General features: G+C 54.8%; 3 protein-coding genes and 2 long non-coding RNA genes across 12 annotated transcripts in view; 3 read left to right on the top strand and 2 right to left on the bottom strand.

The window, feature by feature from the left end:
* The window catches only part of LOC116943298 (uncharacterized), a 12,255-nt gene extending 5,490 nt beyond the window's left edge, over positions 1-6,765 (top strand). For both annotated transcript variants that reach the window (XR_004402911.2, XR_004402910.2), the window contains exon 4: positions 1,283-6,765. This is a non-coding gene — a long non-coding RNA (uncharacterized LOC116943298). The remainder of the gene's footprint in view (positions 1-1,282) is intronic.
* LOC116943299 (uncharacterized) lies at positions 5,219-11,374 on the bottom strand. The gene is made up of 2 exons (XM_032956037.2): positions 11,204-11,374; positions 5,219-8,344 (listed from the first exon to the last, which is right to left on the bottom strand). The coding sequence occupies exon 2, from the start codon at positions 8,326-8,328 to the stop codon at positions 6,952-6,954; it is 1,377 nt and encodes a 458-aa protein (XP_032811928.2). The 5' UTR covers positions 8,329-8,344; positions 11,204-11,374; the 3' UTR covers positions 5,219-6,951.
* A 38-nt stretch (positions 11,375-11,412) lies between these two features.
* LOC142924830 (uncharacterized) lies at positions 11,413-18,751 on the top strand. 2 transcript variants are annotated; one of them, XR_012941924.1, is made up of 2 exons: positions 11,413-11,777; positions 13,260-18,751. It is a non-coding gene; the product is annotated as an uncharacterized LOC142924830 (long non-coding RNA). The 2 variants fall into 2 exon arrangements; XR_012941923.1 differs by having other exon boundaries at positions 11,413-12,102.
* Positions 18,752-19,805: 1,054 nt separating this feature from the next.
* LOC116943127 (galectin-related protein-like) lies at positions 19,806-25,170 on the bottom strand. 3 transcript variants are annotated; one of them, XM_032955705.2, is made up of 5 exons: positions 24,953-25,170; positions 24,027-24,065; positions 22,879-22,967; positions 22,320-22,491; positions 19,806-20,843 (listed from the first exon to the last, which is right to left on the bottom strand). In XM_032955705.2, exons 1-5 carry the CDS (start codon positions 25,139-25,141, stop codon positions 20,700-20,702), a joined length of 633 nt encoding a protein of 210 aa, XP_032811596.2. In that variant the 5' UTR covers positions 25,142-25,170; the 3' UTR covers positions 19,806-20,699. The 3 variants fall into 3 exon arrangements, with proteins under 3 accessions (XP_032811596.2, XP_075923768.1, XP_075923770.1); XM_076067653.1 differs by having other exon boundaries at positions 20,751-22,491; XM_076067655.1 differs by having other exon boundaries at positions 20,751-22,491; positions 24,027-24,062.
* A 3,160-nt stretch (positions 25,171-28,330) lies between these two features.
* On the top strand, positions 28,331-59,812 carry TMEM260 (transmembrane protein 260). 4 transcript variants are annotated; one of them, XM_076067650.1, is made up of 17 exons: positions 28,331-28,458; positions 29,853-30,208; positions 33,361-33,392; positions 34,615-34,766; positions 37,671-37,848; positions 41,046-41,159; positions 41,840-42,046; positions 43,856-43,896; positions 44,281-44,367; positions 45,539-45,656; positions 47,401-47,573; positions 47,830-48,001; positions 52,435-52,583; positions 53,753-53,929; positions 54,390-54,443; positions 55,435-55,525; positions 56,025-59,812. In XM_076067650.1, the coding sequence occupies exons 2-17, from the start codon at positions 30,001-30,003 to the stop codon at positions 56,358-56,360; spliced, it is 2,289 nt and encodes a 762-aa protein (XP_075923765.1). In that variant the 5' UTR covers positions 28,331-28,458; positions 29,853-30,000; the 3' UTR covers positions 56,361-59,812. The 4 variants fall into 4 exon arrangements, with proteins under 4 accessions (XP_075923765.1, XP_032811929.2, XP_075923764.1 ...); XM_032956038.2 differs by having other exon boundaries at positions 28,331-28,572; positions 41,840-42,019; XM_076067649.1 differs by having other exon boundaries at positions 28,331-28,572.
* Positions 59,813-70,090: the final 10,278 nt, after the last annotated feature.

Genomic DNA, 70,090 nt, shown 5'->3' with positions numbered 1-70,090 from the left:
TTCTAAGCGGGAAATCCCGGCAGTACGCTCTCACGGGCGTCAATTCAGGTCAGGTCTACCGCCAATCACAAACTCCATTTAGAGACACCCCACTGATCCCCGAGTGAATACCGAGACAGCGGTTGGCTCCATATCTCACAGAGGACCCCGAGTGATACAATATTGAATTTGCGTGTTGTGAGATGCGTGGGAGACATGTAGCTGCATAGTAACATGCCACCGGATTGACGTCACTCGATTTTGGACGATTTTTGACCCCCCCCCCTTCGTCACACGGCGTCACAAGAAGTTAGACCCCCCCCCCCCTAAAATATGACGTCACAAAGCTCTGCTTCAAATCTCTTTAACTATTGTCATTGTGGCGCTGCACTCTGATGTTGTAGGAGAAAACATATATGAAACAGTCTATTTAATTTATTTATTTAAAGTTGCGCATTTTGATGTGACGTCACATTTCTCAAACACCCCCCCCTCTGTCACACATCGTCACAAATGTCTGCCCCCCCCCCCAGGTGCGTGACGTCATTTATGCACGGCCCCATACCGCAGTATAATTGTATAACTTTACGACTGTCGTCTTCCATGGGACGCAGTGGTGTAGTGGTCAGCGCACCGGACTTGCAATCCAGAGCTCACCGGTTCGACCACCCGGCGCGGCAGCTGAAACAATGGGACATTTTTTTTAATCCCTCCGCTTCCGTCCACCCAGCAGTGTAGAACTGGTACTCAGCAGTCGATCGGTTGGTCTTGTGGTGGTTGTTGTTGTTGTTTGACTTGCATCCCACTGGGATTTTTGCACACAGCGTTGGTATACGGTGCTTTTTCTGGAAGCTTTTGTTGTTTTTTTGCTGTTTTTTTCCTGGATTTTTCCGTTTGCGCATAGTCACTTTAAGATGTTTTCTTGTTCATGTTTTTGTTTGTTGCGGTTGCACCCAATTCAAGAGCCGAATGGCTCACAGGACTATACCAAATAAATTAAACTGAAAACTGGTGCAGAGTGTGGTTACTGCCACCTCTTCTAAGATCCCTGGAAGAGTGGGAGCAACGACACCGTCTCGCGGAGGCCTTTCCACCAGCAGTGGCGTGAGCGAGCAATTTCAGGGCCGCGCCTTTACTCTATAACCCTACCGTTGGGATGAGAGCCCCTGCACAATTGTATCTTTGACTGCAGCCGGTTTGCGGTGTGGGCAGTGTTTTTGTAACGTGATTTCATGCGCGCTCTGATTTTAAAATGCTGACAACTGCAACACCCCCTCCCTCCCTGCCGCCAACTCAATTTCAGCTCGACTTGCCTGGCGAGTTAAGCTCACGACCACGGCGTCACATCTGCATCTGTCACGGAAGCAACTGGCGGATAAGAAAGAGGATGCGAAACGGCACGAGGAAGAGGATGGAAAGCCAATGAATACATCGACACTCCAGGAAAAAAGAATGAGAAGTGAAACCTCAGCGCCCGCGCGAAATTAAGCAACGGGGAAACCACTGAAGCGTGGGATTCGCCTACACCTCCCGTGTATGACCCACTGGACATGTGTGGGGGAAAAAAAAAGCTTCATAGCTCATCGGATTCTTCCAGTCTAAACAACGTTTCTGGGTCCGTGTATCGTCCTGGATTATTTGAAATTAACCCAGCAGTGGAATGACCGTGACTGATGTTGATGATGACTTTCACGTATTGATGAGTTCCTTAGGGCGCAGGGTAATAGCGCAATGGATGGAGACATTTTTTTGGAATAACAAAGCACGCCTTCACATTATAAGACGCACTTTTCTCCCTGAAAGTCAAAACAAAAGTTGAGGGTGCGTTTTATAATCCGGTGTGAGAGACCAGCTTTGTATAACTGTATTTTTATAACTTTATTCACAGTGGGCACGAGATTGGGGGGTGCGCCGTACTTTTTCCCGAACGCCTTTTTAATCCGGATGATCTGCGGTGATTAGACTCGTGGAAATATTTTCTTTACAGCCAGGGCAACAGGGCGATTGGAAAATGTCGAGAGACTGAGCTCTATTGCGGCGTTAAATATAAACACACGACTGTTAGATAAAAATAGTGTGGCGCAAAGAGGACATCGTGCTGCAGTGAGCACACGTACTGTACGTGTGCCACTACTACACCGATGGATACAAGAATTCCTGCGCCGTGTTGGTCAATGGGGTATTTTAACCATACTTCACCACTGGGGTTGGTGAAAGGAGGAGGAGGAGGAGGCATGACCGGCTCTGATACATTTAAGATAAAACTCTTGCAAAAAAAAAAGAGTCAACAGACTCAGATTGTTCCGTACATATAAAGGCCATCTTATTATTATGCAACACATTCTTTCGTGCTAATAGATTTACTAACAATCCTGAACGAATCAGAATAGGAGCCAAACGAGTTTACACGCCCAACGCCCATGTTAATGTTATTCACAGCAATTATTGACCGGAGACAGAAATCCATGATGGGCATGAAGGGATGTGGCAGGACACGTTTCTCTACCCTGCAGGGCGATGCCGAGCGGGAGAGACTGTCAGTGGCTATGCCTCGCCACTGTTCAACGACGAAGTCACAGTTAATTACCACCGCCTGTCTCTGCCTCTCATGCATTATAAAACACATTATAAACACTCAGAAGACCATTGCAACCGACTAAAAGAGACGCCGTGTTTTTTTGTTCTAAAGGGTATGCACAAAGGGCACACGCACGGTTAATTAATTTGTTTGGATTAAATATGGGGGTTGGGGGGGGGGCTGAAATTAAGACTCCTCGAATGAAAACAAGGAAGCGTTTGTCTTGACGACAGTGTCTATCTGCTCAGACCGTCAGGACGTTCGTGCAAATTCCACATTCCTATGGCGCACACCACTATACACAACAACAACCGCCATTCGCCACTAAGTGGTGGTGACGTCACCACGGCGCCTGTGCCAGGCCATGTGCACCTTGAGGCCAAGGTGCACATGGCAGGAGGTCACGGGGCAGATCCAGCAGGTGCAATGGGTCGACTGACTGAGGTGACTGAGATGACTGGCCGATGCACCACCTGTGCCCCCTACTGTGCCAACCTGCTGTGTTTTAGCCGCTCGGCGCTCCGCTCGTTGTTGTGAGCGTCGCTCCTCCGCCTTCCGTTGCTGTTGGAGGGCGACTGCCTCCAACTGCCCAGTAGCGTCCTTTACGAGCCTCCTCCACAGAGGCCGATCTTGACACCGCTAGTACCAGTCATCGGCAAGTCCACTCAGCTCCACGTCCTCCTGTACCACATCACTCCATCTCTTCTCTAGCCCGTGCTGCGCCCGTTTAGCCCCCTCGATCCGGCCGAACACGCACACCAAGAGACAATCACTGCTGCCGACTTCCCACAAAGTTGCGTTCACTTTAGTAACTCCAGGGACATTATGGGCTGAGTTCTGTCGTAAACTTACAGCTGCAATGTTTTGTGAAGGTCACTGTGTTTGGCATACGATGACAAGTATTGCAAATTTTAAAAAAAGCGTTGCTCACTCCCTTAAACAGGAACATGCGACGGACAGTTACCAAAACAGTGGTTATCTTTGCGAGCGCATCCTGCAAAATTATTTAAACTAACGGAGGCGTACAACTGTAGGTTTAACACGTAGGCTTTCGCGACCAATATTATTCATAATAACGTTTTTTAGGTTAGATCGCGTAAGTATAAATGTGTCGTAACCCTCCACCACCCGACAGCCAGTAAGGTTTGTCACATAAACACAACGTGCCAATTAGTGACTACTTCAGCCCACCGGTGTGTTGGATAGTAAATCCACAATATGAACAATTTGAGTAGTACGACGTTTCGCTGAAAAATTACATCCAGCGGCATCGGGCGATTTGCCAGAATTAAAAAAAAACGTTTATTATGAATTGTACGTTACTCGACGAACATTACCGGACAATGAAGGCAAGGTTTAAGAGACTGCTCCGTGACGCAAGGCGTTTGTAGGGCTTCGAGAAATGTGTCTCTTAGCTCACCGTCGTTTAGCCTTGAGTGGAGGTGAGGGGCCGCCCCATCGTTCTTCCAGACGTCACGGCCACTGTCCTGAACCATTCATGGTGGGGACACCTTTGACCAGTGCCCTCTCAAAATCCGATATTTGGTAATTCCACCAAACAACATACTTTGACTCCCCGCAGAGGTCACATTTGAAGTTTAAAAGCGCTGTCCACCAAACTGCAGGACGTTCCCCCTGCACTGTCGCAATCACTCACGGGGACAATACGAAAATAACGCCCCCTTCACATAAAGAAACGTCCCAAACGGGATGTTGCTGGATCAATGTCGCCTAAGTCAACCGGGGCGCAGGGCCCAGTGTCTTGGCTCCCACCTCCTCACTCCGACCCCGGAGCCACTGGATCTCGGTGCGAGCCCCCGGGCTCTCCTCCCATCAGCTTCCCACTCCCGCCCACCTCTCACTGTCGTCTAATGGGAGCTGCAATTCTTCTCTCTCTCTCCCTCACTCCGCTTCCCTCCTACTCCTGCTGCAGTGGCGTCAGCGCCGAGTGATGGCTGGACTCTGGGGAGGGTGAATTTGGGTCGTGAGCTCAAGCGCCGTGGCTTCTGAACGCAATTTTATGCGAGGCAGTCTTCAAATATCGCGCTCGACTGTGGTCGCCATATGGATAAACTGAGCCATGCCATGGGAATGTGGAATATCCGCAATTGGCTGTTCTGTTCTATTTGTGCATGTAGCTGTGTGTTCGGGAGGTAAATGGCAATGTCGATGTTTGCTTGCCACGAGAGGGCTTCAGGAGAGAGAGTGTAGTTTTGCCGTTCCTCCTCCGTTGAAGGATTGCAGACTACATTGGTGTATGATTTGATCACAAGTTTGTGTTGCATAACCACAATCGCGCTGTTGTTTGTGTCTTTAATTTCCCATTAATGAAGATGTTCGCATCAGCCTGTTGATGTTCTCAGAATCTTCATTTAGAGAGGAGCCATCTGATGAGCTGTGGAGCTCGTTTTCACGGATGCTCAAATGTTCTGATGCGGTTGATGGTCATACCACCAGTGTCTTCCAGGAATGTCACAGCCAGCGTTCTTCCTGATCTGGGCGAGATTCAAGGATGGTGACAGCAGCAGCAGAACGATCCCAGAAGGGGATGCATCGGAACTTGGCTCAATACGGACGATGGGGATGAGTGATGCACCACACCCGTTTGACAGTCGAGGCGTGTTGCCCTGTGCCCCGTGACATTAACAGCGGTGTACCGTACCGTTTTTTTCTCGTGTTTATTGAAATATTTCACCTAGAAAATCCCTTGAGATAGAAAATCTCGTTCACAGGCGAGTCCAAGGCATCAAGTGACGCACGCATAGCAAAAACGTAATGGCAAGTATAAAAACATTTTAAAATATAGACCTTATACAGTCGATCAGACAATGCCAAACACATTCATGACAATGTTAAATTCAGCATTACACTTTCGATGCAATTGCTTCATATTGTCTAAGTGTCGTATTTAAAAGATAACGCTCTACTGTGGTTAAGGAGAGCCACAAACCTCAAAGTAAAAAAGTAATGCAGATAGGCAAGCAGCCTGTCCATGGCCTCAACCGGTCCAGTGTTCTCACGGTAAGCACCCAGCCAGCAGCCAGGGCCGTCCATAATGGGGGAAGCGGGGACCGCGTCAACTCACACCCCCGACGCCTTCAAACCAAACCTAAAGTATGACTTCTGGCACCGTGCCGTCGAAGCGCGCCCCCCCCCCCCCCAGATCGCGGGGCCCGGGGCGGTCGCCCCTATTCGCCGTACCCTAGGGACCGCTCTACGCACAGCACCCGCACCCAGAGCAGTGCCTGTTTTGTCGTCGTCCATTGGCTCTCTGTGCGTGGGAAGGGAACCAATTTAGGGATGCCACCTTCCCCGCGAACCTCGCCCAGTCGACCTTGGGTCATTCTGCAATTATTATCATCGGGCATGATCTAACCACTGCTGGATGAAGGCCTGCCCGAGCCGTCACCATCACGGTCCTGCGGTGGTGTGCCACTCCACCTCGCACCTGGCACATCGGTTGATTCCACTGCTCCATGTCTGTGGGTGGAAGTCGTCTCCGTCGCTAATTTCAACCACCGGACGTCGTCCTTGCCGGCGCTGCGCCCTTCCCACGCCGATCGTCTATTACCCGAGCAGCGCGCGTGTGTTCTGTGTTCCTCCGCGAGCCTCAAAATGTGTAAATGTTGTGGCTTGGCTCTCCAACACACCGGCGTGCTGTACTAGTGACGAATTGGCCACGTTCTTCTTCCTTGGTTCTTTCGGTAAGGTCACGTAGAATGAGAATAAAATAATAAAATAACACAATAAAATTCTCACGACGTTTACGTGATAACCCTTACGAGTTGGCTGTGTCGGGTGGTGGCGGGTTTTAACGACACATATTTATTGCGATTTAACCCAAAAACCTCTATTATGGATGATGATATTGGTCGCGAAAGCCTGCTACGTTTTAAACTGCGCGGCTTCCAAAGATTTCCGAGGACTTTGCGGTGCCGCGAATGTTGCGTCGGGCCGTGCCCATCACCACGGCCGCGCTCCGGGGGTCACGCATTCTCTGGTGTGCGGAGCGGTGCGAGGGAGTCGGCAAAGCGGTACCCGTAACTTCGACACGAGCGCCGCGGTCTAAACGTTTCCTCATTGGGCCACTCTCGCCAAATGCGATGATCGTGGTCTCTTCTCAGACGACAGTTCTCACCCGGTTCAACAAAATAAACTCGGACTCGTGGAAAGGAAAACAAAAATAAACGTGCTCCGTATAAACCTGAGCGCATCCCAATCGTGCATGCAAGATGACTTGCAAAGAAAGAAACCAAGCACGTGTGTGTGTGTGAATGAGTGTGTGTGTTTGAGTGTGTAGCCATCGGCGGACGTGGATTCGATGGACGGTGAGAGGGCCGTTGAGCCTACGCGCCGATACAATGCGGCCGAGCAGGAGATGCGGGGCGCAAGTTTCAATTTGAGAATTGCCAAATCGTCCTTTGGGTGTTGGCTTCCGTGTAGATGTCACTCAGCTTATACTTGGAAACCATGACTTTGTTCCTGCGGATTAAACAGCGTCCGAGGGGCATCTTGTGATGGACGCGCGCCACGTGCTGAACGTACTCGCAGAAGCACATGCCCTCCTCCACGTGGCTGACGGCGGCTCCTCCCGCATCCTTCGGCGCGAAGCCCTTGTTCACCGCGGTCGCGACGTAGGCGCACGAGAAGAGGCGCAGGGCCTTGGCGAACAGCTCCTCGGTTTCCGCGGGCGTGAGGCTCAGGCACGCGTTCAACATGTCGCAGACGACCACGCGGCACTGCTCCACGCACATGTACACGAAGAGCAGTTCCCCCCTGGGCCCGCATCCCGCCATGATGCTGCGCGTGATGAACACGCGGTTGGCCTCCCCGACCCGCTCATGCAGCCGTGCCTGCTGCCTGCGGTACTCGTGCCGGGGCCACGTCCACACGTACCACAGCGTCCCGAGCAGCAGCGCCAGCAACAGCACCAAGCCGCTGATTGACGCGGGGAGGATTAGACGGTTTTCGGTATATTGGATAAATCTATAGTAGATGGCTATAAAAGCAACGATCAGCGCGACCATCAAGATATGCAACAGTCTTTTGCATCTTTCTCGCTTTTCATTTTCACTGAAGACGCTCGCCGTCTTTGGCATTTTGTTGATGATGAGCATGGCCTTCATGAAGTCCTGCAGGCTGACGATCCACCCGAGCGTCAGCGGGATCATGTACTCGTTGAAGGTGCCGACTTTCCAGGGCTCCAGGTTCTGCTCTCGCGGTCTCATCACCTGGAGCAGCATCCCGTTGTGCATCATGCGGGAAGGCGATGGAAGGGTTGCGGACAACTCGATGAGGCTGTTCGGCGTGCGCAGCACGGCCTCCAGCTTGACCAAGAAGTTCGGGTCGGCGGCGTCCAGGCAGGTGAGGTGCTTGAGCTGGAAGGGTATGTCGACTGGCCCCACGAGAATTGGCACGATCGCTTTGCCGATCTTCGTGTTGCCCAGGATGCTCATGTGCGTCTCCCACGTGCACCATCGGCTGGTTAAGTAGTCGGCGCTCAAGGCCAGCAAGATCTTTTGGCTCCTGTGGATGGCGTCCACCATGTTGTCCACGATGGGCTTCCCGGCGAGGAAGTCTCGCTCGTGATGACACACTCTGAACCCACGCTCGGGGCCCTCCAGTTTGGAGATGAGCCCCTGAGCCCAGTCGCTGTCGGCGTCGCAGTAGCTGAGGAAGCAGGTGAACATTCGCAGAGGCTGGAAATCGCACAGGCTGTCTGTGTCTTCCTCCAACTGCAGCAGTCCAACGTTGTCTTGCTCGTCGGCCATGGTTAAGATTTTTAATCTGCCAGGCACAAATATAGACAATGACACACACGGCGCGCCAGAAATGTGAGCGTAGTGGTAACTGCGTTTGATTCCCGGCCACAGCTGACATTGTTTGCAAGTAATATGTGAACCGGTCCTGGGCACAATCGTCACCGACCCGCACTGAGCAGCGTGGTGAAGTGTGGTTATCCAGCAGCAGATCGACAAAAGGCTGTCTCTAACATTACACTTTACCTGTACGTGAAATGGGAGCGCTTCTCAATATTCTGTGCACATACCAGGTCTGAGACCACAGGGTGGATAGGGGGCATGGCAGTGACACTTCAAAGTGAAGAGGCAGTCATAGAGCAGCCGAAGTTGGAAAACTTTTGAGTTTGGAATCGAACAGGGACAGCGGGGGAGGCAGGGAGCCGCCAGGCCAGACAGCTGGGGACAGGGAGGTCCCGACCCTGCGAGCCACAGTAGCGCAGGAGCGACCTCCCGCGGAGCGCAGCTGGTGGCAACAATGGGACGGACGCACGAGGGGCAGCAGAGCGAGATGGGATATCTAGAATGTTGTTACGACGTCGATCCCATTGCTCCGTGCCAAAGGAGTCATCCGCGAGATGCGCGCGCGTCTCGCCGTTTCCACGTGGCCACCCACGCCTCCTGCTGCTGCTGCTGCTGCTATCGCTGTTGCGTTCACATAAACTTCCCCCTGGCCCCATCCCACTTCTCTGCAAGCTGCCAGCGCGGAGCCGTGGCCTCGTGCCGTCACCAGCAGCTCCAGAAGCCGCGCGTCGACTCCGTGTCTCGAGCGGAGTCGGCGCAGGAGTAGTCACAACCACCACCACAACAACCACAACCACCACCACACTCACAATAACACAAAAACAACCACAACAACAACCACAACAGCAACCACAGCAACAACCACCACAACTACCAAAACCATAAAAACAACAAAAACAAACCATAATAACAACCATAATAACAACAACAATCACAACCACCACCACAACAACAACCACAATAACCAACACACCCACAATAACAAAAACCACAATAACAACCACAGCAACAACCACAACAACACCCACAGCAACAACCACCACAACCACAACAAGCCAACCACCACAATCATAATAACAAAAATAATAATAACCCCAATAACAACAACCACGATAACAACCACAACAAAAACCACCAGAACCACCACCACCACCACAACAACAACCACCACGATAACAACCACAACAACAAACACAACAACCACAACAACACCAACCTGCCGTGTGTTGCGCCGTTCCAATCTAGCGCCAATTCTAAAAAGCATGAACTGCACTCTGGTGCGGTGGTGTTCATTGTACCACGGTGTGTGCATTTAAATCGAAGTTTCGCTTCGCATTACATACGTGATTTTTTTCTTTTTTAAAGATGCAAACGAAGAGGAATTTTGCAAGTCTCTATCCTGAGAATAGCGGTGAATGCCAATCGAGACGTGAATGACGCGTCCGAGTGACCTCGAGACCCTCACGACTCAAGGAGCCCTTGCTGTGGAGTCGTCAAAGTGCTGCCGTCGAAGCTGCCTTACTTGTCAGCGTTGCAATGGTGTCGCACACAATTGTCTGCGCAATTGAATGAACCGTCAACGAACGCAGTCGCTTCGACTGCACGCTGCAGTCGAAGCGTCACCACCATCAGCCGTGATCAACCGGCTTGCATCTATCCATGAAAATGGAAAGCCTGCATTTGCGCGCTCAATTAATTGTTAATGAGCACCCCCAAAACTCCCGAATGCCCCCGAATGCCCCGCCCCTCACTGCACAGCCACCTAGTTATTGAATGATTATCGCTTTGACTCGTGCTCTGTTCCCGTGCCCGCGGCGTTTTGGCATCACGCGGCGCGGCGGCACCCGAGATGGGCGCCGAGGTTTCGAGCCACGCCCGTGCGCTCCGACTCCTCGAGATGCCCCCCCGCCCATCGCCCCCCCCACCACCCAGGTTGTCCTCTTGTTGCGCAACCCAAGTCCTCCTCGTCGTCTGTTTTCCCAGTGCGCTCTTGGCGAGCGCCGCTCTTGTGCCCCCGTTCGCACGAGGAAGGAGGTAGCGACGTGAACGACCGAGAGGGGGAGAACGAGCCTCGTTAGCGTGACTCGCGGCGCAGCGCTGTGTCGGCATGCCCGTCACACGCACGCCTCGCGGCCCGCATTCCTCATCATCGTGGTCGTCCGTTATCTCTCGATCCGCTGTTGGATAACAGCGGTGGCGTGACAATCCACCGAGCGTCCTGGCGCGCCAGTTGATTTCATTGCTCCAGCTCTGCCGTCGGAATGCCCCTCCATCGCTACTCTTCGCCACCGACCGGGCCGCCGTCTCTTCTCTCGCGGTCTTGCGACGCTACGACTCGTCCCGCTTCACGCACACGAGTCGCGATCCTCATCGCTCCATCTCCGCGGGCGGTTTGCGCTCCCTCCTTTGGCTGCCACTCCGCCGTTAGTCTCCATCACCGAGAGTCATCGCTCCGCGTGACATTTCCTGCCCAAGGCCCGATTACCTTTCTTCACAGTCGCGACACGTCTTACGATAACCTTTTGCATGCGTGTCTATTTTGTTATCCCCCACCCTCCCCGCACCTCCGATTAGCTACGTGCGGTGCGAAAGAAGTCCAAGGTCAACACACGCACGTAGACTTCTTCACCGCGTGCGTCTAGACGTCCGTCTCTCGCTGCAAGCGTGCGCGACTCTCCACGCTCCGCTCGTAACCCTCGGCTGTGCGTATGTCCCGCACTGTGTACGGCACAACCCAAGTGCTGTTGCTGCTGCTGCCGCCGCTGCTGCTGCACACGCTGTGAACGCTTCACGCGCCGTGAACACAAGCGGCCCACTCACTCACCTCTCCGTGGCGTCAGGGGACTCTGTGGAACTCTCCGCTACAGCTCCGTGTCACCAGCAGCAGCAGCAGCAGCCACCAGCGCCAGTGAACAGGCGCTTAAGTGTCGGCTTGCTGCGAGGCAGCCCCAGTGCGACTTGAGAGAGGTGGAGTGACAATTCTTGGCACGGCACCTCGTGATTTGCTGCTGCCAGAGGACAAAGTAGCCGCAAACTTAGCAGCGTTCAGTGACGTCGACGGGAATTTCCCAGAAAGTAGTCATAGCAGTAGAAGCGTGTGGGGGAGGGGGGAATCATTTTGTTGGTACCGATTTGATGGCGGGCTGGCCCCACTGTTGATCCAGAAACTCTGTGAACGTCCTTCCCGGCAATGACAACATCGTGCACAGATCTGTATAAACAAATCCAGTTGCCGTTCAGCGCTCTGCTGGCATTTAGCATCGAGACACATGCTGGTCAAAATTGAAAACCACTTTCTTTCAGAACTGCTTTTTGTGTTTAGTTTATCGTCCCTTTACCCCGGGACCTCCGATTAACGCGGTTGGCTGCGTACGGTGCGAAAGAAGTTCAACATACAGGTGATGATTGTAAATGCATCTGAACAACATTTTTTTACCATCATTTGCATGTCTCACTTGCATAGGAATTCGTGCGTGTGTGCACGTGTACTCGTTATGACGTGGGCAACATACACATCGACGCCGGCGACCGGAGTGGAGTAAAAAAACAAACAGCGTCCACAAGATCAACAACACGCAATCGCCGACAGGAGGCACAACAATGGGGATAATGGGGACATCGCTTTGACTGTCACACAACGCGCCTGTGCGTGTGGTCGCTGAGTGTACGCCGTACTTCCCCCGCGCCTCCGGTTAGCAACGCGCGGTGCGAAATGAGTTCAAGGTGAGCGTACGCGATGCAGTGATTCTCAATAAGCGCACGTCTCTCCACGCACTGCTTGTGACTTGCGGCTGTGCGTGTGCCCAGGATGCATCGTCGCGGCGGGAAGGGTGGGTGGATGGGTGGGTGGATGTGTGGGTGGATGGGTGGGTGTGTGGATGGGTGGGTGGATGGGTGGGTGGATGTGTGGTTGGGTGGGTGGATGGGTGGATGTGTGGGTGGGTGGATGGGTGGGTGGGTTGATGTGTGGGTGGGTGGGTGGATGGGTGGGTGGGTGATGGATGGGTGGGTGGATGGGTGGGTGGGTGTGTGGGTGGGTGGATGGGTGGGTGGGTGGATGGATGGGTGGGTGGATGTGTGGGTGGATGGGTGGGTGTGTGGACGGGTGGGTGGATGGGTGGGTGGATGTGTGGTTGGGTGGGTGGATGTGTGGGTGGGTGGATGGGTGGGTGGATGGGTGGGTGGATGTGTGGGTGGGTGGGTGGATGGGTGGGTGGGTGGATGTGTGGTTGGGTGGATGGGTGGGTGGGTGGATGGGTGGGTGGATGTGTGGGTGGGTGGGTGGATGGGTGGGTGGGTGAGTGGATGGGTGGGTGGGTGAGTGGATTGGTGGGTGGATGTGTGGGTGGGTGCGTGGGTGGGTGGATGGGTGGGTGGGTGGGTGGATGGGTGGGTGGGTGGGTGGATGGGTGGGTGTGTGGGTGGGTGGGTGGATGTGTGGGTGGATGGGTGGGTGTGTGAACGGGTGGGTGGATGGGTGGGTGGATGTGTGGTTGGGTGGATGGGTGGATGGGTGGGTGTGTGGGTGGATGGGTGGGTGGGTGGATGGATGGATGGGTGGATGGGTGGGTGGATGGGTGGGTGTGTGGGTGGGTGGATGTGTGGGTGGATGGGTGGGTGGGTGGATGGGTGGGTGGATGGGTGGGTGGATGTGTGGGTGGGTGGATGGGTGGTGGATGGGTGGGTGGATGGGTGGATGTGTGGGTGGGTGAATGGGTGGGTGGATGTGTGGGTGGATGTGTGGGTGGATATGTGGGTGGGTGGATGGGTGGTGGATGGGTGGGTGGGTGGATGGGTGGGTGGATGGATGGGTGGATGGGTGGGTGAGTGGCCGGCGGCTGCGACTGGCGATGTCTCCGGCGTTGTTTTGTCGAACCCAGGTGGCGAGAACCCGGGAGACCAGGATGAGGTCTCGAGAGACCAGGATGAGGAGTCGGGAGACCAGGATGAGGAGTCGGGAGACCAGGATGAGGAGTCGGGAGACCAGGATGAGGTCTCGTGAGACCGGGATGAGGACTCGGGAGACCGGGATGAGGACTCGAGAGACCAGGATGAGAACTCGAGAGACCAGGATGAGAACTCGGGAGACCAGGATGAGGACTCGGGATACCAGGATGAGGACTCGAGAGACCAGGATGAGAACTCAGGAGACCAGGATGAGGACTCGGGAGACCGGGATGAGTCGCATTGTGCGAGACTGGTGACCCGGATGGAATGGCAAAGGGATGGAACTCGAACCTAAAGGGGACGATCGCCACAGGGATGAAGCGACGAGAGGTCAAGAATGGGATGGAAAGCGGCGTCGCAAGAATGAAAGAGATGGTGATGACAGCGTCGGGAGGCGGTCATCTGGCAGCGTATAGGCAGACATGGTGATGATGGTGAATGCCATAGAAGAACGAGTAATGTATCGGTCAGCAGTTAAGACACTGCAAACATATTGAAGGAGAGTACTTTTATGATTCAACTCTGCTGTATGATAAATCGCGGTGGCCGTGAAACCCAGCGGGCTGGGTGTTGAACCGCTTTACAATCCCACTGGTGTACAGTACACGGAGGTCGCGACTCACGCAGCGTGTCCCGGCTGCACCGCGGCCCGCGTGGGTTAGTCATCGACACATTTTCGACGCAGGAAAACTTCCTCAAATCCATTTCCCATCCCGCAAGAAGAAGAAGAAGCGTCCGTGGCTTCAGCGAAGGCGGCGGGGTTGACGCGAGGCAGTCACCGCTGCTGCCCAGACACGCGGCACTGGCAACCGTTTAAGTTTTACAACGTGCAGACTAAGAATGTTGAGGCTCGCCTTTTTTTAAACCAAGCACATGTTTATTTTAAAATACCAAAATAAACCATCGTCGTGAGTTCAGGTCATGTTGCTAACGGACTTCTCCATATGCCCATTTCCACCTTGAATGCACCTTGGACTCTTCACGTCTCAGAAGCTAAGCGAATTTGAGCCTGGTTCGTACAGAACTTCGATGGCAGACGACTCGGGATCGCCGTGCCAGGTGTATCAGGCGTGGGCCGTGGGGTTGGCCACGAGATGGCGGACACAGCGAGGGATGGGGCCCCGCTCTGCGTCGATCGCTCGTGGAATTGGCCCAAAGCAACACGTTCCGCTACCGACGCCGCCTGCCCTTCATGGAAACAAATGTACGCATGTAACATGCGACGGTTCGGGAAAGGGCATTTGTTCATAGCGTACATGAAGGATCATTGCCCAAAACCCCGCCTCCCCGCTCCCTGTGAGCGGGCGGGGCGTGACGTCCACCCCCTCCACTCCCTCCTCGTCGGCCGCCTCTCGCCGGGCCCCCGCCGATCGGGTGATCGCCCCCCTCCCGTGCCAGCGCCCTCTCTGAGGGACATGGCTAAGTGGCTGGCTCACCACCGCCCGTGGTTATCGCGCACTCGCCCACGTACACCACCACAAAAGCGAACGTGGTGGCGTGCACGCGCGTGCCCGTGCAGACGCTTATTTCCAACAAAGGCTAGCGCTAAAAACGGCGGTATGAATATGCGCGGCTAAGCCCTAATCCGCTTGCACACGAAGGCTAGCGCTAAAGGGCTGCGCGAATTTGCGCACACGCCTCGCCGTTAATGCGATTGTTGTTGTTGTTGCTGCGTAAACACGCGCGAGCGTTGGCGAGCGGGTTAAACGCACCCCCCCCCCGCCCTATTAAATACTCGCGCGGCACGGCTGTTCGGACGCGGGCGTGTCGGCGGCCGTCTATGTTTTAATACACGCGCGCGCCTCGCACACACACACACACTCTCTCAAATTACCAGCACCTCTCTCGCGCACACCGTCTCCCCGCGCAGTCGCACCACACGCAAATCGCAGACACCACGCCAAGGTTATACCCACGCACACAGAAATCGCACTGCGCCGATACTCTGTACTAAAGTTTATTAACGGCGCAAATACACTCTACCTGGAGGGGGAATATATTGCGAGAAGAGCTTATCCTAACTCTGCCTACGAACCCAGTCACTCAAACGTCGGAGGGAGAAGGACGAGCGAAAACCTCACCTGCCACTGCCTCGTAGCAGCACTCGCTGGCATCACACGGCTGCTGCGAGCGGGTCGAGGAGGCAGGACGGCAGGGAGTGGGTCTTGACGGCCCGGAGGTTGAAGACAACTCGCCAAAATCGTCCCCCGGCTACTCCTTTTATTCCCTTAACTTCAAAGGCCCAGGGTGACGTCGTACCTCGCAGCCAATCGTGCGCTTACCTGCGCCGTCTACATGGAGTGCCACGGAGTGTGCTGCTTCTCCGCTCACCCATTGCTCTCCCGTGCTCATTAATTCTAACCTACTGGTCTGCCCTTCTTGCCTAATATTCCACCCTCCGCCTCTCCCAATGTCGTGAATAACTTATTGCGGTTGGCCCAGTGAACCTTTTCCTTCTGCGCCCACACAATACCCACACAATGCCCACACAATGCCCACACAATGCCCACACAATGCCCACACAATACCCACACAATGCCCACACAATGCCCACACAATGCCCACACAATGCCCACACAATACCCACACAATGCCCACACAATGCCCACACAATGCCCATACAATGCCCACACAATGCCCATACAATGCCCACACAATGCCCATACAATACCCACACAATGCCCATACAATGCCCATACAATACCCACACAATGCCCATACAATGCCCATACAATGCCCACACAATGCCCACACAATGCCCACACAATGCCCACACAATGCCCACACAATGCCCACACAATGCCCACACAATGCCCACACAATGTTAAGCCAAATTAGGGGCACCGCAATGTAACCTGTCCTGCGAGGGTCGGCCAATCTCTTGGCACCGGGAAACCGTGGGACTTTCCCTCTAGGGGCCCTTTGGATTAAAACCCGATGTGCCAGGCAATCCCCCGCCAGGACACTACTAAGTGTGTGCGCTGCGTGCGAGTGGCGTGTTTAGTGCGGGGGCCGGGAGGGAACAGCGGCGCTTGCGGAGTTGCTCCGCTGCCGTGACACCACACTCCTCCGACACGTGCGAGAGGCATCTAAGATCACGGAACGCTTTGACAATGCAAACAGAAAGCTCAGGCGCACTCGCACTGGGTGTTAATTTAAACGAGTTCACGTCTCGCACTCATCGGTCTTTTGCGTACGGCAATTTGCCAGCGTTGTACGCGCACGCAAGCGAACACAATGCTGCCGTGTACTTAGCACGTGTGTGAATAGCGTGGGAAGGAGGAGGCTACACTCGGTGGTCGTGCCGCGTGTTCCACGCCGGAGGAATCGCCCCCAGCTGTCACGGTCGGTCGTGTCAATTAAAAAGGCGATTTTATTTGAAACGTCCCAAGTCGCGGAGGAAATTAATTTCATGAATCTGAACTAAAAAAAGAGTCCCACACGGGCAACGGTGTAAATCTGCTGTCCTTGGCTGTCAAATCTGATACTCTCACCGATGTATCTGTAACGGATTCCCACTCTCACCCGGGAAGTACATTTCACGTGATTATATTTGCTGTGCTCTGCTAGTTCGTGATAACCTTATGAAGAAGTTGCACTTTCACTAAACTGTGACTGCAAAGCGATGCTATGCGTGATAAAGTCTCTACTTCCTCTTACGGTTGGGATGAATATATTGTTTTTCGCTTTGCAAGCCATCTGGGTTAACGTGTTTGGTGAACATTTCTAAAACTACAATAACCACGGCTTTCGTTGGAAGTAAACGTCCACGTAGAAACCTTACACGTCTTCGACTCAATTCGAATCTATCTGTGTGACTCGCTTACATTGTGTAAGAGTCCTGTGTACTTGCTTGCGCTACTTTTGTCGAACTTGATCAAATGCAAAGTATCCAAACGGCTGATTTAACACAAGCGTCTACTGCAGTCATTTTCAGTGTGTGCTTTGTTGTGTGGGTGTTGTGACGTTCCGTGCGATGTCTACTTGCAACAGAGTTCCTGTCGGTGCCCCTTTAGATGTTTGTGACCGTCTCCTGTGACTCATGCAACATCTCTCGACCTTGATATGACATTGAAATGTCGTCTCGTGACTACAGTATTACAAGGTTGTTGCATTCTGACTGAAGTGGTTTAAAAGCAAAAAAGCATGAATGTCTCAAACGTCCACCTGTGCGTAATACCCTGAAACGCGTTGCATGACCGCGTTAATTGACTTTATTCGAGAAAACATTTCGCCGTAAACGCCCCTTGCTGAACCGGTGCGCTGCGCTCGCAGTGGTACGCGAAGCGACTTCGTGGTCGTGCGTACGCGTTGACGCCACGAGAGCGCGGAGCAGATGCCAGACCACGGAGCCTGGATGCGACCAGGGCCGGATCAAGGCACGTGGCTTTAGGAGCTGCAGCCCAGGGGCCTCCAAAGATGAAGCGAAAAGTTATTTCAGTTGTGAATGCTGAATTTTTAGCCTTGTAAAAATATATTGTATTTTTATTTAACTTTGTTTTCCTTTTTAAAATATTTACTGGGGGGGCGTACAAAATCTTAATCCGGCCCTGGATGCGACACCACGCAGGCGCAGCAGCTCTTGTTCTGCCTGGCACGCTGCCCCACTGAAGGCGGTGCCGCATGTTCTTCATTAGATTTTTATCGCAAGGCGGAGACGTCGAGGCTTGTCTCACACTGCCCTTACTTCAATGGGTACCGACTGTGTAAAAGACATGGCAACAACCGAACCCGTGATTTGAAGAGATTACAAGAGTGAGCGCGTACTGCGGCGCGTTCCAAGTTGTAATGCTATTTATCGATGCTGTATTGCTACGATGTTGCTGATCTGCTGTAAGGCTCAACAGTACGTGTACGCGCACGGGCGGTCGAGATCGATTTCCCGTCGAGTCGGTGTCTGGGCGGGGTGGTTGTCTAAAACCCGAACCTTCACGATACCCACTTGCCTGATGGAGGGCCGGTGTAGGCCTGCCCGGGTGTAGAACACACGCGGCTGCACGTTACAGGTTCTGCACAATCGACGTGGTTGTTGCCATCACTCCGGAGCACATCCATTGGGTCGTAGCGACAAGCGGGGCTTTAATTCCCACTGGTCGTTTTCAGGAACGCAGGAGAAGAAATTATCGACGTAACGGCACTACCGCTAGAGTACTGCACGAAGAATACATATCCATTATTATCCTATGTTATTGTAACATGTATTCATGTAATCCTATTTTCAGGTCTTTGACCTTACGTGATATGACATTGTATTGTTATTATTACACGCTTTTTTATTAACTCACTCTCTGTTGTATCCTCAAATCTTGTAACTCAATTTTTACCCACTTCCCAATGTGGTATCGACTGCAAACTTGGTATACTTATGTAATACTGATGACAATACTATATTATATCATTAAAAATAAAAATATATATTTTTAAACATTTTTTCTATGTTATCTTTCGGCTTGGGTCTAATTGTCCACGCTCAACTGACGTTGCCTGTAAATCACCACGGTCCCCTTAAGTTATGGCAAGCTTCGGGGCCACTTCCTGGAGTCGTGGAGTTCTTCATTACTAGTACATTTCATTAAAGCGTGTTTTTTTTTAAAAGTTTTTTTTAAAATATTACTTGTTTATTTTTGTTCACCCAGCAAATTATTTTGCAGTAGGTGGCTTGTAATCCCAATTGAGCAAATTGCAGGTAATGTTTCAGCATTGGGATGTTTGGTCAATACAATTAACATGGTTTGGGATTTTTTTGTATTAGCCATGGAAATAAACCTGAGAGATCCCAGAGGGAACCCATACAGAGGAGGGGGAGATCGTACAAGCTCCGCACGGAGAGGAGCGGGAGTCGGGTATTGAACCCAGGGGCACCTTGCTGTGAGGCGCGAGTGTTACCGCTGTGCACACCCCGGAGCCCACGTGTAGCGAGTCACTTCGGAGACACGAATAGTAGGAGGCACATACGTTAATTCTACACTTAAACACTTCTGTTCACGCACGGGATAACTACAGACGGGTCAGGACAGCCGGCACGCTGCCTGACCCACGACGCCGAGGAGACGAAGATGAAGACGCGGCATGACGGGTTCCAATCCAAATGACAGCCCCGATCCAGCCTCGGGACCTCCCTTTTATGCCCCCCCAGCGTGGCCTGGCTCCGCCCTCGGCCACGCCCCCTTCTGGAACCTACCAGAGGGTTCTGGGCTATACCCCACGTGTCCTCTCAGTCACCTTTGCACTACATCCCTTACCCCGGCCTATCGCGTGCCCTTTTAATCGACCAGGCTGCTGCGTCCTCAGATGTCCTCTCTCTGCCAGCAGCCAGCTCTACGCACCCTAGTGACCCATTCCATGGCATCGCATGCTCTGCTGGCAGATCGGCTGCTACACCCACATTTCCCCTCTCTGTCACTAACCAGCGCTACGCGCCGTAGTGACCCATTCTACACAAGTGCCAGACAAATGAGATGCAGAGAGTCGTATACGTGTACTTTACATTCCAAATCATTCTTTAATGGTCACGGATCAATGAAAATACAATACAATGTACATATCCATGTTTTCCCTAGGTCTCTTAAATAGGCAAATTCATATATATGATATTGAATATATTTTCTTTAATTGCTTTGTTAAACAGATTTTGTATGATGGTGTCAGCAGATCGAGTCTGTGAAGGTTACTTCGTTGTGCAATTCTTCCCCGCACCATTGGCTCACTGCAAAGCAACATGTACTGAAGACAAATATGCGTGTATTTGACATCGCATAAACGGGTACGATACTTTATCGGCTTTAGATTTCAAAAACACAATATACGCGTTATTCCACTTTTGCTACGGATGTCACATCCTGGACACCGATGCAAATGAGATGTTCCGTCGCAAGGGATTGTACAGGTAAATAATTATATTTTATTTTCATTCAAGCCGGTTGTAGCCGGTTGTAACCATTCACCCTCTTGAAGTTGACCACAATGATGAGGCACTGCTAAAAGAACGCTCGCACTCTCAGAAGGCTTTGCCGGCTGACGAGGTGTGTCAAAATGCTTTGTGAATATTTTTTTTTATTGGAGAGACAAATATGGGAATGAGGGCCAGCGTCTGCTTATTTGTTTTGCTACGAGCTGGTTTTGGGTTTAACTGGGAGTCGGGCCCGGCTCGAGGTCCTCTCGCGTGGAGGGTAGAAGGGCGGGCAGGGCTGGGGGGGCACCATGACAGAGATTCACCGCTACGGAAGAAACGTGCGCGTGGGTAGTGCCGAGGGGACATCGCCTGGTGGGGCTGCAGGGCCCGGCCCAGCCTGGTGCACCCCCCCCCCCCTCCAACCAGGGCCCGAGCCACGGGAGGAGGTGGGGGGGTTACCCAGGGCCCCGCTGGAGGCCACTCAGGTGACCTTGGTGAGCCGCAGGTCGCCGCGGACGCGCACGCTGTTGATGCTGTGCAGCGGCTGGAGCCGGTGGCAGAACCCGCAGAGGTTCTGCTGGTCCACGGTGACGCGGAATCGCTCGTGCTCGCACAGCAGCTCGCACTGCCCCCAGCACAAAAGACAAAGAGCCCCCGTGTAGCCTTTAGCAGCAGACTGCTGGGGCAAGTGCTGTTAGCGAGTAGCTCCGATGAAGGCCGACACGGCGCACGTGGGTGAGGGGTGGTGGGGGCGGCAGCACCACGCCCGGCTGCTATTGTCTCCCCAATGCTGATGTTTACACAACGCGGCAGGTGCTCATTTAAGACTGAGTTGACCTAAGGGGGAGACCCACTGTTATTGTTCGTGAGCGAAATCGAACTCGTGCTCGCCGGGTTTAATATAGCGCGGTGCGGTGACCACAGCGCCACGGTCCCCGCACACTGCCTGCAACACAGACATACAGTGCGGGCAGGCAGGCAGGGGAGTTTGTGTGTTCTCCCCCTGTTCTCCATGGCTTCCCTCGCGTAGCTAAACAAATAAACCCACGCGCAATGCAACCGGTGTTGGCCAAAACATCATCCCACACTACTGAAAATGTGCGTGGCAAACCGCTCAGTTGGGGAATCACACACGCGGCAGCAGCAACGTCGCCCCCTACTGCGAAAACTTGGCAGGAGCCTGCTGAGAAGAGCTGAGGCTGGCTTCAGTGTGGAGTTTTGTGCTCCCTCAAAGTGCCTTGGGGGAAAGCGTTGGCTCAGCGGTTAGCTCGCTGTGCCGTGAACTCAATTAACTGAATTGTATTTCCGGCTCACGGCTAACATCAGTGGCGATGCGGTAATCGAATCTTCTTTCAATCGCAATTATTCACGAACGTAACTCGCTCTCAAAAGAAGGATCGATATAAACACTCTCATGCAGCAGTTTCATTAAGTAAAACAAGTGACGCTTTTCGAGATGAATACCTAACGTGATGAATTATAACATTAAAGATTGAGTGCCGAAGTTGCTCACTTCGCGCCAACTACCTGCGGAAAGAGCATCCACAGGAGAGAGTTCCAGAGAGCTCTCCAAAGGGCGCAGTCCGGTCTCCTCTTCCACACTCGCCAGACGCCTCACAAGCGATCATTGACAATGCGCTTACGTAAAGAGCAACACTGTGGTTGAGAAGTCCAGCAAACGCGAGTTCGCTCGGTGAAGGCCCGGCTTGATCCGCACTTCTTCACAGCGTCCATCACCAGCGGTCTACCCCGCACGTAGATCTTAGAAACCTCTCATAAACCCTCCTAGTTCTGGAACCTTCCCTGAACCGTTAACGACTGGAACCAAAACTGCCTCCTATCCCCGTGTGAACCCCCTTTAGCCAATCCAGTCCTCGCCGGCCGAACATCGGCGTGGTGACAGAAACGTGCGATCGATAACGGATCATCTTGGAACGTCCCGTAACGCACTTAACAAACAAACAAACAAAAAGCCACCCACAACACAACACGTGCGCCGTACAAGCTGCTCGCGACGCCGCCATCCACTGGCGGGTTTTTTTGCCATCGATCCGTACGCGCGCCAGCCGAGGGTGAACCGCGCCCGGGGCTGAGCACTCGCCTTGAAGGGCTGCCCGGGGGTGAAGGGGAAGTAGGGCACGCTCGTCTCGTCCGCGCCCCACTGCCCACCGAGCATGGCGTTGCGCGCGATGGTGCGGCCGGGGAAGTGCACCTCGAGCCTCAGCGCCACATCGGCGCCCTCCTCCGAGCCGCACGCCAGCTCGATGGCAAAGCTGTCGGGGGAGAAGACGGCGCACGAGAAAAGGGGAAAGAAACACACACAACCACCACCGGACTCGCAAATACTGCTTTTCCACTGCCACATCCAAGCCGAGCCAGTGCGCAACCCTCGCGGTATGGGTGGTTTTCCATTGGTTTTTTTTTAATACCGAGCTGAGTCGGAACCGAACCGTGATCCTCTGGTCTCACAAGATGTCTGAATCGGACTCGGGGCCAAGCAGGGCCAGGAGCGGGGCTAATGACTCGTTCGTTGCGCGTGACGCCAGTACAGTACACCGTGAGGAGTCGAGGGGGCTGCGGCATCTCAATGCGTCTCGACATTAACAATCGAGTTGTTGCGTTGACACGGACTTTGTTTTTTTTTATATCGGACCGAGTACCTCTTGGGATGCTTGGAAACGATGGCAGTCACCATGATCCGCATGCCAGGTCTGATGCCGGTCTTTATCCTCCCAGCGAAGGGCAGCTGCTGTAAGACACAACGTCCGCTCCACGTCTCTACCCCGACGAGGCGCGACCGCAGCGCTGGTTCGGTTAACGCCAAACATTGCTTTGGCGTGACTCCCGTTCGCTTTCTTCAAGTGGTCATTAGGCATCAAGCGCAGCCCTGCAATTTCTTGCTCAAAGCCACTGCTGCCAGGAGGGCCTCCATTCGAGGGAACTCTACAGGGTGGTTTTGGCCTACTCTTCCACCCTGGCCAGACATCTTGAACTAGGCGGGGGTGCCCACATTTTATCCCCACAACACGCGGCCTGCTGCTAGACTGACCGGTGTACACCGCTAGGTGGACAGAGGCGATGGCAGGGGAGTAAAAAAAACAACGGGGCCATTGTTTTTAGCTGCCACACCGGGAGATGGCATCGAACTGTGCTCACCATTGCACCGCGATAGAACCCCTCATTGGTTATTAAAACAATGTTATTGTATCACAATATTGCAGCATTGGGGTGCAGCAGTGGCAATTTAGCGTTAAGATTGAAAGTGTGGAGAGGAGATCAAAACAAGAGTGAATGACAGCATATTGAAAAATGCCCTTCTGGCACATGCACAATGTATTTATCAGTTAAAATATTCCACCTGGACAATCTCTCGAGATGGAACATCTCTTTCGCAAGCGAGGCCACGGTGTTAATGCACTCACACACAACACATATACACGTAATGACACGTACTCATATACACACATACTTCGAAATCTGTAAATGTTCTGCCTCGTGTATGTGTGCTTACCAGAGTGGGAGCGGTAGTGCTCTACAAACCTGGCAACCCCAGTTTGATTTCGGCTCACGGCACAACACCAGCGACGATTATCTGAACTGGACCTGGACCTCCCCTCAGTCGACTGAGCCTCAAATTTTTACCTGATGCAGTGTGTAAACATCGACACTTGGGACATGAAGGCGGCCGGGCATGGTGCTGGCCACCCACCCCTTCGTGTGCCATGTCGGCCTTCATAGGTGTTCACTAACAGCACTTGCCCCAATAATATGTGAAGGCTATACGGGGGAATCTTTGTCTGGTGCTTACCAGTGGACCCTCAGATCTCTCCTCATCACCATCGTCCTGCTTTAGGGAACATCAAATACAAGTCCTGAATATTAGCACGAAGATTTCAAGATTCAAGTTTATTGTTGAACCAGGTCAAAAGTCCAGAAACCAAGATAGAGGAGTCTAATTTGCAAGAGTGGTGACCCGGGTCAAAAACTACTCAAATAAAGTACAGCAATGAGGCAAAGAGAAATCAGCACTAAAACAACGGTGTCACCACGTGAGAAATTTAAAATGTTGCACAATGTAAATGCTAAAAGATACATTCAGTGCGCCGCCAGTTGGCTCGGACAAATGAAAAGACTTAACAGGGGTGAAGCGATGGCACAGCGGTGAGTGAAAAATGTGATGAAACCGGTCACCTGAGTTCGATTCCCGGTGACAGCTAACATCATTGACAAGTGATTTCTGAAACGGTCCTGGCCCTCCTTTCATTCCACACGAACCAGCGTCAAGTGAAGTAACGTCAAACAACACTCCTAACCAACATGGCACGGGCAGGCCTTCATCCAGCGGTACATTTATCATGGCTGATGAGGATTATTACAATAAATGAAAATCCCAACTTCATTTTCCGAGAAAAGCCAATTGAGCTTCGAAACTCTTTTTCAAGGGCGGCTCGATCGATAGACAACACTAACGCATTCCACAATTACAGATACAAATTCACTTCCGTGATTTTAAGAGAGCCAGTTTAAATGAGGACATAGATGGCATCATGGAGATGCCGAGAGACGAAACTGGGTGGTTACAAAAGTTTGGGACAGCAGCTAAGGTTAAATGCTTTTTTTTTTTTGCTCCCAAATTGCGTGCGACATCTGGCAAACCGTGAATACAAAATAAAGAATATTGGCAGAGTGACCTTGTCGGGGACATGCTCCCTGGGTGGCAGCAGTGATACTCACATGGGGGGGAGCGAAGTCCGCGCCGTGCCTCTTCATCGCGCCCGCCTGCTGCCCACTGCGTCGAGGGGGAGCAGTGGCGCGGCTCCTTGCGCGGCCCCCGCGGGCCTCGCGGCGAGGCTGCAGCCGCGGCGCCCGCGGGGCCGGCGCCGGAGATGTTTGGAGGCTCGGGGCACGCGGCGTCCCCCACATTCCTGGCCGGTCCAGGCTCGTGGACGGCTCACGATGCGTACACCCCCACCCACCCACCCACCCCCCGTGCCCCCCCCACCACCTACACAGCCTCCCCCCACCCCCCGTGCCCCCCCCACCTTCACAGCCCTCTCCACCCCGTGCCCCCCCCACCTCCACAGCCCCCCACCTCCACAGCGCCCCCCACCTCCACAGCCCCCCCACCCCCCGTGCCCCCCACCTCCACAGCGCCCCCCACCTCCACAGCCCCCCCACCCCCCGTGCCCCCCACCTCCACAGCCACACCCACCCCCCGTGCCCCCCACCTCCACAGCCACACCCACCCCCCGTGCCCCCCCACCTCCACAGCGCCCCCCACCCACCATGCCCCCCCCACCTCCACAGCCCCACGCACCCCCCGTGCCGCCCCACCTCCACAGCCCCCCCCCCCACCCACCGTGCCCTCCCACCTCCACAGCCCCCACCCACCCCTCTCGTGCCCCCCCCCCCACCTCCCCCCCTAGTCTGCTCTGCCTTCAAGTGCGCAGGGAATCCTGTACTGACACGCAGCGGCAGATACAGGGGCGACAATTGTTCGAATAAATATATTTTGTTGTGAGACGAACTAAAACAAATCGCTTCTGAAATGTTCGGCCAGGGGTGGCTCTTCGGTGCGTGGTTGTGATCGGACTGTCATTGAAACGAAGTTTCATCCGCACATTTGGCTCCCACCTCGACGCGCACCGATCTCGTGAGATCTCAGACGCGGCGAAACGGAATGCAGCTCGGTCATGATGAGTACCAGCACTGTACGGTAATTCAATATTCAACAGATTATCTGGTGGTGGTGGTGATGTTGCTGCGTTGGCAGCGATGGTGCACAAACACAGACAACAATAACATCAAAGAGTGCTGTACGCAAAAGGCAACGTTTAGGGCAAACGCCTTTCTTCAGAGCACACAAAGGGGCGGGAGAGGTAGGCTGGCTAGCCACTGTCTCCTTCATTTCATACCTACATTGTAATTTTAGGAAAACGTTCAATGGAGATGTCACCTGCCGAATGGTCATTGGGACAAGGCTGCTTTGGTTAGGATTAAGATAACCCTAACAACCTTCGGAATGTCCAGCTTCAACAGAGAGTCTGCCACATGTTTTGGTCGGAATCCTATTCACGCGAAGCCTTTGACCTGTCCGGGAACACCTTCGCCGAGTCCTTAGACTCTTCACAGGAGGCTCCTGCTGCAACGCGATGTTTGGCAAATTATACTCACGCGCGTTTGGCTTGTGAAAGGTGATAAAATGCATCATACTGTGGGGGGGGGGGGGGGATAACTTTAAGATCTCCGCACAAATAGATTTAACAATCCATTGGTGTACCGCCATCTCCTGGCCACCTCCATTATAGCCGGTGACATTTAAAATCTAAATGGAGTTCAATCGCCCCTCTGCGGCAATTAACGGGCACGGGGTGAAACACGAACCGCATCCTCTGGATGATGGGACGCAAGTGTCGCTCCTGTGATGTAAAGTAGAACTCGGGAACGCCGGTACGCTCGTGTACGTGACTGTGTGTGTATGTGACTGTGTGTGTGTGTTTGTGACTGTGTGTGTGTATGTTTGTGAATGTGTGTGTATGTGACTGTGTGTGTGTGTTTGCGTACCTACTAAATGGATGGCCCGTGACCGCTACACTACCAACAACAACAACAACCGCCATTCGCCACTAAGTGGCGGTGACGTCACCACGACGCTTGTGCCAGGCCATGTGCACCTTGAGGCCACGTGGAGTGTCGAACGCCCGCTGGCAGGAGGTCACGGGGCAGACCCAGGTGCCACGGGTCGACTGACTGAGATGACTGGCTGATGCACCACCTGTGCTCCCTACTGTGCCAACCTGCTGTGCTTTAGCCACCCGGCGCTGCGCTCGTTGTTGTGAGTGTCGCTCCTCCGCCCTCCGTTGTTGTTGGAGGGCGACTGCCTCCAACTGCCCAGTAGTCTCAAGGTGCACCTAGCCTGGCACTAGCCCAGTAGCGTCCTTCACGAGCCTCCTCCACAGAGGCCGATCTTGACACCGCTGGTACCAGTCATCGGCAAGTCCACTCAGCTCCACATCCTCCTGTACCACATCACTCCATCTCTTCTCTAGCCCGTGCCGCGCCCGTTTAGCCCCCTCGATCCGGCCGAACAAAAGCTGATTCGGCATGCGGTGGCTGGGCATGCGGGCTACATGACCCAGCACCACACACACACACAATTCAACACACACAACTCAACACACCGCGGCCCAGCGCGGCCATAACCAACCTCGCCAGCAGGTGGGGCTGTGTCACCGCGTGTCTGCGCACACACGGTCTGTGTGTGTCTCTGTGTGTGTGTCTCTGTGTGTCTCTCTGTGTGTGTGTCCCTGTGTGTCTGTGTCTCTGCGTGTGTCTCTGTCTGTCTGTGTGTCTCTGTCTGTCTGTGTGTCTCTGTCTGTCTCTCTGTGTGTGTCTGTGTGTCTCTGTGTGTCTGTGTGTGTCTCTGTCTGTCTGTGTCTGTGTGTCTCTGTCTGTGTCTCTGCGTGTGTCTGTGTGTGTCTGTGCGTGTCTCTGTCTGTCTGTGTGTCTCTGTCTGTGTCTCTGTGTGTATGTCTGTGTGTCTCTGTCTGTCTGTGTGTCTCTGTCTGTCTGTGTCTCTGTGTGTCTCTGTCTGTCTCTGCCTGTCTCTGCGTGTCTGTGTGTCTCTGTCTGTCTGTGTGTCTCTGTCTGTCTGTGTGTATGTCTGTGTTTCTGTGTGTATGTCTGTGTTTCTGTGTGTATGTCTGTGTTAGTGTCTCTGCGTGTGTGTCTCTGTGGGGCCTGAACAGGAACTGCTCCTTCACACGTGCAGTTCCAGTTCAATCACGGGCGGTTATAACCCCGGATCCGAACCTCGGCTCCCAGCTCATTGTGAACAGTCGCGCTGCGAGTTGCGAGAGCACGTGGCGTGTTCGTGTCTTATTCGCGTGTCTTTAACATGTGGACGTGTTGAGCGCGACTCAATGCACTAACATGTGAACCGGTCCTGGGTCCCGCTCCCCCTCGCTATGAACAACCGTTGGGACACACCGGGGATACAAAGGCGTGCGGGCGTGATTCTGACCACACCACAACCACCGGCCCCCTTCGCCGCTCGTGCCGGCCTTCATCGGCGCTCGCTAAGAGCACTTGCCCCAAGCAGCCTGTGCAGGCTACCCGGGGGACCTTTGCATCGTGTGCGGGTTTTTTTTCGCTCCCCGGGTATCTGGCGGCGTCGGTGATGTGAACGGAAGGGCGACGCTTGGATCACTGCCGGGTCACGAGGGATGAATGGATGCGCGGTAGAGCCCTGTGCGACCGGTTCCCGTCGCCAGCGTGCCGTCTTTCATCATCATCACCACCACCTTCATCGCCTCCTCCTCGTCATCCGGTACCTCGTCATCCCACCACTCGCGGTCTGTACGCGCTCTGTTCTCATCATCGTCTAGCAATTCTAGCCCAACATCATCTCGCCGTTATAATCATTATCATATAGCGATTCTAACCAATCATCTCGCTGTTATAAGCATCATCATCTAGCGATTCTAACCCATCATCATCTCGCTGTTATAATCATCATCTAGCGATTCTAGCCAATCATCTCGCTGTTATAATCATCATCATCTAGCGATTCTAACCAATCATCTCGCTGTTATAATCATCATCATCTAGCGATTCTAACCAATAATCATCTCGCCGTTATAATCATCATCTAGCGATTCTAACCAATCATCATCTCGCTGTTATAATGATCATCATCTAGCGATTCTAACCAATCATCATCTCGCCGTTATAATCATCATCATCTAGCGATTCTAACCAATCATCTCGCTGTTATAATCATCATCATCTAGCGATTCTAACCAATCATCATCTCGCCGTTATAATCATCATCTAGCGATTCTTACCAATCATCATCTCGCTGTTATAATCATCATCATCTAGCGATTCTAACCCATCATCATCTCGCTGTTATAATCATCATCATCTAGCGATTCTAACCAATCATCTCGATGTTATAATCATCATCATCTAGCGATTCTAACCAATCATCATCTCGCTGTTATAATCATCATCTAGCGATTCTAACCAATCATCTCGCCGTTATAATCATCATCTAGCGATTCTAACCAATCATCATCTCGCTGTTATAATCATCATCATCTAGCGATTCTAACCCATCATCTCACCGTTATAATCCTCATCTAGCGATTCTAACCAATCATCATCTCGCCGTTATAATAATCATCTAGCGATTCTAACCCATCATCATCTCGCCGTTATCATCATCATCTAGCGAGTCTAACCCATCATCATCTCGCTGTTATAATCATCATCATCATCTAGCGATTCTAACCCATCATCATCTCGCTATTATCACCATCATCATCTATCTCATCATCATCCATTACATTTTTGTCCACCGCTAGTGCCAATTCACTGGTCTGCGATCGGTCTCGCCTATATAATCGTCTCATTAATTCCATCATCATCATCTATCCCACGAGCTAATCAATTACATATTTATCTCATCCATTCCATCATCATCTCGTCATCCTTCCCCTCATTTCGTCCGTTCAATAATAATAATCATCATCATCGACCACATCACCCATCTCATCAATGCCATCCACAGAAGCTGGAATGTTCTAAAGTGGTAACTGAACTGTTCGTGTGTGTTTTGTGCTGTCCTTAGGTACACCCCATGAGCAACCATCCCACCATCAGATCATCCACCATCCCATCAACTCATCTCTCAGCCATCGTCCACCACTAGTGCCATTCATCTCATCGCATCATCATCATCGTCGTCGTCCAGCCCAGCAGGTGAAGGGTGCGTGAGGATGAAGAGGAGGAGCGGAGTTGACGCGGCCGGTGGTGAGGATGGGCCGGGGACCCCCACCAGGACCGTCTCCTCGCACCGGCGACCCAATGGGAGCCGCGTGGACGGGTCCCTCGGTTCGGGCTGGACTGTCTCCCTGCTGGTTGGAGTCCTGGTCCTGGGAGTCTATTGGCGAACCCTGCACCCGTCATTGCCCGGTGGAGACTCTGGTACTCGGTGACTCTTCACAGCAGATTGCAGACGATGACTCAAGTAATCGATTACACTACCGGTTATCGATTCGAGATGGAAGTGGTGAAAACACTATGTAGCACAATTTTTGTTCCTGGATAGTAAGTGTTAGCTCGTAATTGCTTATGCCTAAAACGTATAGAAAATGGCTATTATTCCCTACAAACATTGCTTTTGCGACCAAGACAGTGATATTTTGAAATGTAACTATTTTCAATGAGTAAACGGGCGAATTTGTGTCTTTTCGTTCACATAAAGTCAGAAAAAAACACATTTATCAAAATTAACATGTATTTTTACTAAAGTAATACAAAAATGACTACAAAAGATTTAGAAGTGAGTAGTTTTTCGAGATTTACGACTATACTGTAAATCACTTTCACGAATCAGTCCCCAAATGTAGTCTCCCATCATGTTCTCGTTATACTGTCCTTGGTAGTGGCTTTCAAAGTCCAGTATAGCTTGGTGGAAGCGCTCGCCTTGCTCCTCCGAGTACGCTCCCATGTCCTTGATGAGCATCAGGGATATGGACTTTGAGGGACATCCTACAGCCCATTGTGCGTAGTTCTTCACCAGAGTCTCAGCCAGCTCCACATAGTTGGCGACCTTGTGAATGCCCAGGAAGCCACGAACCACTGCGACAAAGCTGTTCCAAGCCGCTTTCTCCTTACTAGTGAGCTTCTTGGGGAATTAATTGCACTCCAGGATCCTCTTTATCTGTGGTCCGATGAAGACACCGGCTTTGACCTTTGCCTCAGACAGCTTAGATAAGAAGTCTTGAAGGTACTTGAAGACTGCCGACTCCTTATCTGCAGCTATGACAAATTGTTTCATAAGGCCCAATTTGATGTGCAGTGGTGGCATCAGCACCTTCCGGGGGTCCACCAGTGGCTCCCACTTGACGTTGTTCCTCCCCACACAGAACTCGGTCCGCTGTGGCCAGTCCCGCCTGTGGTAGTGTGCCTTGGTGTCTACATCTTTTGTAGTAATTTATGTATTACTTTAGTATAAATAAATGTTAATTTTGATTCATATGTTGTTGTTTTTCTGACTTTATGTGAACGAAAAGACACAAATTCGCCCGTTTTCGCATTGAAAATAGTTACATTTAAAAATATCACTGTCCTGGTTACAAAAGCAAAGGTTGTGGTGAATAATAGCCATTTTCTGTACTTTTGAGACATAAGCAATTAGTAAATAACACTACCCAAAAACAAACTTTTTTTTGTTACACTGAAATAATCACAAATCGGCACAGAACACACCAATACAGGATCCTGACACACAAGACAAAGATCCCCCGTATAACCTTAACAGACTGTAGGGGCAAGTGCTGTTAGCGAGCACCTATAAAGGCTGGCTCGGTACACGAGGGGGTGGGTGGCCAACACCACGCCCGGCCGCCTTTGTCTCCCTAGCGGCGATGTTTACACATCGCACCGGGTACTCATTTGAGGCTGAGTCGACCTAGGGGAGGCCCCGGACCGGTTCAGATAATCGTCACTGGTGTTGACCGCGAGCGGGAATCGAACCCGTGTCGCCAGGTTCATAGCGCAGTGTGCTAAACGCTACACTACCGCTCTCCACTATGGGCACACACACACCTGGACACACACACACCTGGACACACACACATACCTGGACACACACACACCTGGACACACACACACCTGGACACACACACACCTGGACACACACACACCTGGACACACACACACACAGCTCTGCATAATGGCCTCGCTCAGAAAGTGGCTAGGTTTGTGGCCGGTCAACTTGACGACGTTTTTGTGCCGATGGAGAAATTCTAAAAAAGTCGCAACGTCGCCTGCGCCGCGCCACCTGCTGGCCAAGCTCGCGCGTCGTCCGTGTTCGAGCGTGAGAGAGATAGAGGCCGCCCCATTGTGGTGGTGTCTGTGACGATGTGGCTGCTGCTGCTGCTGACAGGGGCGCGCTCGTGACACAGACGACGATAACGAGGAGCTGCAGCGTAGTGGCGAGCGCACCGCGCTTCGGACCTGGCGGCACCGGTTCATCCCCCGCTCGCGACCAACAACAGTGGCGTATATTTGAACTGGTCTTGGGCCTAGGTCGACTCGACCTCAAATAAGGACCTGGTGTGGTGTGTAAACATCGCCACTGGGGAGCCAGGGGACGTGGTGCTGGCCACCGACCACCTCGTGTGCCGTTCCGGCCTTCATCAGATGCTCCTCGCTAACAGCGCTTGGTTTGAGAGGACAGCATGTCCACCAGGGAGACGTGCCTTATGAAATACGTTTGTGTGCATTTGCTCTCGGTAGATTATTATGGCGGCGGCTTTGGGGGGGGGGACCCTACATCCAGCGGTGGATGGACCTCGGCTTACGATGCTGGCGATGATGTTGCAACTTCTAGCTGTAGTGTCAATGACTTGGCATTCTCGTATTGGGTCACGTGGTTCTGCTGCTCTAAAGAACCCAGGCATCGCTTGTGCTATGGCTGGGGTCAGCTACCAAAATAACGAGAGGAGCCATTTTTTTCTTCCGAATTCGGCAAAAAAAACCCCCTAAATATTTAAAGGGTCGCAATGCACGGCGTGGTGAATACGAGACGGTGGCGATCCTTAATAAGTAACGTGTCACGAAGCGGTCCTCTAAGAGCCACCGCATGCGGCTCTGGAGCCACAGGTCGCCGACCCCTGAGCCATGGGCACTAGTCGAGCGACCCCTACAACAACGGAATTCCGTTCCCGTCGGGGTCACGCTGCCGTGACAACCTGCGCGGTAGAATACTTGTCGTGTAATAACGAAACGAAAATATTAATTGCCAAATTGTTGCGTTGTGAGCAACAGCGCCAACCAGAGGCGAAGTGCCTGTTTTGGTTGTGTGGCAGATTATGAGGGGTATTAAACAATATACAGTAATTCCTAACCCGCTTTGCCAAATGTGTGCGTTATTATTTCTTAAAGCCATATAAAAGCTCATTACAGTACTTTATTAAGCAAAACACGACCCCATAATCTTGCCCAGTGGGTATTCCGCATTTTCATTTGGAATTTTATACAAACTCTGTACAATTCCACTGCGGGTCCCTGGGTTGTGGTTTTTTTTTGTTTTCTCCCTTCTAACCGCCGTGCTCTCCGTGCCTTCGCAGGTGAGCTGATCACAGCGGCGCACGAGCTCGGGGTGAGTGACCGCCGCTGGCGCCCCCGCCGTGCTCGTTCTCGCGTTTGTGCCCGCCCGGGCGACGCGACCGACGTCCGACGTTTTTCCTCCACGTTGGCGGAGTCGCTCGGTGTTCCCTGTGGGGCGAAACGTTGGGCGTCGTGCCGGACAGCGCGCTGCACGACCCGTGATCGCGTCGGTTGAACTTCCGCGAAAGCACGCAGCGCGTTCGGAGAGTGCAGCGGAGCGCAGAGTTGAACTTCGCTCGCCGGTTCTTCACGAATGCCTCCCGCTACGTCAACGCTGCCCCTCGTGACCTTGTGATGCCAATGTCCACCCTGCTCCTGCCCGGGAGCTGCCCTCTTCGGTTCATCTCCGCGGCGGTTTCTCTCTTCGCCGTGCTCCCACATTTGGCTGCGACTCCGTCGTGAGTCTCGACCATCTGCCACCGTCCCTTTGAGCCACGACACGTGCCGCCCATGCCCACCTACTCTCGTTAACCGTTTGAATGAAGTCATCAACCCGCGTATGTTCGATAGTTCGCGTGTTCCTCTTCCGGTCTCATGGTGTTATTCCGAGCGTGCGTCCCTCCACGCTTCTTTACACATTCTTCAATGTGCGGTTTTCCATCCGTGACCAAGTGTCTGCATTGTATGCCACGGCAGATCGGAAGAACATGTTTTAAATGAGTAAACATTGTGGAGAAATATTCCCATATTTGTATACATGGCGCCTTAAGACGCCATCAGATGTATACAATCTGGATTTAGGTCGCATGCCAATGTGAGCGAGCGCATCTTGGCCCGCTGTGGATGTCACTTGATCCAAACCAAACTGCGTTGCAGTCCATCGATGCATCCGAATTGTACGGCGTGCCACGGTGCTGAGCGGTCATGTGTGCATGCGCATGTGTGTGTGTGTGCACGTGTGTGTGTGCGCGTGTGTGTGTGCGTGTGTGTTCACTTGCGGTGGGGAGTGAACCCAGCGACGCGAGTTCAATTCCCACTCATGGCCACCACCAGTGATGATTATATGAACCGGTTCCCGGGCCTCCCCTAGGTCGACTCAGCCTCAAATTAATACCTGGTAGGCGGTGTGTAAACATCGCCACTGGGGAGACAAAGGCAGTCGGGCGTGGTGCCGGCCTTACTAGGTGCTCGCAAACAGCACTTGCCCCAACAGTCTGTTAAAGCTACGGGGGGGGGGGGGTCGGGGGGTCTTTGTCTTTGTGCTGATGTGCCAGGTGGCTCACCCTCCAGGCTACCCGCTCTTCACGCTGCTGGCGAGGCTCGCGATGTCGCTCGCCTCGCCCGGCTCGCCCGCCTTCCGCGTCAACCTCCTCACCGCGGCCTGCGCCGCCGGCGCCGCCGCGCTCCTCCACGCCGCCGTCCACCGGTACCGCTCGTCCTCGCGCCGGTTTGCCGCGGCGACCCCGCGAGTCGCGAGGGGTCACCGCGCAGGCGGCGGTGGCGGTGCTGCTGCCGCCGCCGCCGCCGCCGCTGCTGCCGCGCGGGCCTCCGGCGCGTTCCAGGTCGCGCCGCGTGCCGTTCCGCACCACGTCTGACGTTTCGCTCCGCGTGCCGTGGAGCCTTTGTCAGTTTCGGTAAAAAAGAAACGCTCGACGAGGGAACGGCCAAACGTCCCGAAGCAGAACTCTCCCCAGTAATTATTATTCTTGTTGTTGTGGTGTTTGATCGTAATGGGAATGCAGCCTCCAAAGCCGAAGTGTTTGCAGGGTGCAATGTGGTGAGAGGGCTCTCACCCGGTGAGCAGAGGACGCCGTGAGCAGGGCCGCAGGTGCCGCCCGTGGCACGTGTGCCGGGTGACGCCCGTGGCACGTGTGTCGGGTGACGCCCGTGGCACGTGTGTCGGGTGACGCACGTGGCACGTGTGTCGGGTGACGCCCGTGGCACGTGTGTCAGGTGACGCACGTGGCACGTGTGTCAGGTGACACCCGTGGCACGTGTGACGGGTGACGCCCGTGGCACGTGTGTCAGGTGCCGCCCGTGGCACGTGTGTCAGGTGACGCACGTGGCACGTGTGTCAGGTGACGCACGTGGCACGTGTGTCAGGTGACGCAGCTGCCCGCCTGTGGCACCCTCCACACGGCCTTCGTGGCAGGGGGCCTCGGGTGAGGACGACGTTGTAGTTTGCGCCGTGTCGGTTATGCGGGTCGTTTGACCATACGTCACCAAAGTTTTTAAAGTTGTTACACGCAAATTGGAAAAAACACAGAACCACTGCACCCTCCTGTGAGACTTAGCAGGACCCTCACGAAAACCAGCCTTGAGAATCGCCGAGTCTTCCCAGAGCGTATAAACGACATTGTGTTGTCCTTGTGGGTTGTGGGGGAGGGCCGTGCAGGACCGGTGCAGTTATCACTCGCCAGCCGTGACTGGCAATCGAACTCAGGTCCACCGAGTTCTTCGTGCAATGCGCTAACTGTTGCGCCGCCGCTCCATCGACGAGTATCAATCGAGACCCTGGACACCAGTGCAGTTGAGGCGGTTTTTTGTCGAGGGATTTTGCCGGTTAACTACTGTAATAAATAAAAAAATTTGCTGCAATAAATAATTAAATGCTGCGATAAGTAAATAAATAAAGGACAAATCGTCATCTGTTCCGTGAAAAAATACTGCCGATCATTGTTGATGTTGGGGGTGGGCTCGGCGATTGATTCATTAAAACACAATCGCGTAAAAAAAATCAATCCCGCGATTAATTTTTGACGTGGCTGTCGAGGGGGGGGGGGGGGGAGGGGGGCACGTGCCGACCCGGACGCGCCTTTTAATTCCCTTGTAGTGACGACGCCGTTGCTCAGCCTGTACGCCCGCAGGTACATGCAGCCTCTGCGTCGAATAGTCCAGCCGTTTAAGCAGCCTCATGAAATAATGTAAAACCGAAGTTGTGCATAAGTCAGAATTAATGTGGATATGGTTCTCCCAAGTTTGAAATGAGGAATCTCAATACCCCTAATGATTGGCACGCAGCTTATGGCGGCGGGAGCCGATTATGAGTGATGGGTGAATACAAAGTTTGGAGTATAATAAGAATGTGCAATTTAAAGTGTGTCAAGCCCTCCTTGGGCTGCCGTGGTGAAGGCTGGGTATAACTTTAATGAATTGCGGGGCCCCCCCTCCTCCTCCTCCTCCTCCTCCCTCCGCGTCCCGTCGTGCCCAGCCCCCCTGCGGGCGCGCGGCTGTTTGTGCGAAGGGAGTCCCGGCGACGGGAGAATGGGTGGGCACAGCTGGGGCAGGCGCCTGCCACCCCTCCGATATGGCGCGGCGTGCGCGATGAGCTTCTAATCCGGGTGCGGGAGATTAAAACGGGGCGCTAATCCGCGGACGTCGCTCCGCCGTCGGGGCCGATGCGACGGGGAGGAGAGCGGGCGGGCGGGCGGGCGGGCGGGCGGGCGTTGGGGCCGCCACCCTCTGACGCGCCCGTCACACAGAGGAGCTGACAAGCCCGGGTCAGGGGTCGGCTCATCCCGTCGGGCGTTCTGCGGCGGCGGGGATTAGCTCTCTGCCGCGAGATGCATTACCATTTCAATGGCGGGATTTGCAAAGTTATTGTTGCCGCTCGCTAAACTTGTGAAACGTAGCTAACGGTTTGTAGTGCCGCTTTCGTAGATTACCATTAACCTCCTGCTTAACCTTTTTTTTTTTTTCTCGCCGCCGATCGGGAAGCATATGGAGGGCCGGCTTGCAGTACAGCTGTGCTGCTCGTTGTGTTTACGAATTCAGCGACAAGTCCGCTCGGCCGCCTTGAATGCGCTCCGGGCGTAAGCCCCGTTGTACCTGTGCGTTGACGGCGGCCGGCAAGATCGTGCTTAACGTCGCTCGCTGTTTAAATAACGCGATCCGAGCTTTACGAGCGAAATCGTTGTCAAGTGACTTTCCACCCCCCCCCCCCGCCCCCCCCCGATCGCGTTCTCGGGTGGTCGGAGGCTGCAGACCTGGCACCGTCAATCGCAGCTTTCACAGCGGCAGCAGCCACAAGACGATGGCTCGCTTCGTGGTTGCGGGTTTGTTGAGGTGCCGCTGCCACGCCGTGGAAGTCGGCGGCGTCCCGCTAGTGAAGGGATCTCGGTGACATAAAGTTAACCCCCACACCCCCAGACCCCCCCCCCCCCCCCCCACTTGAGGGTAATTATCCGAATCAGTCGAAGATGAGCGGAGCGGGCGCGATGATTCTATTAAACATTCGGCACTCCCCGCGGGGAAAACGCGGGCCCGACGCCTCTCCGGTCCACGTCTGAACGTCGCGCGGGGACGCGCGCCCCGGCGTGCGGGCGTGCAGGGCGTCCGGCTCCGTGCCGGCCGGCGTTCTCGCCGCGGGCCTCTTCGCCTTCTCGCGCCTCACCTGGCACTGGGCGGTCGCCGCGGAGGTGTTCAGCCTCAACAACCTCCTGGTGGCGCTGCTCGTCCTGCTGGTGGCCTGTTTCGGCGCGGCGCCGGACGCGCCATCGCGGTGCAAGGTGGGTACCGGCCGTGGCTCGCGCGCGCGTGCCTGTGTGTGTGTGTGCGTGCCTGTGTGTGTGTGTGTGTGCCTGTGTGTGTGTGTGCCTGTGTGTGTGTGTGTGCCTGTGTGTGTGTGTGTGCGTGCCTGTGTGTGTGTGCGTGCCTGTGTGTGTGTGTGTGCGTGCCTGTGTGTGTGTGTGCGTGCGCGCGCGTTGCCACAGCTGGTGCATCTTGCCAGTCGTCTCGGTCAGTCAACCCGTGGCACCAGTGCTCTGTCCCGTGACCTTCTGTCAGCGACTCTGCAACACTTCGCGTGGCATCAAAGGGCAGATACGCCATCCCATTGACGTTAACCCCGGCAGGGAATTGACCCTAAAGTGGGCAGGATTGTAGGTGATCGCACGAGCGACCTGCACCGCTGCTCCCCACTCACACACATGTTGTTGCTGCTGCTTCCATAATCGTACACATGTCAAGGTCAACGGGTCATCGCAGATAATGCTGGTGATTAATAATTAAGCAAACTCGGAGTTTATGAAGCCCCCACAATGCCCCACGGCTTCCTCCCTCCCGCTGGATCTCACAGCTGGAGCCTTGTGGACACCTGATCTTCACGGCCTGACCTTCACGGCTCTGACCTTCGCAGCCTGACCTTCACGGCCTGACCTTCACGGCCTGACCTTCACAGCCTGACCTTCACGGCCTGACCTTCACGGCTTGACCTTCACAGCCTGACCTTAACAGCCTGACCTTCACAGCCTGCCCTTCACAGCCTGATCTTCATGGCCTGACCTTCACAGCCTGACCTTCACAGCCTGACCTTCATGGCCTGACCTTCTCGGCCTGACCTTCACAGCCTGACCTTCTCAGCCTGACCTTCACAGCCTGATCTTCACGGCCCGACCTTCATGGCTTCTTCACCCCCCCCCCCCATTTCGTTTGTGGTCATGATCTTGGTGGCTGACCTCTGAGTGCTTTTGCATTTCATCATCATCATCATTATGTGGCCATGATCTCTCCACTGTTGGATGCAAGCCTCCCCAGTCTGTCGCCATCTCTCACGGTCCTGCGATGCTTCCTCTAGTGCCTGCGCACAAGCCGAATTCATCGCTCCATCTCCGGGATCATTGCTCGGTGAGCTAACCACTGCGAAACCGCTCAATACAATGTCGGGCAAACTTAAACCCAAATCTTCCCGTGCTAATCCTAGAGCAACTGCGCTGCCACTGGGGGATCGTACGTTGCAAAATGAAATCGCGCGCGTGCGTGCGTGCCAACGTCTCGCTCGCCCGCTCTCCGTCTCTGTCTCCCCTCTCTCTTCGGGCGACATGTCGTATAAACGTTGTCTCGTCATCCCAGCCGGTGCCACACACAACGCTGTCGAGCGCCGCACCTGCGCGGCAGCGGCGCACGTCCGTGTGGGCTTGCGATAGTTCTGCAAGCGCGCGTTGTAAAATGCGTGGGGATTCGGCCACCCCGAGTGTTGCCTTTGAATCGCGGCTCCTCGCGCGAGTTTAAGCTCGGCCGCCTTGGCGCGGATTCCCCTTGCAGGTCAGCAGCGAGAGTGGCGCTCAACGACTTCAAACGGAGCGCGAGTCTCCGAGAAGGCGTAACACCTATTCTTGACTTAAAATCGCGCACAGATGTGAATTGGGTTATGGAGATCGCAATTGCATTCCGCGTATTAGACTTTCCACCTACTGGCAGATTATTCCTGGTCTGCGGTGTCTGTACTACGTGGGTGTGCGTGCGCACGCGTGTGTGTATGTCTGCAAGTGGGTGGTGATTATCTGAACCGGTTCTGGGCCTCCCGTAGGTTAAATCAACCTTAAATTAGCATCTGGCGTCGTGCGCGAAAAAAACATCCGAATCCCCGCGCATGGTATTGGCCACGGCACCCCATCCTCGTTATCCGTGCTGGCCTGTTGAAGGCTATACAGGGGATGTTTGTCTGTAAGTGAGGAGTGCTGGCGCAGTGATTAGCGCACAGTGCTACTGACCTTGTATGCCTGGCCACGGATAACTTTGGTGGCGAGTGGTCTTGGCGACCCATAGGTTAACTCGGCCTTAAATGAGTACTTGGTGCGGCGTGTACACATCAGTACTGGGGAGACAAAGGCGGCCGGGTGTGGTTCTGGACAGACGGTGCCATTGCATGCCACACTGGCCTAAACAGGAGCTCGCTAACAGAACTTTACCCAATAGTCTCCAAGGCTATACGGGGGAACGTTGTCTCTATACGTCTATGCAGTGTGCGCGCAACGTATGCGCAACGCACGCGAAACGCACGCGCAACGCACGCGTGTTTCAGTTTGTATCGTGAAGCCACTTTGCATTGATGTATTTTTGGCGAGAGACGCTCCTCGTGGCTTCTGTCGGGAGCAATCGGGACGCTAGGGATTTCAAGGAAGGGACAGGGCCAGCGACTTGTCATTGACGAACAGAAGGTGGCAGGCAGAGCGTTTGGCACGTCGTCAGGACGAGGAGGTGGCGATGGGCGGGACGCGTGGCTCGCAGGGTTGAGGAGGAGGGCAGGTGACCCAGACGGGCATCGGAGTGATGATGCCCAGAGGTCCGTGACCTCAGGGAAGACCTCGAGCCAGACGGTGCTGACGATCACGAGGCTGAGCGGTTATGCTTGGAGGTCAGGGGTCATTCGCCCCAGCAGCTGCAGGAAGTCCCAGAAGAGAGCGGTGGCAGCGACAGCTTTGGCAGTGACGACCTCTTGACCTTCACCTGCAGATGTCAGCTGATTTTTTTTTTCCTCCGAAGGCCAGCTGGGCGCCGTCGTGGTAGCTCCTGTGCTGCACAGCGAGAAGAACATAGGTTCAATTCCCGACTCGGGTCTCCTGTGTGGCGTTTGTACGTTCTCTCCCCCTGTTCTGCATGGGTTTCCTCCAGGCTCTCCGATCTCCTCCCAGAGCTAAAACTCACACACACCGTGTAACTGGTAATGGCCAAACAAATCTCCCAATGCTGAAAAACTACGTGCGAATTACTCATGTGGGATCATGCACGGCAGCAGCTTCGCCTGCTGCTGCGAAAACTTGGCAGGACCCTCCTGAAGCAAAAAAAAAAAAAGATTCGCGAGACTCTGCGAGGCCTTCCCGGGTACGCGAGCGGAATCCGAAGGACAACAACACCGGCTGAGCTCGCGCCGTCGGGGGAAGAAACGCGTCGCTTTCAGTGTCCCCACCTGTCGTTGTCTCCGCAGTTCGCCAAGGCCGGAGCGTTCGTGTGCGGCCTGAGCCTCAGCAACCAGCACACGGCGTCGCTCTACGTGGTGTGCCTGGTGCCCTGGGCGCTGCACGCTCTTCTCGAGCGCAAGGTGGTGTGGGAGGTCGCGCCGCTGCGTTGCTCCGGCGGTGCGAGCGTGCGAATCGTCCCGGCGATGAGCAGAGCGAGATGAGAGCGGTCCGGACCGGATGGTCTTGACGCAAGCGCCGCATCGGGACCTTAAGCTCGCACGCGTGGACGCGACCGCACGGCTCAGCCTCCAGATTACTAAGCTGGCACCATTGAGAGCCGAGAGCTGGAATCCTGTAATTAATAGTGCTGAAGCCACTGTCAGAATATGGCTTATTGGTACCAGCCAGGGGTGGCAAATGCTAACAGGGGTTTTATTGAAATATTTTGTCCCTACATCACAAATGTGCACGATAACAAGGTCGCCGTGGTAGCTTTGTACGACAGAAATGTGAACTCGGGGTCCCGTCGTGTGTTCGGGCGTGGGAGCATCAGACGGTGCCTACGCTGACATTCCAACTCGTGTACACTGCCCGTGGTGGACCCTGGCCATGGTGGACATTGCCCATGGCGAGCAGGCCTCAACATTGGCATTGAGCTCTTGAACATAGTGCCCTTAGCGGGAATAGAATAGAATTTTGGCGCCCCAGGTGGTAGCCAGCTAATCCCTTTGGCTCACGGCGTTCAGGATGCTGACGTGGACCCCGCGTTCCGAGCTGACCCCTGACCCCCGACCCCCGACCCTGCCGCTCGCTCGCCCAGGAGCTGGGGGCCGCGTCGCTGCTGCGCCTCGCGGCCTGTTCGGCCGCCGGCCTGCTGCCTCACCTCTACCTGCCCGTGTCGTCACACCTGGGCCTCGCGCGCTGGACCTGGGGCGACCAGTCGTCCCTGCACGGGTTCCTGACGCACCTGCTGCGCCAGGAGTACGGAACGTTCAGCCTGGTGAGCGAGCGCTCCCTCCTCGGTCTGGTGAGCGAGCGCTCCCTCCTCGGTCTGGTGAGCGAGTGCTCTTTACTTGGTCTGGTGAGCGAGAGCTCCTTCCTCGGTCTGGTGAGCGAGCGCTCTTTACTCGGTCTGGTGAGCGAGAGCTCCTTCCTCGGTCTGGTGAGCGAGCGCTCTTTACTCGGTCTGGTGAGCGAGAGCTCCCTCCTCGGTCTGGTGAGCGATTGCTCTTTACTTGGTCTGGTGAGCGAGAGCTCCTTCCTCGGTCTGGTGAGCGAGCGCTCTTTACTCGGTCTGGTGAGCGAGCGCTCTTTACTCGGTCTGGTGAGCGAGCGCTCCCTCCTCGGTCTGGTGAGCCAGCGCTCCCTCCTCGATCTGGTGAGCGAGCGCTCTTTACTCGGTCTGGTGAGCGAGCGCTCCCTCCTCAGTCTGGTGAGCGAGCGCTCCCTCCTCGGTCTGGTGAGCGAGAGCTCCCTCCTCGGTCTGGTGAGCGAGCGCTCTTTACTCGGTCTGGTGAGCGAGCGCTCCCTACTCACCTGGTGGCTACGCTGCTGCTGCAGCACGTGGCTGCCTGGAACCTGGCGACGTAGAGGCGGCAGCGAGGATTGGTGGATCGCACACAGATGGGCTGTGAAACTCCCTTCCCCCGTGGGCGTCGAGGAGGAGACGGCAAATGTGAACTAATGTCACCTGTTCTGTGTGGGATAGAGTGTTGACCCCTGTCCTGTAAGGGAGAGCGTGTTGACCCCTCGCATGCATGGGTTCTCTCCGGGCATACAACTCATGATTGGCCAGTAACATCTTAATATGTGGAGAACCACAGAGTTTGGGGAATTTTTGGTAGCACCAGCTGCTGCTGCCTAGTGCCTGTGGCTCCTTGGGGCGTTGTGTGAGAGGCAATTGGCAGGAACATTGACTACGATGTGAAACTAAACATTGACTACGATGTGAAACTAAACATTGACTACGATGTGAAACTAAACATTGACTACGATGTGAAACTAAACATTGACTACGATGTGAAACTAAACATTGACTACGATGTGAAACTAAACATTGACTACGATGTGAAACTAAACATCGACTACGATGTGAAACTAAACATTGACTACGATGTGAAACTAAACATTGACTACGATGTGAAACTAAACATCGACTACGATGTGAAACTAAACATTGACTACGATGTTATTTTATTCCATAGTTATAAATGAAGCACAGTGTAACCGGAATTGGCCACAAATTCCATTGCTGAAAAAGATTACCTGGCAATCACTCATTTGGGATCACACAGCAGTAGCAGCAGCAGCAGCAGCAGCAGCCGCAACATCGCCTCCTGCTGCGAACACCTGGCAGGACCCTCCTGAGAGTGAGCCTTGAGACTCAGCTAGGCTCTCCTGGGTAAACGAGCGCCAATGAAACAAATCGATATGATCGCCCGTGACCATTGGCCAGTTGCAGCTAATCCCTGAACGTGCCCTCATTCACGCTGCTTCACACGACACGGCAAGGGAGAACGTCGCTTGACCACACGTCATGCGGCCAACCCCAAATCGCCCGCAGCGCGCGCTATCTCGCCACGTCTCGGAAGCTGAGCAGGGTTGAGCCCCGGCCAGCGCTTGGACGTGCGAGCACCACGCCATGCAAACAATGGCGGGGTTATGCGCAGCACACTCGGTCGTCGTGCTGTGTGATGCTGCAGACGTCCGTGCTCCTCGCCGCCACCAGCCCTCGCTGGCCAGCGTGCTGAGGCCTTCGTCCAGCGGTGGATGGAGGCGGCGATGGCCGCGGCTCTGTGTTTACCCCTTGGCGTCTCCGCTCCGTTCTGTTCTGCAGGCCAAGTCCGGGTCGGGCTCGGGGATGCTGACGATGCTGAGGTACGGCGAGCGCCGCCGTGATTCTGCGTCGGCAGTGGGGCGCAAAAGGCGGAAAAAACCTCGACTCGTCCCACAATAACACCGGGGCCCTAATAGGAAAAAAAAGCATGCATATTATAGGCAACATTTAGGGCGTTAATGTGTAATATCAATATAATAGTCACGAGGTCGCGATGGATGGGGTTGCCAGGTCGTGAGGGATGCGGTCGCGATGGATGGGGTCATGAGGTCGCGAGGGATGGGGTCGCGAGGTCGTGAGGTCGCGAGGGATGGGGTCGTGAGGTCGTGAGGTCGCGAGGGATGGGGTCGCGATGGAAGGGGTCGCGAGGGATGGCCGAGTGTTGAGACGGCGGAATGAGGGGATGCTGCTTGCGTGCCGCGCAGTGTGCAGGCTACACACATGCACCACGAGCTGCTGGGCGTGGGACCCCTGCTGGCTGCAGCGCTCTTCCCCCTGCTCGTTAAACACAGGTACCAACACGGGCACCTACACGGGTAGCAACACGGTGACACACACGGGCGGTGACACACACGGGCGGTGACACACACGGGCGGTGACACACACGGGCACCGACCACGGGTACCAACACGGGTACCAAGATGTGCGCTAACACAGGTATAAAGACAGGTCTCTAGATAGGCACCGAGAGAGGCACAGAGAGGCAGTGCATGTGTGTGTCTCCGTGGGGGGTCAAGGCAGTGTCCACGTGGGGGGGGGTGACTCCCCCCCCACCTGCCGACTGTATTTCCACACCGACGTTACGGAGCAGCGTGAGTTTCAGCGAGCAAACTCTGGCCCGGGTTTTTTGGCCTTCCGGGTCTGGTCGGCAGCGTCAGGCCTTGTTAAGCGAACGCTGCTGGATCACCCAGATGTCGTCCTCGCCGGGCCTGACCCCCGGTGCCTCCCTCCTCTGAAGATAACAAAGCCGCGAGAGACACGGAGACGTCCAGCTCGGGCGAGCATCGAGGCGGCGCTCGTCGCCTCGACGCAGCCCTGAGCCAGCGGTGAGAAATTCCCCCGTTCCCGAGTTTACGGACAGGACAGCCACCGTCGGTCCTTCCCACAGCTATAACACTGTGCAGGGGCGGAGCCAGGGTGGGTGACAGGGGTGACATTCTGCGTATAAGTGTACGACACTCGGTCTGGCGGACTCCCGGACTCCGTGCAACTGCATTGTCAGAGTGTGTCGCCAACCGATGGCGTCTAGTTCAACAGCCTGACTCTCTAATCATTCTTGAAATTAAAATTTGTTGAATGTCACCCCGGCCTGAAATCCTGGCTCTGCCCCTGACACTGTGTAACAATTTTTTTTTGTTCCTGGGTAGTAAGTGTTATTTCCTAATTGCTTATGCCTCAAAAGTACAGAAAATTGATATTATTCCCCACAAACTTTGCTTTTGTGACCAGGACAGTGATATTTAGAAATTTACCTATTTTCTGGAACATTCCGGATAGATTCAGTGATTAAAATAATTTCATCGACCCCGGAGGGATGATGAGCCGAGTCAACCCCCGCGTGGCCACGGTCAATGCGGACTTCACCTTCCTCGCTCGCCGCGCCGGTGACACCGTCGAGGTAACGGAGCGACGGCCCACCGCCCTTCGGGGACACACAAAACCTCTCCCCTCCCCCTCCTCAAGGAGCCGCGAGCGAGACGCGTTGCCGCCCCTGCTGCTGGCGCTCATGCTCGCCGTCTACTCGCTGGTGTTCGCCTGGAGGGCCAACCTGGACGTCTCGACGCCGCTCCTCCTGGGCGTGGTGAGAGACGCCCGCGTGAAGGAGCCCTCGCCCGAGGAGACGGCGGTCCCCGGTCGAGACTCACGACGGAGCGGCAGCCAGAGGAGACGACGCTCGCCAGACCCAGCGATGGAATCGCGATGCAGCACTCCACGATGATCCACCATGATCGCACGGAGCTCATTTTACCGTGCTGTCCATCCTCTCGGACGCGTTCCCTCCATTGGCTGCCACTCCGTCGTTAGTCTCGACCACCGGCCATCGCCCCTTCTAGCCGCGACGCGTCCTGTCCAAGCCCACTGACGGTCGTGATTGTCGGTTCAATTTTACGTCTCGAACTTGCGTTATGCTCTCCAGTCGGCGCGTGCCTCTTTCTGTCTCGCTGCAATTCCGAGCGCGTGCCTCGCCATGCTTATTTTCGTGCACTTTTCAACTTGTTAAAGATGCATCAACAGTCTGCACGTCACCGGCATATCTGTGAGCACAATGATCATCCCCCCTTGTAGCCGTAACAGACTGTCGGGGCAAGTGCTGTTTGCGAGCGGCACCTATGAAGGCCGGCACGGCACACGAGGGGGTGGGTGGCCAGCACCACGCCTGGCCAGCACCACGCCTGGCCACCTTTCTTTCCCCAGTGACGATGTTTCCACATCGCACCAGATACTAATTTGAGGCCGAGTCGACCTAGGGGAGGCCCAGGACTGGTTCAGATAATCGTCACGGTGAGCGGGAATCGAACCCGGGTCGCCGGGTTCGTAGTGCAGCGTGCTAACTGCTACAACTACCCCGTGTTCAGACATGGCAACACTTTAGTTGTATTTGCATGCCCCCCCCCTCTATAAATAAGCGCTTTGTGTTTTGTTGGCAAATAGCTCAGCCTGTTGGCTTAACCAGTCAAACATGTTTACCCAACAATTTAGAACGAGCCTCTTGGACTCCCTATGTAAGTAGTTGGGGCTCTGTAAATGTTATCTTACAGACAATAACAACAATAGTACCCTTTGTTTATCTATAAACGTCTCGCACATTATTATTTTGTTTTAGTATTTCACAAGAGCACTGCGCGTTTACGTGGGAGCCACGGCCTAGGTGGTGGGTTGGGGGTGGCGACGCAACGCACGAACCCGGCTCTGCGCCGTGGGGTTCCGGGCAGATGTACGTGGTGACGTCACCACTGCACTCTTCCCTGCCTGCGCCAGCCAGCAAAACTTTTCTCATCTCGCCTGACATGATAGGTCCAGCACTGGGAAGTTTGGATGATTCCTCACTGATCAGTTGGCATGTGGGAGACAACCGGAGCGCCCGCAATCCATAGCGATTGGTCAGCTACCTACTTTCTGTACGGCCATCTCTACAGGATGAACGTCTCACAGGTGCAATAATCTTGATGTGGTCCACCAACCCTACCTACAAAGCAGTCACCAGTGGACCGTGATATCTGAACCTGTGACCTTTCCTAGGGTGACTCACCCTTAAATAAGTACTTGGTGCGGTGTGTGTAGTCATCAGAACAGAGGCAACCACACGTGGTGCAGTCCACATGATAATCTCGGGCGCTGTGCCGGCCTTAATAAGTGCTCGCAAACAGCACTTGCCTCCAGCGTCTGTTGCGTAAGCCACTGGAGCTGTGCACTTTAAAATCGAGATTGAAAACTCATTTCTGACAACCCGCTCCTTGTGTTTAGCGCGTCATCCTTCCCGCGCACCTCGGATTAACCACGGTTGGTTACGTGCGGTGCGATAAAAGTTCAACCTGTTGCTGCAGGTGGAGCGCTTCTGGCTGCAGAGCAACCTCGTGGTCTGCGTGCTGGCCGGCCTTGCCGCCGCTCGCCTCGGCGCCCTCGCGCGGGCCCTGCTGGGCCACGGGAGGCCGCTGGCCGCTTGCGAGTGGCTGCTCGTGGCCTGCTGCGTCCTGCTGCAGCTGCGGCGCAACTGCAGGCAAGGCCGGCGTCGTAATCGTTGTCGTCGGTCCCGCGGTCAGCCCGCCGCCGGACGAAGGCCTCGCCGCGCCGTCGCCGTATCTCGCGGGCCCGCGATGTTACGTGCCCGCCCAGCGCCCGCGCTGAAGCTGTCGCTCCATCTCGCCGGTGGTCGTACGCGCACATTGCTCTGATACTGGTGTCCTCGGAGCAGGGAATCACGTCGTCGTCGTCGTCGTCGTCGTCGTTGTTGTTGCGTTTTTTTGTTGTGTCAGCGTGTGCGACCAGAGCTCCAACGTGGTGGTGGAGCAGTTTGGGGCCAACATTTTGCGATCGCTGCCGCGCGGCGCGCTGGTGCTGACGCGGGGCGACCTGCCGGGAAACGCGCTGCGCTACCTCCACTACTGCGAGCGCCGGAGGCCCGACGTGGTCCTCGTGGACCAGGAGGTGAGGCCTTGGCCGCCGGCGGACGCACGCACGTGACTCGCGACGGCCAAGGTACGGGACGCGTCCAAGAGGACGTCCGTCGTGGAGATGGAGGGGCAAAACCGGTCCGTGCGCCGGGGCGGAGTGGATTGTTACGTCGCGGGAGCGCGAGAGATGTCGACGGCAGTGGCGGCTCGGGGAGGCCTTAATCCAGCAGTGGATTGACCATGGCTGATGATGATGAATATTAACGTTAGAGCCTGTAGTCAATCCACAACGAGATGGGCGCCTCCCACACTCTCCCCCACTCACCCACACCCTCTCACACTCACCCACACCCTCCCACACTCACCCACACTCTCCCACACTCACCCACACTCACCCACACTCACCCACACTCTCCCACACTCACCCACACTCACCCACACTCTCCCACACTCACCCACACTCACCCACACTCTCCCACACTCTCCCACACTCACCCACACTCACCCACACTCTCCCACACTCTCCCACACTCACACACACTCACCCACACTCTCCCACACTCTCCCACACTCACCCACACTCTCCCACACTCTCCCCCACTCACCCACACTCTCCCACACTCACCCACGCTCTCCCACGCTCACCCACTCTCACCCACACTCTCCCACACTCACCCACACTCTCCCACACTCTCCCACACTCACCCACACTCTCCCACACTCACCCACACTCTCCCACACTCACCCACACTCTCCCACGCTCACCCACTCTCACCCACACTCTCCCACACTCACCCACACTCTCCCACACTCACCCACACTCTCCCACACTCACCCACACTCTCCCACACTCACCCACACTCTCCCACACTCACCCACACTCATCCACACTCACCCCCACTCACCCACACTCACCCACACTCTCCCACACTCACCCACACTCTCCCACACTCACCCACACTCTCCCACACTCACCCACGCTCTCCCACGCTCACCCACTCTCACCCACACTCTCCCACACTCACCCACACTCTCCCACACTCTCCCACACTCACCCACACTCTCCCACACTCACCCACACTTTCCCACACTCACCCACACTCTCCCACGCTCACCCACTCTCACCCACACTCTCCCACACTCACCCACACTCTCCCACACTCACCCACACTCTCCCACACTCACCCACACTCTCCCACACTCACCCACACTCTCCCACACTCACCCACACTCATCCACACTCACCCCCACTCACCCACACTCACCCACACTCTCCCACACTCACCCACACTCTCTCTCACTCACCCACACTCTCTCACACTCACCCACACTCTCACCCACACTCTCCCCCACTCACCCACACTCTCCCCCACTCACCCACACCCTCTCACACTCACCCACACTCTTCCACACTCACCCCCACTCACCCACACTCTCCCACACACAGGATCCCACACTCACCCACACTCTCCCACACTCACCCACACTCACCCACACTCATCCACACTCACCCCCACTCACCCACACTCACCCACACTCACCCACACTCTCCCACACTCACCCACACTCATCCACACTCACCCCCACTCACCCACACTCTCCCACACTCACCCCCACTCACCCACACTCTCCCACACTCTCCCACACTCTCCCCCACTCACCCACACTCTCCCACACACAGGATCCCACACTCACCCACACTCTCCCCATACCAATTCTCGAGTGTGCATGCACCGTTGGTCTCGGTGGCTGGGGGTGGTTTGGGGGTGGTGGAATGTGCTTGCGTAATTGTGAGAGTGATTAAGCGCAGAAAATGCTTACGAACAAGAAAATACTTAATAACAAGAAATAAGCGGGTGGTGGTGGAGGTGGAGGGGGGGGGGGGGGCATGTTGCGGCTTGTTGATACGCAGCAGCAGCAGCAGCGTGATCCGCGGGCACTTCATTTACAAACTTCACCACGCAGGAGTTGAGCCTCCACGATCGCCGTGGCGTGCGTGTGCTTGCCTCCCCGCTCCGCTCGCGGGCCCACGCTCGCCGCGACGTCACGGCGAGCGTGCCCGCGCCGTCGCTCCTCGCCGTCCTCTGCCGCTCGGGGTGTCCGGGATTCCTGTCGCTCGCCCCCCGCGTTAATGCCCTGCATTGTACATCTGCGCATGCATAATTGCTTAATTTCGGCCTTGTGATTCGGTTGGAAGGGCTGACTGCGGTTGGCACGCGTTCCCAATTGCCTCGCGTGCGAGGCCACAGCTTGGTGGATTGCTGCGCGCTCGAGATAAGCCACGCGGGGCTGAGGCTGAGAGGTTTTTTTTTCTTTCCTTTCCGATATGAAGAAAAAGGCGCAAAAAAAAAAAAGGTTAACTCTCTTCCCGCCAAGAGCTCGCGCCGGAGATCGGGCTGTGACGGAGCGCCGTTCCGCGAGCGTCAGCGCCGGTCTCCCGGGCGGGTGACGCGCGCGAGCGGGGGGGCTGGCTTCGGCTTAACGTCTCATTGTGCGGCGGCGGCCGCGGCGCGGGTCACACTCAGGAACCCTCGGCAACCTCTCCACGTGAAAGGGATCCGCTCTGTTTATTGACGTTTGCGTTAACGCCAGCGCGGGGAATTAACCTGCGAACGGTCCGCGCGGGCCCCGCGATTAGTCTCGGCGCTTCCTCGGCGCTCCGCCGGCGCTCCGCCGGCGCTCCGCCGGCGCTTCCCCGGCGCTCCGCCGGCGCTTCGCCGGTGGAGCGCCGGCGGAGCTTCGCCGGCGCTCGCGTTTCGCGAAAGTGCCGCGTCGTGCGCCACCCGCAAGGGGATCGCAAACACGATTTTGATCATTTGATTGCAGCGCAATGATGAAATTAAATTGGCAATTTTTGTTTTTACCCCACCACCAAGTGACGCACAATGTCGCGATTTAATAAACGCAGGCTCAGGTTTTATTTTAATATTGTTATTATTTTTTATCCTTCGAAGAGACAATCCTGGTCTCATTTGCCTATTAAATGAAGGCAACCTCTATCCATCACAAATCTATGAAATTCAGGGCACCTCTTTCAGTTTTCAGTTTTGCGATTGGCAGGCGCATGCCAAGTGGCCGTCGCGAGTGCCCCCGTTGTAGGTTCGTCATCGCCAGCCATGGTCCTTCCACTGCTGGATGAAGGCAATCCCAATCCACCGCCGCCCCTAACGGGGGATCCCGCGATGTCGCATTCCACGTGGCACCTGCGTACGAGCCGATCCATCGCGGAGGTTGTCAGGTCACGGTCAATGCTGGCGACCGCCGCGATGGGAGGCGGGGGGGGAGGAGGTGGGGAGCGGGCGGGCGGGTGGGTGGGTTGGTGGGGTGGGGGTTAATTGCCGTAGCTTCGGCGCGATTGCTCCTCGTCCCCGCCGCGGCCCACTCGGGCCCTGTCGGCTACCAAGACGCGGCGAGCTCCTGCGGCGGGTTCCTCTCCAGGAGGATTAACGTGCAGAAGAAAAGGAGGGAAATGAGCCTGCTTTCAGGGCGTCTGACAGCTGATTGACGCCGCTGGAGTGGGTGTTAGAGGCGGCCGGTATGACTGCTCGTTTAAATAACTCGCGGCTGATTGACGGAGCGTTTGTGAAACGCGTTTAGAAACGAGGAGCGCCTGCCGCGGGGCGATAACCGCCGAGCGGCGCTCGCCGCGATACGAGCGACTTGCCGAACGCAGCTGGCCGCGCTGGGACTTACACGTCGGTTTTGCCCGGTGCGTTGCTCAAAGTTCGGCGAACAATGTTTCATGCTGATGTCCGCTTCTGAATGCGGCAGGACGCGTGTACTGGGGGTGTTAAAAATACACGCACGCATACGCAGGAGTCGCTTACGGTGCGGACAGCGGAGGGCTTTTGCCGCTGGAAAGTTGACACGTTCGGTAAATACGTCCGCGAAGAAAATCTAAATACTTAACGCCCGTCGATCATGAATCGGTGAATGTTGGTGTGCGGTATAAAGTGTGGAAATTGTTCATTGCCGAGTGTCGACGTTAGGGCTGCCGCGATCCTACGATGTAACGATCCGTGGGCGATGTCCTGCCAGTGACTGCCCTCTCTCCCTATTAAATATGACAGCGTTCTTGAGATGCCATTGCATTTAGACGCTAAATCAATCCACGCGTTGGATTGTTTCATCGCGCCTATGTGTGTGTTTGTGGGCACTTGTGCAGGCAGTGGCGGTGCAGCGGTTAGCGCACTTGCGCTATGAACCCAGCGGCTCGAGTTCCATTTCCACTAACGGCCAACATCTGAACTGACCCTGGGCCTCCCCTAGCTCAGCTCAGCCTTAAATAAATAAGCGGCTGGTTCGCTGTGTAAATATCGCTCCGGGGGAGCCAGAGCCGGCCGGACGTGGTGCTGAGCTGAATATCTGCTCGCAAACAGCACCACTGCGTGTGTGTGTGTGCGCGTGTGTGTGCGCGTGTGTGTGTGTGTGCGTGCGCGTGTGCGCGTGCGTGTTTGTTGCACGCAGCTTCTGACGTACCCGTGGTACGTGCGCAAGCTGGGCCCCCACCTGCCCGGCGTGCGCTTCCCTGGCGACCGCTGGCATCCTGCGGAGGGCCTGCTCCCTGACGGGACGCTCGCCTTCAGCATGAGGAGTTTCCTGGAGGAGAACCGGGGGTACGCCACCCCCCCCCCCACACCGCCGCCTCCCCCCACACCGTGGCCCCCCACACTGTCGCCCCCCCAGGCTGTGAAACAGGCCTGGCTCCGGCTCCTATCCACAACAATATTCTGACATTGTACCTATAATCCTATAATCCTATGCGCATGTTTATCGGAATGTAGGGTACAATGACGAGAAAAAGGCGAGATGGATCTCTGGCGTGGCTGCATTAATTCCCGAAGAGCGTTCTGGACCGTTCCTGCTCACATCAATCGCTGGGTGTAGCATTGAGATTCGGATCACTCGCACGGCAGTGCGTGCCTTCGTGCTAGAGGACGGTCCGCAGAAGCGGGTATCACGGAGCTACTACTGAGATCACTTAAAGTGAGCTCTGTTCAACACGGTGGGGGGGGGGGGGGGGGGGGGGGAAAGCGATTTCCCACCCACTCTGCATATTAGAATAATGTCCATGGGATATGTCATGGCTGATGATGGTGATGATGATGATGATGGTACTGTAGGTGTATTGACCATGCACATGCGCGGCCCGCTGCACGGAGGAGTTTCGCGATCCGGTGACGCGAGCGATAGACGGCAAGCCACGTGCGGCGGTGTCACATTTTTTTAAGTTACTCTCACACTTTTACTCCGTGACTAGATTTGGTAACACCAAAGGGCAACTTTGCCCCTGACTGTACCTGTCTGTGAAACTTAACGTCTTCCATCATACAGGGTTTTTATTTTTTGGGTTAGACCCGCCTGACACAGCCAATTAGTAAGGTTTGTCACCGAAACAAAAAGTGCCAATGAGTTACTAGCTCGGCACACCGGTGTGTTGGCGAGTAAAACCCACAACATTTTTCAATTCGAGTGCCTTCGTGAGAGCCTTGTGCTATAAGTGCACCGGTGGTACAAGGGTTAACGCACTGCTCTATAAACCCGGCAACCGAAGTTCGGTTCCGGGCCACGCCTCCACTCAGTCGCAGGTGACATCAGAGCCGCTCCTACCCGTCTCGCTTTCACCAAACCCGCACGAACGGGCGTGGTGAAGTATGGTCAGGGGTACGCCCACGTGGGTAGTTGCGCTCATTGCACGTGGCGCGCGGGGGGGCGGGGGGGGGCGGCCGTCGCCCCGTTAGCGGATTGAGATGGGCCGAGCAGCGTGCCGGTGTCCCCGCGGCAGGCGACCGGTGTTCTCCTGCATCGGGCTCTCCGAGGAGGAGTCCTCGTGGCGCGGTGCCTTCGAGCGCCGCCCCTGGGGTGTCTGCGAGCAGCTGGTGCCCGCCGGGACGCCGCTGCGGGCACACGAGCTGGCCGAGGCCACGACGGGGATCTACAACTGGACGCTCCCCTACCACGGGTACGTGCGTGCGTGTGCGTGTGTGTAAATGCGTGCGTGGGTGTTTGCGTGTGTGTGCATGTTTGTTCAGGCTGTACGGGGCATATTTGTCTTTTGTGTGTGTGTGTGTTGGGAGCGATAGTGTAACAGTTAGCGTGCTGCGCTATGAACCCGGCCACCCGAGTTTGATTCCTGCTCACGGCCAACACCAGTGAATATTTAAACCGACCCCTGGATCTCCCTTAGGACAGCCCAGCCTCAAATGAGTACCTGGTGCGGTGTGTACACATCGGACGCTAGGCGGCCGGGCGTGGTGTTGGCCAGCTACCCACTTGCGTGCCCTGCCGGCCTTCGTAGGTGCTCGCTTACAGCACTTGCTCCTACAGCCTGTGAAGGCTGTACGGGGGAGCTTTGTCCCCCGTGTGCATGCGTCGCAGCAGCAGATGGCACTCACTCGGGGAATGTGCGTTTTGTGTCGCAGGTTCGACCCAACCTCTTGGGACCACGTGGCCAATGAAGAGATGTGGCAATCGAGGCAAGTGGTGTTCTGGTTTAATGGCCTAACGTTGAATGGAAAGAGCGGTGTCCTGCAGGCACACGTTAAGATGCAGCCGACATTCACGATCCCTATTCGTATTTGGTGAACACACGCCGTGAATTACGGCAGATGTCTCGGAGCGCCGTCTGGCCTGTGGTTTTTCCCTTCACGGTAACAGTTATTTGCACATGGGTTATTATTATTATTTTTTCCACAAAATAACGGTGCATTGTTTATTGCAGGGGTAGGGAAACTTTCCACCACCGAGTGCCAGAAAGACAAAAAATCTCTTCCGTGTAGCATTCACGGACTTTTGGGGCAAGTGCTGTTCGCGAGCCTTAATGAAGGCAGGCATGGCACACGAGAGGGTGGGTGGCCAGCACCACGCCCTGCCGCATTTTGTCTCCCAGGTACTCATTTGATGCTGAGTGGACCTAGGGGAAGCCCAGAACCGGTTCAGATCATCGTCACTCGTGTTGGTAGCACGGCGCGCTAACCCCCGCTACGCTCCGGCACCCACACATTCGCACACACACCTCAGCTTTGTCCAGTAGTAGCAACGCATAAAGAGGCCCTGGCAGTGGCAGACGGACATTGCTTAGGGCCCGCTATGAAGTGAGAGAGGCCTCCTGTGGCCACGGGCCAAGCCTGGCCAGTGGGCCGGAGGTTCCCCACCCCTGGTTTGGGCCGTAACCGACGAAACCCTTCCCTGAGATGCACTCGGTGGCGTGAGCCAGCAAGCAAATGGGTGAGGACGGCCGTCTGGAACGCTCTTCATTCCGATATTAGGAAGCCACCGGAGCTATCCACCTTTAAATCGTCTAGATTGAAAACTCATTTCTTTAGAACAGCTTTTTGTGTTTAGTTTGTTATCCTTCACTGCATCTCCCAATGAGCACGGTTGGCTTCGTGCAGGGCGAAAGAAGTTCGACATACACACAGAATACATACAACATGCCTCACGCGACCGTGTCGCTTTGCGGAGCAGGATCAAGACGCCGTTCTACCTGTTCGAGGTGGCCGAGGATGAGCGGCTGCCCAGGGAGACGAGGGTCGCCCTCTACGCTCTCAGCTACCAGGTGTCGAACCCATCGCCCCGCACCTCGGCGAGCGCTCGCCACACGAAAGCGGCCTCCTGCGGGAGCGGCCGGTAGGCCCGTTCTCGTGGAGATGGCACCCAATTTGGACTTCAGGAGCGTAAAGTTAAACGGAACTACATTTTTTTTTAATTACGCAACGCAACATGGAGAGGTACGTGCCTGAGAGACGGCCAGATGAGCTCGTGGAACAGAGAATAATCGTCACAGATCAGAGGCACCAGATTGATCGTTTGATAAAAGTATGCGGGCTTGGGCAGGGATTTTCAATCGAAGGGACGATGGCCGGTGGTCGAGACTAACGACGGAGTGGCAGCCAAAGGGAGGGCACGTTGACTGAAACGTCGGACCTCGCTTCGAAAGGCACGTGATGTGACGCGGAAACACGTCGGGAGCGCGCGATGCCCGCGTGGGAGGAAAACTGAGCCCGTGTCGTCTCCTCTCCCCCTCTCCGCCCACCCCCCGCCGTCGATGGCTCAAGCTCTACCGCCCGCTGGTGTCCGGCGAGGAGGAGCCGCTGCCCCTCAACTGGCACAAGAACTTCGCGCTGGCGTGCGAGCGCCTTCTGCGCGTCGGGGGGGCGGGGGAGGCGGCGCCGCCCGCCGTGCCCGCCGAGCGCCTGCTGCGGGAAGCCATCGCTCATTTACGCCGCTACGTAGAGGGGGCGGTGGTGGAGCGGGGCCAGGAGGACCCGCAGCTGGAGTCGGTGCGGCGGCTGGCAAGGCACCTGGCCGAAGAGCTGGCACGGCTGCAGCGCGGGGCGGCGATGGCACTCGGAGGAGGAGGAGCAGCGGGAGGAGCGGGAGGGTCCGCGTAGCCAGGATGATCGACCCACCCGTACGGACCGCTGCACTCGGCCCGCTGCGTCGGCGGGGACGTTTCAGTGGTGCAGACGTCTCTGTCGGTAGGCGCTGTCGCGGCTCTTCCCGAGGGCAGGGGGCGGGTGGTGCCACCCCCTGCTGCCGTGCGGAATCGAGGCCACCTGAAGGGCTCTGAGGAAGTGGGTCCGTGATATCCGCTTCCACGGGCCGCTCTCTCTCACGTGGAGGGTTGCACTGCTGTGCGAGAGATCTGGACGGATTTCTTCGTCTCGTAACGTGACACCGAAAGTGCCGTGGGGATAAAAATGGGGAAATTATTATAATTTTTGTTATCCAGAATTTTTATTTTTTTGTAAACCACTGTGGCCTTTGCACTGGGAAACGGACGCGTTCGCAGTCGTGTCCACCCGCGGATTTGCCGATGAGCCGATACTGGCCCCTAGTGGTGAGACCGCACCGCGGCAGTCAACGCAAGCGCGGCTCTCGCACAAAGTCGATTGGAGTCGGTGGCGGCCAACGGCACATCAACGGCTGATGGGACGGCCACGTCTTTTGAACTCCCCTTTGAGTCGGTGGCCTGCACAGCGATGCGACCGCACGGTCAGCTCTTTTGATCCGGCGGTTTAGACAAGGCCGAGAGCATCGTGCGTGCGGTGCGGTGGTCACGTGACGTGCACGTAAGACACACGGATGGGAGAGGTGCCTTCTTAACCCCCTACTTGAGCAGCAGCAGCAGCAGCAGCACACCTCCAATGCTCGTTATTTATACAACTCAGACCTCCTTCAAAGAACTCCTCCGCAGAGGGGCGCACGGCACACGAGAGCAGCGTAATCTCGGCGACGTGGCGCTCGCGCGAGGCTGAGATGCCGTCGTCGCCGCTGCGCCACCGCTCCGCCCGCGGTAGACGGCTACAGAATAACGATTTCTCACGCGCACGCCTCGACGCGGGCTTCACGGGCGCACGACTCGGGTGAGCTGCCCTTACATGAAATTATATATGTGAGCCCATTTCCATTCTCCACACGCAATTTGTTTTATTATCTTTAGTCAATCAACCTATTGGCTTTCCAGACCAACATTGAAAAGAGCTACATTTGTTTCAGAAACCAAACGCCACCAAAGTTTCCACCTCATGGGTCTCATCGTTAGAGTCGATAAACGTCCCGTTGCTGACCAAAGGGGCTCCCAAGCTTACCTCACTTCCCTCCCCCGATGCGGCTCCCGTCCAGCCGTGGCCTCAGAATCAGAATGTTTATTTAGACTGGAGGAGGAATCCGATGCCGTCTCCCTCTCCTCCTTCTCCCGGTCTCCACAGCCACCTTCATCCATCCTCCGCTCCGTGGCTCCTCTCCAAACCCCGGGCGCCCCCGCGTTCTGCGTCGCGAGCCGATTCCCAAGATTCCCACGGTTCCCACGGTTCCCACGGCAGCGTTCGTAGAACGCGGGGGTTAAAATTACTCTTCCCCCCCCCCCGCCCGCTAATGAGGCGAATGAAAGAGGGCGCCGATAACTTTTGAGCGGCGCACCTCGCGTTTGAATGACTCGCGTCGCGGCGGAAATTAGCGGAGGCCCGTCGCAGGGCCCAAGGCGCCGTGTCTAATTCGGCAATATCACAACGAGCGTAATCTCTCCGATTCACACAAGAGAAACTCCGCCGATGCTCCGTAAACGCGCCATTAGGCAAACATCTCCCAACGTTAAATGTCTTCTTGGATATCCTGCAGGCAAATGAGATTAAGTGCTAATAGAATATTATAAACAGCACTGCCCCAACCTCATTTGCAAAAATACTTTAGCACTTGGCCTACAGAAACTAGCAATTTAAAATCAATTATGGGGACTAATAAGATGTGTATATGTACATCGAGGCATACCTATGACTGTTTAACACATAGGCTTTCGTGACTAATATTATCCATAATATAGGTTTTTGAGTTTGATCGCATGAATATAAATGTGTCGTTAAACCCGCCACCACCCGACACAGGCAATTTGTAAGGTTTGTCACGTAAACAAAACATGCCATTTCGTTACTAGTACAGCACACCGGTGTGTTGGAGAATAAACCCACTACAACTTTTGCAACCAGCCAGAGTTGTGGAGAAATCGTCCTGTTTCGGTATTAAATAACGACACATTTATATTAGCGCGATATAACCCAACAAAAACCTCTTATGGACGGATACCTATGACTGTCGAGGTGCCAAATGGCGAGCGACAAATTCGGCATCCGAGGAGCGAAGGACGTCTCTGTCGCGACAGGAGGGACGCTGCTGCCACAGCGTCGAGGGTCACGTGGCTGGACGCGCAATCCGGAGATCCCCGGTTACACCGGGCACGGCTGGCCAAACGGTGGGCCAAGTTTCCTAAATCTCCCTCGACCGCCTCCCGTCCTGCCGGCAGTCCGAGCGGGTGCACCGCCACGATTCGATCGGCAGTTTGCGCCCGCGGTGGGGTAAGCTGTGGGGTACTCCCACCTCTTCTTAGACGTCAGGCCAGCGTGGGAGAGGAGGTCGAATGCCCTCTCGAGGGGCTGCCTTGACCTCCCCGTGCCACTCTGTATGAACGTTCATATTTACTCGGCTGAAAACGTCTTAAAAATGAAAGCCCAGTGCAGCAGGAGCCCCCTGAAAGGGTCCTCCGGCGACTCGGTGTGGCTTGCCTGGATAAAGGAGGAGATGACTCTTGTTATTACTCTACTCTAGGGCCTCCGCTGGCCTTTGAGCCAGCAGTGGCTTGAGCCAGTCCTTTGCAGAGCTGCAGTCTGAGCCGTGGATGTTCCGCTCGACGTTGTTCGGCTCGCGAGCACGGCACGAGAGTGGGTTGGCTGCATCTGTTGTTGATTTCCAGACCGGAGTCTCCCAAAGATGTTCACCTCTCTGCGAGCGGAGTTCCTAAACGCCGCTACGCTGCGCGATCCTGGGAGCGGCTTTCTCGCAGAACTCGCGTTGATCGTTCCGACGGCCCGAGCGGTGCACGACGGATACCGAGGTGCGGAATTCAACGAGCCGGTGGTGGGGGAGCTGGCGCGCGTCGCGATAACCGCGTGGGACACGGCGATCCGCTTATAGACACACCGCACTCGGATAGCAGCGATGAATTGTAGAGAAAACACAACGCTCGGTTCCCCGAAGTCTGCCGGTGTCTGCCTTCCAGTCTCCGATAGCGCCGCGGCGCCACCGCCGTCCCGCTCTGCTCCTCCGTCAGATGTTCCGTCTTGCGGCAGCGAGATGGAACCTCTCGAGCGATAATCCAGATGGATGTATTTTTTTATTCAATCCCTACCGTTCGGAACTTGTCCGTGTGCACAGTTGTTTGCGGATTATTTTGTCCATCTTGTTGTTGTTGTTGCTGTTGTAACCAAGGTCCTCCGTCGAAAATGAGCATTCCTTGCCGCAGTCGGTTTTACCTGCGGCCAAAATAAAACCTCGGCCTGAAACCTAGAAATCTGTGGGGTATCTGTAAATGGATCGCCCTATGCGCCAAACCCGGGGAGGGGGGTGGAGGGGACTGTTGGGAGCGGGGAGGCTGTTGGGAGGGGGGCTTCGTGGGGGGGCTATGTAGAGATGGGGGGCTGTTGGGAATGGGGGGGGCTATGTTGAGATGGGGGGCTGTTGGAGGTGCGGGGAGAGGCTGTTGGGAAGGAGGCTGTTTGGAGTGGTGGAGGGCTATGGAAGAGGGGGTGGCTGTGGGGCGGGGGGGGGCTGTTGGGAGTGGGGGGGGGGGGTTATGGGGAAGGGGAGCTGTTTGGAGGGGGGGGGGCTGTTGGGAGGGGGGCTGCGAGCGCGCGTGGCGACCCCCACCGTGAGCTCCGTATCGCCGCGCCAGCGACAGCGCGAGGCGTCCTCAACGGTGTCAATTTATGCAGAGTGCCGTTAAGTCATCACCTCATTCCCATATTTTGTGGCTTATGCATATACCTAACTCTCCATTATGCTTAAATCTTCACTTCCCAAATCCGTCCGTGCCTTTTTCTCCCCATTCTCTTTTTTTTGCTATCTTTTTTTTTCCGCTAGCCCCGGCGCAGAGGCGAGCTGTCAGCAATACATCAGCGACTTACGGAAGGTTACAGTCTCACATATTAACTGTCAACAAGAGAGTGGGCAGCGGCGGTTAATCCACGGGCTTGGGGCCGGGACAGCCATCCACATTATTTGTCTTGGGATTAGAGGCGCAGCCCATCACGAGCCGGCCTTGAAGGCAAACACCGCCAGCGGCACACGCGCGCGCGTCGCGGCGTGCAACTCGCAAAGGCAAAAGTGCCCCGGGTAGCCTTTCAACGGGCTGCCGGGGCAAGTGCTGATAGCGAGCAGCAGCAGCAGCAGCAGCACGCCCGGCCCCGTGACTTTGTCTCCCGAGTGGCGATGTAATTCGCATCGTACCAGTTGCGCATTGGAGGGCCGACTCTACCTAGGGGGAAAGGGGTCGCACGCCCCAGTTCAGGTAGATCGTCGCTGGTGTTGGTGGCCGTGAGCCGGAATCGAACTCGGGACTCTGCAGGGTCTGTAGCTCAGTGCGCCGACCAATGTGCCACCGCTCTCTCCACTAACAAGTACACACACGCGCGCACGTGCACTTACATGCACGCACGCACACACGCACGCACGCCACGTTCGAGTCGCATGCATACACTTGTAGGCACACATGGCACTTAAACTTGCACAAACATATACGGTACACATGCATACAAAGACAAAGGTAAATATCCCACATACGGGCTTTGACTGGAGGAGCAAGTGCTGTTAGCGAGCACCTACGAAGGCCGGCACGGCACACGAGGGACTGGGTCGCTAAGCACTACGCCCGGCCGCCTTTGTCTCCCTAACGGCGATGTTTCTACACCGCGCCAGGGAACTCGTTCGAGGCCGAGTCGACTTCAGGAGAGGCCCAGCAACGGTTCAGATAATCGTCACCGATGTCGACCGTACGGACACTCGCACACGCGTGCACACGCGCATGTGAGTGTGCGCGTGCACACGCACGTGAGTGTGCGCGTGCACACGCATGTGAGTGTACGCGCACACTCACACGGCTCACTCCCACGCACGGACTTGAGGGTGGCCCCGGCCAATCCCGTCGCACTCATCCCCCATCTCGCTGCACCCCGGGTCACCTCGCATGCAAATGCGCGCCGCGACGTCGCTAATCGCGCGGGCAAATGGAGCCGAGCAGCAAACAGCGCGCGGGGCGGAGGACAGAGCGAGCTGCCTTCAAATCGCCGCCGCCGCCGCTCTTCTTGTTCGACATCACTGGACGCGCGCTCACCACTGCGTGACGCGGGACGCGAGTTGGTGTCGAGGTGACGTCGTTTTTTGCCAACCTCTTCGTCCCTGCCCCCACCCCCCCACGCCTATTTACCGTCGCACGTCACATCACTGCGAAGCTGCGCTGCCTAATTACATCAACAGCGTGGTGGTTGCAGTCGTGTTGTCGTTATTGACTCGAGAACGTCATCCCTCTGACGTCGATGCGATGGGTGACCACTTTGTGGTGGAGACATCTCAATCGGAATATTTATGTCGGAGGAATCCGATGAGCAGTAAAGCTCTTTTTCACAGGCGTCCGGTAGGGGCTGATGAGGACGTTACAATGGCAAACAAATACTGAAACACGTTAGGAGTACAAAGTAGAGGAAAGGTAACATATACAAATACAAGTGAACTAAAATAGAGGTTTTTGAGTTAGATCGCATAAATATAAATGTGTCGATAAACCATCCACCACCCGACACAGGCAATTAGTAAGATTTGTCACGTAAACAGAACGTGCCAATTCGTTACTAGTACAGCACACCAAGGTGTTGAAGAGTAAACCCACAACATTTACAATTCGCGTACGACGTGTGGCCAGTAATTAAAACGAGCATCATCAGGTAACAACCAAAACTAAACTTTTGTTTATCTTACCAGGTAAAGCCCACTGAGCTAATCGCTTATTCTTCAGAAGCGACGTGGCCAGGGCCGGATTTCAATTTTGTAGGCCCCTGGGCTACAGGTACTGTGAGGGCCCCCAGTAATATTTTCAAAAGGAAAACAAAGTTAAAGAAAAATCAAATGTATTTTTACAAGGCTGACAAATAAAATTAAGCATTCACAACTGAAATCACTTTTCACTTAACCTCTGGAGGCCCTCCGGCTGGCGGAGGCCCCTGGGCTGCAGCCTCTAAAGCCCCGTGCCTTAATCCGGCCCTGGACCTGGCCACAAAAGATTGCTCAACGAAGTGGCTTATCATGCGGAAATTTACAGCAGCAAAAAACTCTAAATCTTGACTTAAAGCTTTCATGACTGCAGGAATTCATATTTTTGGGTCTTTCGGTAAAGCCACGTAGATAGATAAAATAAAAAAATAGTAAAAAATAATAACAAAATCACGACGTTTCGATCGCAAAACAAGAAATATCTCCCGCGATATTTCTCACCTGATGACGATTGCTTGTGTTGCATCGAAACGCCGTTACATTGTTATTATTTGTTTTTATTTGATCTATCTACGTGGCTTTACCGAAAGACCCAAGAATAAAAATACTCTAAATCATGTTAACGCATGCTTCTAAATATCAGTGGTTGGCCTCTGGGATAGATCGACTCACAGCCGCCCTAGAAATGTGGAATTTCTTCCACTGGCTCACGGCTATGAAGGGGAGATGAGCGTCAATACCTCACTGCGTATTTGAGCAAAGTCGCTCTGGCCGCTTTGGCCGTTGTAACTTCTCAAGATGCGAGTTACTATTTGTGCACGGTTCTAATCGCTCTGGGCTCTCGTGTCGCGATGCGATGAGCAAATATTGCTTTTATTTGCTTTTACTCTTGTGATTGGGAATATTTTTTTTATTGTTTGCCAAAGAATTAAAGCAATATTGGACCCCCAGTTACTTATCAGTCGTGAACACTGCCGCAACACATTCTTTCAGCTACAAATGGGTCGAGAGGTCTTGAGCTTGGGTACCCAAATAATTCCACAACATCCATCGTCATTGTCATAGTCAGCCATGGTCAATCCACTGCTGTATGGGGGCTTCCCGAAGCCGCCACCAACTCGCGATTGTGTGTGATGTCACCATCCACCCAGCACCTACACACGAGCTGATTTAATCGCTCCATCTCATCGGTGAACTCCATTAAATATTTGCACAGCAATGACACGGGTATAAGTGTTTAATACAATAGTACGATGAATATGTGTACATAATGTAATTGTATATACTGTAAAAGTATAGTTTAAAAAAAATATTACAGCTAACGTATAATGCCCACCTTGTGTGTATGTGGAACTTCTTTCGCACCCTACATAGCCAACCGTGCTAATCTGATATGCGGGAATCCACACCAGCAGGAGACCCCGCACCTCAGATTAGCACGGTTGGTTACGTGCGGTGCGAAAGAAGTTTAACTTGGATTATTGGTCAAAGCAAAGCGTGAATTAAATTCGCAAACCGCGACGAAAAATTTGAATATTATTTCTGGGGCAAAGCATGACATGTTTCACCTGCGATGGATTCAGAAAAGTTGTTTTTTGTAAATCAGCATTCGTAAGGGAACTGCTAGAGAGGGGTGAGCGTGTGTGTGTGTGTGCCGGCCGCCATCCTAAACACAATTAGGGAATTCTAGATTTGAAGCTTTCGTGACTGCAAGGATCCATACTCTTTGGTTCTATTCGGTAAAGTCACGTAGTGAAATCACGTAGTGACTTTACCGAATAGAACCAAAGAGTATAATTAGGGAAGTAAAGTGACGGAGCGAGCAAATGCCACTCGCTGGGGGGGGGGGGGAGGGGCATCGCCCATCGTGCACGGTGGGGACACGCACGGTGGGGACACGCGCGGTGGGGACACGCACGGTGGGGACACGCACGGTGGGGACACGCACGGTGGGGACACGCGCGTGTGTGCACGGTGGCGCGTGCTCTCGGCGCACTCAGCAGCCCCGCCTGGACCTTCTTGCCGGGTTTGGGATTCGATGCTGGGAGAAAGCCGTTGCATGTTTTACAGTATGTTGAACTTCTTTCACGCCGTACGTTGCCTTGGACGCCACCCACTCTCTCTCTCTCTCTCAGTTTTCACATTTAAAATGTGTACGTTTATTTGACAAATGAACACAATAAATGTTTTGTGGCCGTCATACAATCTATTCAGCCTTCCACATGCGGTGATGGCGAGTGACTCGGAAGGAACTGCTCGGTGGGGTTCTTAAGATTTGTTAAAGTGCCAATGTCAAATATCCTTGCTGGTGGCTCAGCGGGAGAGGGAGCGGCTCGCACGCGAGTCAGCTACTCGGTGATTGAGGTTCGACTCGGCCCATCATCTCTCCGGGGCCGATACACGAGTACTACTATGAGCAAGTCAGATGTTGTAAGGAGAGCCTTCTCCCCCCCCCCCCCCCCACCCCACCATGAACATTTAGAATGTCCACTGCTAACCCAGCAGGGCTGCATGTCAATGGAAGATGACCACAGGCGCTGCTGATTCGAGCAGCAGGGACTCGATGCGAGTTTCTTGGTGCAGGACTGCAGAGTTGGGTCACGCGCGTCGGCAGAAGGGCGGTGATGCGCCGCGGGCTGCACCGTGCAGCTGCACCATCATCAGCAGCAGCACCCCCGAGGGTGCAGCACCGGGCATTTCGTGCCAGCAGCAGAAATCGCCGCCGTTTTCCGCCGAGAGAAACAAAAAGTTCGGCGACAACCGCTGTGGGACAGCCCCCGGGGCCTCCTCGAGATCAATCTTAAAACGATCACGCTCAGACACTCACCGCGGGCTCGCGGGTCGCCTCGTCTCTCGCCCGGACACTGCGGCGTTACTGAATGCACCGGGCGCAGCTGTGTGCTTGGTGTGTGCGTGTGCTTGGTGTGTGCTTGGTGTGTGCGTGTGCTTGGTGTGTACTTAGTGTGTACCCAGACACATTGGTGGATGATGGCACGTGAATAGTCTTCACCCTCTTCGGCATTGATTCAGGAGGTGTTGAGATGTTCAAACACCGAATAAACATATCTTAGCACGAGGCACCAAGGATGCATTAACCACACGTGCGCGTGGTGAAACATGCAAACAAGCACGCTTTGATAAGAATAACCACGTGTGCATTGTCATTGAAACCTATACCAGAGCTGCAGCCTCCTTAATGGCCTCACCACCGGCGTTAGAGCAGAGAACGACGCCAAAAGGGAGCTTCGCGCGTTCGACTTTCACGGCCAGACGTGACGACAGCGATTGGGGGAATCGGGCCCTGCAACATCCCAAATTCACTGCCCGCATTCCCGTGGAGGTGGTCGGTGTGTCCACATGACGACTGCTGTTGACTTGTGGCGCAGGGGGGGGGGGGGGTTACTCGCGCGAGGTATGATGGGCTGAGTTGACCCCCGAGCAGGATTCGAACTCGCAACGTTCCACGGCTAAAGCATCGCCCTTGAAAGTTAAATAATGTTTAATTACAAATAAAATGGATCCAAAGTTTATCTCTTTAAATTCAACATTCACATCCAATCAGCTGTGTATTTGTCCCAAGACAGGAAACATATTTATTTTTTAATGATAAATGGATTCCTAATTGATTTCATTGATTAGCCCGACCAGCTCGACTCGTGCAGTCTGCCTTTAGTCACCGCAATCCGTCCCTGGGCAAGGGGAGACGCTTCTGCTCCACTTGAGGTGGGCACAAGTGCCATGGTGATACCAACTTGCGCGTGTCCCCTAATCCACGTGTTCCTCTGCCGGCCCTGTCGGCGTAATTACGAGCAAGAGCCTCTCCGTTCCTCTTTACACACTCTCTTCTAATTGTGCTCCACGCGGCCCTCTGGGAAGACTTCTCATCGGCAGCCAGAGCCGTCCCTCGGGTACGGCCAATCGGTGCGACCGCCCCGGGCCCCGCGATGCGGGGGGGAGGGGGGGGGGCGCGCGATTCGACGTCACGGGTTGAAGGCGTCGGGGGGGGGGGGGAAGCGGTGGGGTTTGCCCCGGGCCCCCGCACCCCCCTACCCCCACTTTGGACGCCCCTGTCAGCTGCGTTGGTTCAATGCAAGGAAAACTCTGCACCGGTTTGAACATCAATTGTCTCATTGGTGGAGTCGGGCTTGTTACGTGGATCGGCAACAATGGGAAGGACGGAAGGATGCGTTAATTATCCGGTTATTCACATTTTTCTGCAATGACGCTTGATGATGATTTCACAATGTTCAATCACCTGTTGAGCACAGGGTAAAGAGTTAGCGACGATTGGCTATATCTCTCTACACCAGTGGATCTTCACCTTCACTGCAGCCTTTTGCCACCCCTTTGGTTCTCAATCGTAAAAAAAAAAAAAATCAGAATGTGAATGAATAAATAAATAAATAGCTTTTATGCATCTTGATTTGAAGCTTTCGTGACTGCAGAACTCCATGCTCTTTGGTTCTTTCGGTAAAGTCACGTGGTAGGTATAAAATAAAATAAAATACCTACGTGACTTTACCGAAATAACCAAAGAGTACAGGTTTCATGAAACAAACTCGTGTTTCGATGATTTCCCCTTCTAACAAAATGTGGCCGAGTCTCGCACCCCCGACAGAAAGGGCAATCTCGCACCAGCAGGCTGTGCGTGCACCCCAGGTGAAGAAACCGATCGTCCTGCGTGCACACTGCAAGCGCTCAACGCAGCATTGCGGTGACGCTGCAGAACGATATGGAACCTGACAGGCAAATGTGACGCACTCGGGATAATTGATAGGTACATCTATGGCGATCCTCCAGGGATGACGACCTCACGGGATGCCTCGCCACTTCCCGTAACCCCCCCCACCACCACCTCTCCCCTCCAGACACCCAGTGCGAGGAGGAGGAGGAGGGACTGGGGGGGGGGGGAGAAGAGGGGGCGGGGCTGGTGGAGGGGGGCGGGGGGGTGATGGAGGGGACAGAGCCACCCGCCTGACGCCGCGGCCCCGAGGTGTGCCAGGTGTCTGCAGGTGGTGCTAATTCCGCCTGCTGCGGGCCCTGCTAATGACCCACGTGTTGCGTCGCGGTGCCGCTAATGGCCGTGCGGGCGGGCGCCGGGAGGCGAGGGCGCGCGTCATTTTCCAGCTGATTAGCGCCACGGGGACCTCGCTGATTGAATCTCCGAGCGCATCCCTCCTCGTCCCAGGTGCCCGGTTCCTCCTCCTCCTCTTCCTCCCGCAATCTGCGCTGTGGATTAAACACTCGGGTACACAAGACGGCCGCCTCTCTCTCCTGCTCTCTCTTGTTCTCTCTCTCCATCATCCCCTCTCTCGTTCTCCCTTTCCATTCCTACCTCGCTCGCTCTCCCTACCTCGTTGTTATTCTCCTTTACTCTCTCGCTCTCCTTCGTTGGCTCTCTATCATCTCTCTCCGTCGCTCGCTCTCCCCCTCTCTCCATCGCCCCATCACCACTGCCTGTCTCACACAGACTCACGCCGCACATCGGGCTCTCCCTCCACTCAATTACAGCGCCTCCTCTAGTGCCTCTTAGATTAGGGCAGATAGCCGCACTTTAGTTGCCCGACCACGGCTAATTAGAATAAACCTTTTTTATAAATCCGGTGCAGATTCATTAAATCAATTTAAATACTGTTTCCCTTCAGAGCTCCCTTTATGATTATCTATAATCATACCGAATTTTATATTGGAGTTTCATTAAAATCCAAATCCAATAAATCCACTTGTGCCCAATCTCATCAGCTTTAACCCGAGGATCTTTATATTGATCCATCGGCCACTGGAGTAATGCTCTCCTTTCAAATCCTCTTCATTGATTACATTTGCTCCTCTGATCCAAGACTATCGTTTTGGACTTCAGAGGCCGTTGCGAGCATCCGCCCGGAATTGTAAGATTAGGAATAATCCGAGTCGGTTTACGGCTTTATCATTACAGACGAGATGCTACGTGCGACGCTACCGCATGGCAGGACTCGACGAGGGCTTCTCCCCTCGCTGGCGGCGCCCACGGCGAGGAGCCGCGCTCGCCTCCGGCATCGTCTTCATCGGCCATCCACTGCTGGGCACGTTTCTTTCTTACAAAACCCTGACATCTTATCGGGCCCTCCCTGGTGTTAAGAGCGGTCTCCAACTCTTATCCACTCCGTAACCCTGGCCGCCCTTTGTATGTGCGGTGAAGAAGGGCGATTGCCCGAAACGCCGCCTTTTATATATTTTTTTGCAATGTATGTCATTGACGGACGTGGTGTTGGGTTTTGCCTGTGTTATTATTCATCGCCTTTTGAAACTTCTCTCGGATGTTGTCTTCTCTCACAAACCCACGTGGCTACCCGCAACACGAGATCCTTCCGTCGCGCAGTCTCCACGAACGAGCGCGGTGGCAGGACCACAACAACCGATGCGGTGGCACCGTTCGCGTGATAATTACGTTTTCTATTTCAGGGGTTTCTTCACGAGCCTTTCGCCGAGCCTCACGGCACGCTTTCACGAGGTGTTCTGCCCTCACCTCCGGTTAGCACCGTTGCCTACGCGGGCTGCGAAAGAAGTACAACATACGTACATTGAGGTGTCTGGCCGATTCCATTCACGGGTTGGTGTTTTTCAATGACCCATGTGCCCCTTTCATGGCCCCGTCGCCCCCGTCCCGTAACTTTATCCAAGCTCTGTTTGTCTACTCTGCCGCACCTTCTACTGCGATGGTGCGTGGGTTCATGGCCCCCGCGGAGCAGATAGTTCGCTTGGCAGTGTCACGTGGAGTCGCCACGCCAGGGGTAGCCAGGGCCCCTACGACTACCGCGGTGCCTTTGATGGGATCGCCTCTGTAGAGATATTCGCGAACGGCAAGGGTTTAATTTGGGTGGAGGGTGTTTGGGGGTAGGGAGCGGTGGTGCAGTGGTTAGCACACTGAGCTACGGAGCCGGCCACGGGTAACATCAGTGATGAGGGATACCTGAACCAGTTCAGCGACCGTCGCCAAATACTGCACACTGACCAGCCTGGTGAAGTACGGTCAAACAAATCACATAACCGACACCACTTGGGGATGTCTTCATCTGGCTGTGAATTGGCAGAAGGCTGCACGTTAATATGGTTGTTGTTGTTATTATTATTGGTTCACTTGTATTGGCTCCGTACAAACGTTGTGCCATGAAAGTTGAATCCGTATTGGGTGCTCCCGGTGTCTGCTGCGAGGCGAGGTGGCAGCAGGGTCTGTGCACGGGAGATAGAGTGTTGCTCCGTCGCGCGCGAATGTGTGTCCACCCACTTGTAAAATACACATTCATCGTTAATTGGCTAAAAGATCTTAAAATAAAAACCCAACGCAGCACCAGGACCCTCCTGAGAAAGAATCCCACGACTCGCGGTGCCTCTCCTGGCAAAAAACGTAAACACGAACAACCAAAGAGAAATTCCTGCAGCCACGAAAGCTCCAAATCAAGTTTAAATAAATAATCACGAGGCTACTGAGAGGTCCGACCGTGACGCATAGCTGCCCGACGCGATCCCAGGATGCAACGCGTGTTGTTTGGCACGATGCCCGACGTTTCGTTCCGTGTGCTAGGAGCTTTTTCAGGAAATTAATTGTCCCCTAGCAACACCAATTCAGGATGCGCTGTAGTGCAGCTCTGTCTCTCCACACACCACGAAACGCGTTCTATTATTTGTATTCCGTCAGCCCCGTGGCTTTCCAGATCATCGCTCGGCCTTGATCTTCCTGGGTCTCATCACAACTGTCGTGTGTGAGCCCAGCAGTCCCTGGCTCGGCCTCGACCTTCCTGGGTCTCATCACAACTGTCGTGTCTGATCC

This window comes from Petromyzon marinus, chromosome 17 (assembly GCF_048934315.1).
Source record: "Petromyzon marinus isolate PM22_M1 ecotype Great Lakes invasive population chromosome 17, UKy_Petmar_22M1.pri1.0, whole genome shotgun sequence".
Classification (NCBI taxonomy): Eukaryota; Metazoa; Chordata; class Hyperoartia; order Petromyzontiformes; family Petromyzontidae; genus Petromyzon; species Petromyzon marinus.
Note: the sequence above shows the minus strand (reverse complement) of the source record. Positions and strands in the feature narration are given on the sequence as shown.

Coding starts and splice junctions, on each gene's coding strand:
- TMEM260 (XM_076067650.1), top strand. CDS start 30,001: ATGAAGAGGAGGAGCGGAGTTGACGCGGCCGGTGGTGAGGATGGGCCG. Junction 33,393..34,614: donor CAGCGGCGCACGAGCTCGGG/GTGAGTGACCGC, acceptor CTGATGTGCCAG/GTGGCTCACCCTCCAGGCTA. Junction 52,584..53,752: donor TTCCTGGAGGAGAACCGGGG/GTACGCCACCCC, acceptor TCCCCGCGGCAG/GCGACCGGTGTTCTCCTGCA.
- LOC116943299 (XM_032956037.2), bottom strand. CDS start 8,328: ATGGCCGACGAGCAAGACAACGTTGGACTGCTGCAGTTGGAGGAAGAC.
- LOC116943127 (XM_076067653.1), bottom strand. CDS start 25,141: ATGTGGGGGACGCCGCGTGCCCCGAGCCTCCAAACATCTCCGGCGCCG. Junction 24,066..24,952: donor CGGACTTCGCTCCCCCCCAT/GTGAGTATCACT, acceptor TGTTCCCTAAAG/CAGGACGATGGTGATGAGGA. Junction 22,492..22,878: donor GTTTCCAAGCATCCCAAGAG/GTACTCGGTCCG, acceptor CTCCCCCGACAG/CTTTGCCATCGAGCTGGCGT.